Genomic DNA, 60,948 nt, shown 5'->3' on the forward strand with positions numbered 1-60,948 from the left:
TGAAAAAAATGATTATTCATTCATTACGCCTGGTAAACACAGAAGAAGGCATCCAAGCCGAGAAAACTTTATAAACCTTAATGTTTACTTAAAAAATAATCACCCCAAATGATGGCTCAAAGCATAATCTTCTTCTACCAGACTGATAGATATTATTTGTAAAGTAAGACACGTATGTTTGCTTATACTTGAATGGGTCCTGATAATCTAGTAGGTAAGAGTTTTATACTGCTCTGTTTTTTGTTGAAAGAATGCATAACATAATTATTCCGCTTCTCAAAATGCCAGATTGAATTGGGGGGAAAAGGCTCAATATTTGATTAATAGGATTTAATTAGCTCTCTAAAAGAGAGATCTCCAAGAAATCAGAACTAATTTCATCAATCACCTCAATCCAGATACATCACGTTTGTAATATGCAAGGTGACAATCTTGAAATCATGCCATCCTCCAAGTAGATCCCACATACAGACATGCTTGGTAGAAGTCTGTTCTCCACAAAGGATAACAATTGGCAAAAACAGCACTTGTCAAACTGACAGAATTGCAGAGGCATCCTCCTCAAACTCCTAAAAGGCAATGTTCTAGCCCAGGGGTGTCAAACTCAATTTCATTGAGGGCCGCATCAGCACTGTGGTTGCCCTCAGGGGGCCGGGTGGGTATGGCCATGGTGGGCGTGGCCTACTGGGTGGGCGTGGCTAGAGTGCGTATGGCCTACTGGGTGGGCGTGGCCAGCTCTACATCGTTCGCATCAAGGGTGCCTATGAGGGCCTGGGCAGGACTGGGACAGATCTGAGGGTCTCTGGCAGGAGAAGGGTCTCTGGGCCAGGGCCAAGGCAGTGTGGGCCGTTCCCTCACTGTTTCCAGAATGGCTTCGCGGGCCGCATGAAACCACTTCGCGGGCCGGATCCGGCCCCCGGGCCTTGTGTTTGACATGTCTGTTCTAGCCTCTCTGGAAACTAATGTATGACCATTCCATCTCTGGAATACATTCTGAGTGATATGTTCAACTATTGGCACCAACTGTGTTGAGAATGAATCAAAACCCACAGACATAGGCCCTACTAAAAATGTATATATTCTGTCCTTATTACCACTCAGGAGCCTCATATGTCAGAAGGAGATATAATGGAAAGTGAAGAGACTCTCAGTCATGTTATAAAACAGTCCAGAAAACAGTGTGAAGCTCGTGACTTTTTCCCCAAGCAAATTTGCCCATACATACTAAAGCTTCATCATATAGTTGTATCAACTTTTGCAAGGAATGTCACATGGCAAAGAGGTTCTGCCTTCCTGTGAAAATACCTATTACAACAATTTTCAGTTAGGACAATTGACAGCTACGTCCTCTATCTATGCAACCATAGCAGAAAATGTTTTTTAAAATCCACTGGCCAATTCTCTGCTTTAAATTATCCTCTTCCCAATAGTTAATATATTTGTTAAAAAGACTGCACTGGATCTAATTAGTTCAATTTAAATCCTGTTTAGATCAATGTGAAAAATGTCAACCTGATTTTAACAATGGCAAAGAACTTAGTTGGGATCCAGCAATTAATGTTAAGTATTAACATAGAAATTAGAAGTAACATGCCAAAAACAAAACACAAAGCGCCCCATTTTATTTCTGTAGCAATAAACCATACGCAGATAATGTTTCACTCAAAAATAATGAATATACTACACATCCAAAGGAAAAACATTAATTGCAACTACAGTATTTTCAGAAGTCAAGCTTTTAATGGCGTGAATAAACAGGATAACTCACAGGAGTTCACGTAAACAGTTTTCAGCTGCTTTGATGATTTTTGAAAAATCAGATGTTCTGTGACTCATTTCTAGAGAAAGGAAATCAAAGATATCATTATAAAAACAAACATAGCTTTTCAAATGAACTGGATCTTAACGTCTTTCTTCAAGCAGCTTTAAAAATCAGCTCATTTTAAAAACACCTAAGAAACCATAAACACAGAAGACAAATTAATTTGCTAAACTCCACAAGGGTGTCATGGATAAATGGAGCATAGGCCCAAATGAGGAATTTTCTATCGCATGCACCAGTGAGCACATTCTACTTAGTATCATGTTTCACATACTGAATAGAGGCAAAAGAACCAAGGCTGCAAAAATGGGGTCCATAGATCAGCTCCCGCCACTGAAATGACTTTCAGACAGAAGAATGCACGAACATTCCCATGTCTGTCAAAGTGATAAAGAGTAAGAATAATAAAGTGAAAAAAAATATTTTTTCTTGGTTCAGAAGAGCTGAAACAGTTGGAACCTAAGTTCATTTCATTAGAAAACTTAAAAGGGGAATAGTAACAAGAGTTGGCATTGCATACTAGTGCTGGAATGCTGCAACAGGACCAGGACAATTTAAATACTGCTCAGTCTCTCTAATGATCAAGTATCTTTTTTTCCCCTAACATTTTCCCACAAGTGCAAGGTCCCCTTTCTTTCAGATCAACTGAGTATTGATCCTTTGCTTGCAACAGATTAACAGAGTTGGAAGGGACTTTGGAGGTCTTCTAGTCCAGGGGTCCTCAACCCCCAGTCCGTGGACCAGTACCAGGCCGCAGCATGCCAGCAACTGGTCCACACAAACAAGCAAAGCCCCATCCAAGAGATGCAGGCAGCACACAAAACCACACACCCTCTGGTCTGTGGAAAAACCTCTCCCCACGGAACCGGTCCCTGGTGCCCAAAAAGTTCTAGTCCAGCCCCTTGCTCAAGCAGGAGACGCTATATCATTCCAGACAAGTAGCTATCCAGTCTCTTCTTAAAAACCTCCAGTGATGGACACCCACAACTTCTGAAGGCAAGCCATTCCACTGGTTAAGTGTTCTCACTGTTAGGAAATTTCTCCTTCATTCTAGGTTGCTTGTCTCTTTGATTAGTTTCTATTCATTGTTTCTTGTCTTGCCTTCTGGTGCTTTGGAAAATAAGTTGACCCCCTCTTCTTTATGGCAGTTGTTCCCTACGTTTTCATTTTCTTTAACATCCCACATAAAGATGAGTTCCTTACCAAGGACACTAATACCAAGGCCTTTGTAATCCACCAATTCTTGCTGGGCTTCCAATAATACCTGCAAAAAATATTTGTCCCAATTATGCTCATGTCATAGGCGAATCATATGTTCTATAGAGAGAGAGTCACTTAGATTCATTATTGTTTGCATCTTAACATGTTTGCTTTAACATTTATCCAAGAGTAAGTGGTATAATTCTACCAAGATCCTAGCCAAGTATTGCCTGGCCTGACCGGTAATGGCTCTGGATGTTTCTATCAGCTAAGATGCCAAAGATTGGTCCCATGTTGAGATCTTCCATGTTGTGAAGTATGTGCTTTGTAATACTGAATAATCTTCTAGGCTTATTTTATCTGACCTGCCAAAATTCAGAAGACCACAACAGGGCAATGAGGAGAAGCAAAAACTCTTGATCTTTGTTGCCAACTACTGATCATCTGAAATGTTACAGTCTACATGGCAAGCCTACTATAACTGTACAACAGTATGGATTCCAAGTGGAAAAATAATTTGAAGGATGCATTGGCCTGCATGTTGATTTTAATCAACTTAACTCAAATGGATCATAACTCTTTTCCTAGGATTACCTACACAATCCAGCCCTTCTTCACATTTGGATTACTCTCTCTTCTTTTCACATTCCACTCTCTATTAGATTCTCAGCTGTTCTGGATTATTTATTTTTTTTATTTTAAACAAGAGTCACTTTGGGAAATCTTTGCCTGAAAGACTCATCAACGACTTTACAAGTAACACAGGGATTTATTATCCAGTTGAATCAGAGACAATTGTAGCTATATAAATATAAAATCTGTTTTGAAAGCTGGAATTCCCAACAAGATACCAAGAAAAGCCATTGTGCTTTATATACCTTCTGAAGGACTTTGCCAGGTTTCCATTCCCAGCTGACATTTTATGTTTTTTAAAAAATAAAAAAATAAAAAGGGAAAGTGGCACACTGCAAAGTAAAGCATCAGCTTTCACCATCTTTTTTCCAACATTCTTTTTTCCACACATTTTCTTAAAAAGTACAAAAAAATAAGCAGCTGAAACCCACGGATTATTTTTGAAGTATCCCTACTGGCAGAAAAAAATATTTTAAGAAAGAAAGCAGATTGTCTTGTCCCCAATCTCCTAGTACTAAGGAAACTGATAAAAGCGCATCTCTTCCTCCCTGCTTTCTCCCTAACAGTGTTTATATCTAGATTTTATTTGTACTGATGCCTTTTTGTATATAATTTGTATTTCATTTACTATTGTAAGTTACCTTGACTGTCCAACAGAAAGAAAAGTAGGATATAAATATCCTAATAAATAAATAATAGAGCAACAAGCAAAACAGGAGCTAGAAGTGGCTGGGAATTTGTAAAAAAACAGTGTTTTATAACTTCTGTAACAATCATTCTGCAATTGGATAAGCCCACAACTGCAATTGCCATGCTGCAACATGGAAACAAAAATTCCATGAGTGTCTAGCAGCCCAAAGAGATCCATGTTCTAATGTTCAGCAGACCACAGAAAGATAAAGATCCTCATTTATACCACTTTTATCTTGGATGAGTTATTCACAGAGCAACTTTTGTCATTCATCCTTCTCCTTTAGAGCATAAAAAAGAATCATCATTATTTTTGAAACTGTTTGGACATGCAGTTCTGCTGGAAAGCTGAAAAACCAGATATAAAGAGCCACACCCTCCAAATGCAATTGGATCAAGACAGCTGCTGATGCAACTTTTTGGATTAAATTGAGTTACATATGAGAAATATTCAGTTAGCATGAAGCTGCCTGAAGCTGTACCCTGCTGTATCTATAATTATGTCTGCCCTACATATTCACAAAGGACTTATTCAGTAAGAGAAGACAATGGACTTTTTAAATGCTCCTCTCTTGAATGCACAAACAAAATGAAATTAGATACTCGAGTTTTCCCAAATGGAAAAACAGGAAAAGCCCCACTTTTTGCATGTATCAGAATTTGTGCTCTGGGGTACAACTACTATAACTTGAGTATGCACTATTCTTAAAGCCATGAGGTAAGCCAATCTAGCAATAAGATTTTGGTGCTATGCCAGAAATACAACTTGTTATGATTGAAATAACATGAAATAAAAATAACAAGCTGGAGATCCGACTGTGTCATGCTAATACTAGGAATTAAAGAGGGGGGAATACAAAGACAAAATATCCTTCAATCCTGAAATGTGGGCTCTTGCTTTGTAAATATACCTTTGAAAGAAAAATGTTATTTTTCCATTTATTAATGTCTTATTTGCAAATGATAATGTTCTGGGGGTTTTGTTTTGGGGTTTTTTTACAAAAAAAATTGGTCTTTTTGATTGCATCAGATTTGGAAAGGTAAAATATCAAAATGCCAACTTTATATTACTTTAAACTAGGATTAAAAAATAAAGTCAATACTGTGCCAACCATACTAGGAAGCTTAGTTAATAGAGTAAAAACTTCACGCTTAAAGAGTATAATTGAGATCGCTAACACGGAATTTCCAGGACAACCATGTCAACAGAGAGACCGTTTCCCGACTCTTTGCACCAAAAGTATTTCTTAAAAATAAAAATCAATTGGCCCGACGCGAAATACAGAAGCATCTCCACCATCATCTCTTTTCCAAGAACAGCCCTGCAGTCAAAATTTCTAAGCATCCTTTCGAAAGTTTTCTTAGATGGGCACTTCAGAGAACAACGTTCGGCATTCAGGTTTTAAAGTAATCCCTCTTTAAAACCCAAGATTTATTCGGTAGCCACGCTTTTGCTTCCCAGGCATTTAAAAGCGCGGAGCATCCCTCCCGCTCCGTTTTAGGATCTCCTCTCAGATGCCTTCGGCCATTCGGAGTTACCTACCGATCGCGGGAGCTTAGCAGGTCCTGCGCCGAAATTGGCTACGTGTTTCTCAGCGTCCATGGTTGCTAGCGGCGGAGCTCTTCTTGCCTGCCTCAGCGCGCGCCTCTCTACTTCTTAGCTCTCTCGAACTCCGGAACTGCAGGGACGCCTCAGAGGTTCTGCTTTTCTATTGGTTATTTCGCAAGGGTATGGCAATTGCCCACGAGCGGATTGGTCGGCGCTTCGTAGCCGGGGCAGTTCTTGACCAGTGGCCACGAGCGGGCGGCGTGATTGTCCCGTCCTTCAGGGCAAAGCAGACAAGAGATTGCAACATCCGATCCACCGAGCCGGGGGAGGCGGCAGAGCTTGCCGAGTCAGCGGCAATCTTGGACGAGCGAGTCTCCTCGGGCCCTCCCCTCCGGCAGCGTTGTGTGTTGAAGCTGAGTTGTTGAATCTTGGCCTCCTTCCCGTGAAGAGTAACCACTTCCATTCGGGAGGTCTGGCCTCCACTGGAGGTGTCTTATTTGCACGATCCTGTGTCCTAAAAATTGGGGCGCGACTAGAAAGATGTTTCACAACAATACGGGATGCTCTCGGAGTATGGACGGAGGGATGAAATTGTTCCCGTTTTCCGCCAGCCATCTTGAACTTGAGTTGAGCAAACTGGGGGGCGGATGCCTGTCTTATGGGGTCGCTAAGGGCTGACATCAACTTGATGGGACACCATCAGTGCCTTTTGTTAACATAGGCCATTACCTTATGGTGATGCATCCTGTCATACAGCATCACAGTCTGATTTAGAAGCATCACTGCTTCAGACAGGAAGGCGGTGCAGAAAATGGTGAGGATGGCTGAAAAGATCATTGGCAGTTCCCTCCCCTCCATCCAGGACATAGCACATAAGCGTTGCTTAAGCAAGATTGTCTGGGACACTACACTTCCTCTTCGTGACCTGTTTTCCTTGTTACCTTCTGGGAGGAGGCTCCATGGTATCTGAAGCAGAACATCTAGATTCAGTCACAGTTTTGTTACATACTGTATTAACCTTGTGAACTCTAAAGCTTCCTCCTTCCGTTATGTATTCAAGATGGACAGTGATTAATATTTATATGTTATGTATATGTAAGGGCGTAGGTCTATACATATGTTGTATATACTATGTTTATGTGTTATGTATGTATACGCTTTGAGAGCAAGCAACTAAATTTCATTTTTAATGTGTGCTGTTGTGCCCACAGTAAAAAAAAATGACAATAAAGGTTATCTAATCTAAAAAAAAGGGACGCGGTGGCTCAGTGGGTTAAGACGCTGAGCTTGTCGATCAGAAGGTCAGCAGTTTGGCGGGTCAAATCCCGAGTGCCGCATAACAGAGTGAGCACTTGTTACTCGTCCCAGCTTCTGCCAACCTAGCAGTTCAAAAACACATAAAAAATGAAAGTAGAAAAATAGGGACCACTATGGTGGGAAGGTAACAGCGTTCCTTGTGCCTTTGGCGTCTAGTCATGCCGGCCACATGACCATGGAGATGTCCTCGGATAAGCGGAGATGAGCACCGGCCCCTAGAGTCAGAAACGACTAGCACGCATGTGCGGGGGAACCTTTACCTTTACCTTTTAATCTAAAAAAAATCTACATTAACAATAGCTATAGACTATGCAAAAGAGACAATCAACCAGCCTAAAAGAGAAAAAGACTCCAGCACCTCTCCACCAGTAATCAGCACTGAGATCAGCATAGATTAACCCCAAGGTCAACTTCAGACCAATGACCAAGTAAGCAAACCACCAATCAAGAAACTACCAAAGAGCCATTAGTAAACAGCCCAACCAAAGAATCCCTAAGACAGCCCCCACCCACACAGACAGGCAAGACACCAGAATATAAACTTACAGCAAGCAGCACTTCTTACTAGCACTGATGATGAAACGTCTGCAAGGAAACAAGCAAGCTCAGGGAGCACCAAGGACCCTTTAAATATCTTATATATCAAGAGTAAATCGATCCATTTGCCTTCCTTGACCCAGCTCTAACTGCCTGCTTACTGTTCTTGTGGACATGAGCTTAGCACAGAGCCTCGATCTCTGGCCAGTCCACCGCTGAGGCAAGCTGAAGTCAAAATCAGATCAAATAGAATTTTCCATCAGAAAACAAGACACCTTCCAAAATTGTCACATAAAGGAATCAACTTCAATTGGTAATGTACTGGTCTTCAAATGGCAGCTTTGGGTTTGCTAGCCATTTTAACCAGCTTTCAGAGAGACTGGATCTCCTTATGTAGCTTGTCCAACTAATTTCTTGGGAGAATCTAGAAAGTATTGAATTCATGAAAGGCCAAGTAAATGTTCCATGAGGCATTGCACAGTCTCTCTCCCACTATGACAAACTCCCTTGCCCTTCCCATTTCAATTCTTCTGAGACTACCTTCTCTAAATACTCAGGGATAGTGATTTTTCACTACTTAACACAATTCCTTTAGCTTTTGTTACATTATCAGCTTGACTTTCTAAAAGGGCTCAGGAATTCTGGGAGTTGAAATTCACAAGTGATAAAAGGGGCCAGAGTTCCCCACTTCTGTTCTAAAATAACCCATCTCAATATGACAGATATGTGACCGGTCAAATTTCTATAGCTATTTCTATCATTTTTGCATAATGTGCTATCACACAAAGGATGTAAGTATGTTATTTCTGTCTATCCCACGTGTCCTTATCATGAAAATGACATCGATTGATGTAAATTGTGATTTATTAAATGTATGTGCTGTTGATCTACAGTATCAGATTTGATAGCATACCAATTCTGTTATACAATACAATCAACATACAAATAACTTAAACAATCGCTATAACTTACTTTCATATTTAATTAATATTTGTGAGTATCTGATATTCCTTTCTCCCAGGGTGTAACTAACACCTTTTTTCCCCAGCTAACCTGATTTCACTTATTTTTGTACACAACCATATTACAATTAAAGTGACTTAAGCAAATCTCCATAGATGACCAGCGATGGTAGCTGTTTATTATACTCTGACTCACTTCCAGTATACTTAAACTAACAACTGCTAGGGAAAAACAATGAAAATGTTGTCATATTTTTTTCTATCTACGCTGGCCTGTTTCCAAAATGTATCTAGCTGCCCAATATGTTATATATGTTTGATGATATGGGTCCTTATCTTAAATATAAAGATACCTTTATCTGAAACATTGGAGTAAAACAATAGGGAGATAATAAGACCAACGATTCAATTCAGTGTTGGGCATCTGGGTTCATCCCATTTCACAAAATTAACTCACTGAAAGAATCTTGGGATTTCAGCATAATGTTGGGAAGTAAAAAAAATATTTTATTCAGGTTAAGGTCCAATTACAAAAGGGTATTGTGATGCAATTTTCAACCCACTAAAAATGATGAGGTATAAGGATCAGGAAAGCCACTGATTTTTGAGCTGTGTGCATTGCATTTACAGCATATTTCATGATTATGAAATGAGCAAACTGATGTCAAACTGAAAGAACAAATGTTCTCGTGTGATAAGGGAATCTGGCAAAAACTTTATGAATTGTTGCAAATGACCTTCCAGAAAAGGACTAAGAAAGTACACTACATAAAAGTTGCATACTGAGAAACTGTCCAAGAACTAATCTAAGCAGTCAAATCAGAACAGAAGCTGATAGATGAAAAATCTAAACTAGTGCTCCTTATCTTCTGATTAGTTATGCAACAAAAAAGGTCAGTATATTGATTTAAACTCTTTGACCCTCAACGTAAAGCAACGAAGAGTAAAACGTTAACCATCATGTGTGACTTTTTTTCCTCCAGTGCAACTATAATGAAGTCACATTATGCTTTTCTATTATAAACTACATACGCTGATGGCAAATTAAATTTTATAAGATTTAAAATAAAAGCTTAAACTGTTATTATGCAGAACACTTCGTATTAAATTTAGATGTTTTAAAATTGATAAAAAGTAGCTTCACTTATTATCCTTGTGGAAAACAAGGCTGCTTTCATTTTTTTAAGTGAACAGTTTTAATAAAGTTTATGAAACTTTCTCTCCACTGACGCTTGCCTGAAACAATTATGTCATTTCAGCATCAACAAAAGAACTATTTTTAACCCAAATTATCAGATTTTTGCTTAAAACTTTATATTGTTTCAAGATTGATTAGGACTAATGTAATCTGTTCAATTAGTCTGGGAGAAAAACAAAACAGGTATCGATAATAGATGGGGAACCCAAGGACTTTTCACTTTAAAATAAACTGTGTAAATAAATAAAAGTGTTTATGCCAACCCAGTCATTGGGAATTAGGCAGCAAACAAATGGAGAGAGAGACAGACAGACAGACAGAGGGGATTATTTTTAGGGAATGGTGTAGTAACAGAGTAAACCCATCAGGAAAAGATTCGGCAGTCCATCTGCATTTGAAAGACAAAGGGCACTCTTTTGAAGACAGCAAAGCCCACATTCTGGATAGAGACCATTGAACGGAGGGGTAAAAGAGGCCATTTATATTAACATTAAGCAGCCCTCTCTCAACCAAGGAGGAGGGATACAACACCAAAGTCCTTTCAGCAGTTCTAAGAAATTCTACCCCATTGGCACTCTGATACAGATGATCCTGAGGGCATAAACCCCCAAGTGGCCTCAAGAGATCTCAGGGGGAGTGCTAAGAGCAGATGACTGCAAAGAAATATGACCCTTCAAAGCCTGCCCCATCCTGTCAGAACTAATCCCTCTAAACACTATGACCATTCAGTAGCACTGAAAAAAGTGACTTATGACCAGGTTCCCACTGATGTTATAGTATCCTTAGACATGTGATCAGACTTTGGGTGCTTGATAACCAACAGGTATTTATGATGGCTACAGCATCCCAGGATTCTGGGATTGTCATTTGCAACCTTCCTAGGGAGCTTCTCACAAGGAGTCAATGGGGAAGCCAGATTCACTTAAGGCCTGCATGATTCACAACTTTGGTGATTTGCTTAACAGTGGCAAGTGTGTCATAAAATGGGGCATGACTCACTTAACTGTGTTCCTTAGCAATGTAAATTTTGTGGGCTCAGTTGTGATCACTGAGGACTACTCGTAATTTCTATTTTATTCAAATTTAAATAGGTTTTCTAGTTATTTTATTAAAACTACATTATGTACTTTTATTATGACAAGAAAGTGGGTAAGTTGAGATTGATGGGGTTTTTTAAATGTATTTGGGACTTGGCTTAAACAGTGGCTGTGCGTTGTCTCAGAATGTGTTGGTTATGTATCTTCTTTAAAGTTTGCATTTAGTAACAGCTTAATGAAATGCAGGGATATAATATCTAGTTATTAACGCAAATCTATTCCATATACAAACTAGATATATAGGTTCCTTGATACAAGAAAATCAAGCTTTTATGTGAAACAAATTGTTTTTAATAGCCAAATTATTAAAATTTAAAAAACTTGAATTTTTCAAGCTATCATTTAAAACAAGTTATATTTCTGGCGAAAAAAGCACCAAAGGTTTTTTTAAAATCTTTTTAATTTTACTTGCTTCACAACAGCAATGAAACTCAGTTTGAGAATGAATAAAATTTGGCATCATTCAGATCACCAAAATGAATAACAACAAACAAAACATCCTTTTTTACTTAGAATCATATAAAAACTTTATTCACATAATTATAAATGAGAATTTGAAACACACCAGATTCTTTATAAAATGATATAAAAACCAAAATGTGCAATCTTTTTGAATACTGGCAACAAAATTCTTAAAGACTCACATGGCAAAAAGGTAGCTATAAAAAAGCAAATCCTTACATGCAAGAGTAAGGAAGTTCTGATGTTCCAGATTGTTGCTAAGTTACAACCCTCAACAGTTCCAACCAGTATGATGAATCATATGGGATGCTGGAACTGTTAATTCACCAGCATCTGGTCTCTGCTTCTCTACTTTTGCCACATATGTAAATTAGTGCATAATAATTTTGGATAATTCCAAAAATGTATGCAATAAATTGATTTTAGTGAACGATCCAGTGGATTCTTCAAGCACTTCCTACAGAATGGATGCTTTCTTGTATTTCAGAATCAGAGTCTACTCTGTCATTTCTAGAAAGGTCAGACTGTTGTAGATTTTTATCTTCCGCAGTAAAGCCCGTGGTGTAAGAAAGTTTTTTGGGGGAAACTTTGCTACTTTCAATAGTAGGAGCACCAAATTTGTTACTAAGCATATTGATAACAGGTTCAGAGACAGATAGTCGAGCAGTTAGTATTTGCCTCATAGAGGAATCCCGTGCTTCCAATTCTAGAGGTTGACTGTTCTTCTCAGATGCTGCCTGGATGGGTTTTGATTCATGATCTTCTATTCGCCAACTATCTATTTTAGCTTCAATGTCTTGCCACAAGCTTTGCTGGGATGGACCAACACCCTGAAGATCTTGAGTTTTTGCTGTCACAGGTAGGTCACTATTTACTGCTTGACATGAATCAAAGTCCTTCTGGAAAGTAAGAGGACTCAGAAAAGCAGTAGAGCCAGCATTCTAGGAAGAACAATTAAAACAATTAAAAATGACTCTCTGAAATAATGTTGTATTTTTAAATGTAATCTATTTGCAAACCTAGCAGATATTTTGGTAGGAATTTCCACTGATATAAGTATGTCATGATACACAGACTATCGCTGTTTGCTGCATAAATTAAAAAGAAAATTAAACACAACAAATAGCTAGAAAGTGTAGGAAACATGCAAATCTCACAAAACCTTCCAAATGTGTAATTAATAATTGCTTCCAATATCTTCCTTTTTGTGTGATGGTTCAGCCAGAGTTAGCTATGCTGCTAATGGCATATGCTACCATCAGACAGAAGGATGACAATTCCTATAAACTGAATAAGTCATTTCACAATTTAACAGTGCCACTTCATAGGTCTGAACTATTTGTTCAACACAGATTCAAAAGACTGAAATACTACCACAACTCAGTTCAATTAGGATGCAAACCAGTTCATTCCATGGTTCCTCTATTTCAGAACTATTGCAGTGTAAAGATATAAACTGTAACATATAAGCATTATGAGGCCTTACCATTTCTCTTTTTAGAGTTAAAACATAAAGCACAGCACACGTTACTTAATTATATTTGATAATACAGTATATATATTCATTATATGATGTATTACATTTAGAAGATGTTGTAATTTCTTTTTCAAAATGATGTATAATGCTAACGGGCCTCTCATTAGCAGGTATTTTGAGAAACTGGATGAAGCCACTCTATGTAGTGTTTGAAACACAAATTCTTGTGCTAAATGTTTAAATAGTTGTCAGTGGTAGCTGCAAATTATGAGGAAATGATCCAGGCCAACTGGTGGACTTGCAGCAAGCACCATGCATCTTCAACTTGCTGCACAGTAATGCAACAAATGATAAAAGGACAGAAAGTATGTTCTGATTTCTCTCTGTGAGCCCATAAAAGGCTAGTTAAAAATTAGTAAAGAAAATTATTTGAATACATATAATAGAAATGCTAGTAATAATAACAATGATGATATCTGGTACATTGTGCTTCAGGTATCTGTTGGTCTATTTTAAAATCCCCAAAGATGTTCATTAGATTTTTTTTCAAATATGCAGTCTCAGTAGCTTTGTTAATAGTAAAGCTAAACTTTCTATATAAATTCCAGTGCACAAGTTTTATCATGGGAGTGCTTTTAATAATTTTGCTGTACTCATTAATGAGAATATTTAAGGCTTCATTTTTGAACTTATACAGTAATGCAGACCAATAGACACCTGAATCAAACACAGCAATCTTCAGCATCATCATGAATAAGAATAAAATGTGTTTCACAGAGTTAGCGATACCAAGAAACAATAAAATTGACAAAACATTGAAAAAAGATGTATTAAAAAAGACAAGAAACACCCACAGATGCACACATATTATCCACCCACTTGAACATTGATTAATACATTACTACAATATGGGTTTTCCATCTCTTGCAAAACAGGCCTAGAAAAATTTGGTAATTGGAGCTCTTGAACCCATGCCATTTTTTATTTCTTAAAGTAAATTACAGGGAGTCCATAACTTACAACCATTCATTTAGTGACTGTTCAAAGTTACAACAGCACTGAAAAGAGTGACTTATGACCGTTTTTCACACTTATGACCGTTGCAGCATCCCCATGGTCACATGATCAAATTTGGATGCTTGATAAGTGCTTCACATTTATGACAGCTGCAGTGTCCTTTTGCAACAGACTAAAGAGCAAAGTCAAGGGGGAAGCCAAATTCCCTTAACAACCATGTTACTAACTTAACAACTGCAATAATTCACTTAACAACTGTGACAAGAAAGGTTGCAAAATGGGGCAAAACTCACTTAACAACTATCTCATTTAGCGACAAATTCTGGGGTCAATTGTAGTTGTAAGTCAAGAACTGCCTATAACGGGAATTATATTGGAATTGGTGGCCTCTAAATCAATCAACCAAGTTATAAAATTAACACATTCACTAAATATTTGGAAATTTTAAAATTTAATGGACTTTACACCATTCACTTTGCAAAAAAATATTGCTTAAAATTTCCTACATACTGTATTTTCCGGCGTATAAGACAACTTTTTAACCCATGAAAATCTCAAAAGTTGGGGGTCGTCTTATACGCCCAGTCGTCTTATACGCCGGAAAATACTATTCACCTCTCTGATCTTTTCTCTTTTCTGCTGGACGGCGGGATCGCTGGGTGAATGGAGGTAGGCGATGGCGACCCGTGGTTAAGCGGCCGATGGCGAATGGGTGATGGAGGGCCGCCGCCGTTGCTCTCTGTAGGACTGGCCATGCTGGCGCTTCCAATGCTGGCTGTCAGGTCCCCGAAAAGAGGAGGGGCAGGCGGTCCCCAGAGGCGCGCTGCTCGACAGTAGGAAGGGAGCACCTCTGCTCCTGCCGAGGCACCGCCTGACCCGCGCCGACCGGAAGAATCGCTTGTCCGGTCACGGAGTGCGGAACAGCGGTACATGGCGCCACTCTTGCCCGCAGACCATGCAGCGGCCCTAGCCAGCCAGCCTCGGCATGGCCGCCCCAAGCCTGGCTCTCTAGCGCATCTTCCGGGCCCGCCTGGCCAACCGTCTCCTGGGCGGGGCTTGGCTCCAGACACGGCAGCTGCTCCGTCTGCAAATGCTATCTCAAAGCCGGATCACACTTGGCCGTGCAGGCTGCCGAAAGGCGGGGACTCAGAGTTCCTGTGGTGGTTGCTGTTTGCAGAGTCTGGCCTGGAAGAGCGCGTGGCTTTGCACCATTTGCATCAGATGGGGCTGAATTGGGCTTGTGTCGGACACTTGGCAACTGGCATGTAAGTATTTTCCGGCGTATAAGACGAAAAATCTTGAAAATCTTCTCAAAAGTCAGGGGTCATCTTATACGCCCAGTCGTCTTATACGCCGGAAAATACGGTACTATGAATCCTACGCTCTTGGGACCCAAATAATCAGAATACAACATAGTTGAAAGACTATGATCTTCACTGAATCAATACAGTAGTTGTTATTTCTATTATTTTCATTATTTACAAGGCTGTTCAAAAGTAGCAGAGGAAAGATAGAAATCCAAGAGAACTATGTGAAAATTTTGTAGGTAAAAACAAGCAAATAGTTTTTAAAAAAATACAAATTATGTATTTTGGGCAGTGAGTTAACAAGCTTACTTTAAAATTCTGCATGTGTTCTTGCCTTTCTTCTTCAAATGATTTCTCCCTTTCTATCACAGTTGGCTTTATAGTAGAAGTCATTTGAGGATGATGTAATACGCCAAAATCTGACTGATCTATACCAGCCATTGTTGCAAGCTGTCCAAGACTGCAAAATATGAAAATATGACAAAGGCACTTAAAAACAGTGAAACTATAAATTTTTAATTTAAAAAACTAAATTTATATAACTAAGCTCTGAAATGGTAGAAGAAACTAAATTACTAGAGAATAGATAGAAAAGGCAGGAGATTGAAATCCAAAGGACCCAAACCCCTCCCAGATACCAGCCATGCTCTAAAATTATAAGAAAGTTTACATCATCTTCAGATATATTTTAAATATATCACAACGGGAAGAAAAATAAATACAATACAATAAAAACTCCAGAAAAAGGATTTGTTCTGCCCAGCTTTAAAACCAGCGGAAAAAACCTTCAACAAATCAGTTTTTGTTTTTCAAGAATGATTAGCTAATTTTGATATTTTAATAGATGAAGCACTGCTATTCTTTAAACCTGTTATACACAGATATATAGCATCAAGGATCATTCAAAAGGTAATCAATGGCCTCTCTTACCCAGCATCTTTAAGAAGATCTAAAAAAGCATGAAACTTTTGGAAAGAATTCTCAATGCTACCGAGCACTCCTTCGTCTTCTAAGATTATGCTGGCTACTGACTGTGCATGGACAACGTCTGAGAGAGAGCAATTTAGATTCCGTAACTGAGTGTTTTCCAATTCCAACTATAATAAATAATGAAACAAAATTGTATTAATACTGCAAATACCTCTTCTTCAATAAAGATTTTTGGAATGAAATGCTATCATTTCCTTCAGATGCTTTCCTTCCTTTCTGGTGTCCCAGATCAAAGATGAAATAAGAAAACATTTTATATAAGTTTTCTTTATATGGCACTGCTTTAGTTAATTTAACATTTCTTTCCCATACCTTTTGCCAATCTTCTAATTCTATGTTATATCCAAAATTCTTTGCCCATTTTACCAGTTTCTTTTACTTGTTCTTCCTCCATCTTTAAGTTTAACAGAAGTCTATAGCATTTCTTAATCAGCTTTTCATCTGTTTTTAACAGTATCTGATCAAAGTCTGTCTGTTCTTTAACAAATCTCGTTAACATCTTTTTCATATCTCATTTGAATTTGCAGATATGGCCACCATGCTAAATCAAGACCTTGTTCTTGTAATTGTCTTTCAATTTTCCTTCAGTGTCCAAAATATCTTTATAAGTCACAAGTTTATTGTAGTTAATTAAATTTGGGTAGGCAAAAGCTTCCACTGTTGAAAGCCATTTGGGTATCTTAATGTATTTTTTTTTATAAAGTGGAGTTCTTCAAAGATGTTGGAGAAAAATATTATATCGTATTGGTATTCAAGAAAGAAAATGATTGCTACCTCCATTATCCGTTCTTCAGCAATCAGTCTTGCTTTTCGTTCTTCTTTTAGTCTTAAGTGACATTCTTCATACTCCATCTGTCAAAAAGCAGACTATGCTAAACAATTATTTTAATCATAAGCTGTTGAATACGCCATATTATGCAAACTAAAACCAAAAGCATACTTTAAAGGGTAGTGTTAATTGTGAACCAGTTATCTCAGAAAAAAGAAGCTCAGTGGTAAAGTCCATATACTTTACTTGTACAGAGATCTCAGGTGCAACCTTGAAAAATATTTTAAGTATTGGGGTAAAAAGTCCCAAACTAAGGAGAATAACTGTCAGCAGATAAAATTAAATAAATCAATAACTTAATAAAAGGTAATTTTAAAGACTATAAGTGTGCATTTAAATATCAATACATAAGATTCTAAAAGGGATATGCATAAATAAGAGGGACTACAGGATCAGAAAGGTCATCAAAATGACAAAAGCAAGGCTGCACCCTGTCAGTTTTATTTATACATGTGATGTTCTAGAACAGAGGTCCCTAACCTATGGGCTGTGGCCCACTACCAGGCTGCGGCCTCTTGGCCACTGAATGGCTGGCCAGTGCACGTTCACATGTGCTCACCCCACCTTGCGCTGGCACTAGCTGAGGTGCAAGCCTCTCGCCGGCGCTAGCAGCCAGATTTGTGGAGTGTGCATGCTCATGGCCCCGTTTGCGTATACGCACACGCAGCCACATTTGCATGTGTGCACATGCGCTCATAAAGATGCCTGCCTCTCTCTTTCCCACCAGGCCACCAACCCAGAAAGGTGTTATAGAAAACATATAAAAAGGGTGTCAATAAAACAATGCTGGTCTCAACACATGCCTCCATGGATACCTCTATAGTCCCCGCTTAATGTCCGTACATTCCACAGCTATTGAAAGTTTTAATGGTTTATGAGTGGTCCTCAAGAGTTCCAGCTATAGCAAGAGCCCCCAAGGTCATATTAACAAAATTCAGATCCACCCACATTTACAACTGTCTTTTGACCACCTGCTTAAACACTGCTGCCAGCTGTCCCCACCATCTGGTTCTGCCCATATTGCACACCACTACTGTACTGGGGGTCTTCTTCTGTGCCACTTTTTTTTTTGCGCAAGCGGAGCTGCAGCCTCCATTCATGCCCCACCTATGCCCTCTTTCATGAAAGAAGCCTGGGTGCACCAGTGTGAAAGAAGGTTTTGGATGAGTCATGAGCAGAGACCCTGGCTGGGACTCAAAATGGAAACCCTGATGTATTGTGAATGGAGGCCCTGGGCAGGGTATGAATGAAGAACCTGGGAGGGGCACAAGAGAAACCCACTGCAGGGTGCAAAAGAAGGTGACAGAAAAGAAAGCTTCAGTTGGTACAGTATACAGTAGATGCAATAGCTACATTCCGATGCCACAGTTCAAATGTTTCACAATTCTCAAGTATGATTTGTTTTGATCTAGAAACAGGTAAAGGATTATTGTTGATGCCTCTGGTTTTAAAGATTTGGAATAATGTTTTTGTAGAAAAAATATTCTAAATTGCAATTCCCACATTATGCACTCAATATGTACCTTGGCCAACAGCAAGGTATGCAAAGAATATTTAGTAACATGTCAAGGTTTCCTATCCCTAATATAAGCTCCCTATTCCTAATACAGCTAATACGTTAAAAGATTGACTAGTATGACCACTTACTGCTTTTCTCCTTTCTGCATTTTCTCTGCACGCCACTCTAGTATATTCTTTAATGGAGCCTGATTTTCAGATATATCCTTTTTGTCAATTCCCCAACCAAGATTTAGCAATGAATCTCAAGTTCTGATACTTCACAATGTATCTTGACTGCTCCACTACTAGATCTAGTACAAGAGTCACTATACAAATTGCCTAGATAAAAATATTTACTATAGGCAAGAATAGTCATACACAATCACTGGATTTAAACTTACAGCTTTTTCCTCCTGCATTTCTGAATTAATACCAGTGCAGCACGAGATGGCCTTAAACACAAACAACTGCTTTCTGTTTACATAGTATCCATTTCTGATTAGGAATTACTTACTCTTGCCTTGATCCTCACACTCTCCAATATTCTTGAATTTCATGTGTCATGAGGGTTTCTATAACCTGTCTTAGTTTCTGGTGAGACAGAGATTCTTTGTGCATGGTTCTTATACATTAAGGAACAGTAGAACCAGTGTACACTTTCCCTTATTTATTTAGTCATACACAGGTAACATGGAATACATTTTCTCACTAGTTTGTTACACTGGCCAACTGTCATGCTGATTACTATATCTCACCATCTAAAGATGATCCAACCTCTAAAGTTATTCTTATACTACAACTTTTTTTTTATCCCATTTATATCCCGCCCTTCTCCGAAGACTCAGGGCGACTTACAATCTAAGAAGCACAAATCAATGTGCTTAGCAATATTTATAAAAGTACCATAGATTAAGTTAAAATTAATGATTTACTTTTCATTTTAAACACCTATTCTGCTTTTTTTCTTCTTGGTTCTTAATTCATTCAAGAAATATAGGTAGTCCTCAAGTTATGAATGCAATGGAGCCTGCCCATTCCTTTTGTAACTCGAAAATTCATGGAAGTGAATCTTGTACCTCAAACAAGATCACTCCCTGCCTTCGCCCCCACATTCACTTGGAGGCCTTTGCCGACGAAAACGGAGCCCTGGAGGGATGCGCATTCCCTCCAGGGGCTCCGTTCTCTTGGGTAAAGGTCTTGAGAAAAGGCCTTACTAAATATCCTTATTAAACATCTACACCTCATTTAAGATCCATATTAAAAAAAAGGATACTGCAATCTTATTATGGATAATTTCCATAACATTGCTATTAGTAATTGCTTTATAAATTGTTAAGCCAAACTTGATTGCAAAACATACCTGTAACTGATGCCACTGTTTTAAATTGGTTAATTTGGGGGATTCTGTGGTATTCTTTCTGCAAATCACATTGTCCATGGCACCCTCTGTCTCAGTTTCAGATGCAGAAGCACTTTCTACAGTCACTGTCACAGGAATACCTGTCTGAGTAGATAAAGCAAGTATAACTACATATTAGTTCTAATTCTAATAGTTCCACTTTATAAATAAATTAATCATGTTTGGCAATATTGGCAAAGTTGACAATAAGTCAACTATCAAAATTATGTAACATTATGAAATGCTCTTCAAAAAATCAATTATAAAAGTTTAATTTGTTGATTAGAATTCATTTTACCTGTATCTGCAGTGGAAATTCATGGGTACTTTTTGCAGAGGAAGCCCTAAAATAAGAAAAATGTTTTTAAAAGATTTAAAAACAAAATACATTTGCAATATCCAAAGATTTAAGTCTATCAATAAAATAAATCCCATTTTATCGGAAGAATTTGATCATGGATATATCTCAATACCTATAAATTAACCTCTAACCTTTAGTATCACCGTCCTCTGTACTATCAATGCAGATTTTAAAAAAACCTTTAGCTATAGAATACAATGTAAATAGGAAGCCACCCTTCTTAAGCATCAGTCTGTCAAGAACTTGGTAACAATGATGAAGTATGGATCATGAAAGATTATTATTTCTTGTTCTTCAACACACTGCCATTTATCCCTACTATTTCCAGCAGGAATCAGAGAAGCAACATGCTTATCAACTGAATGTCAAATGATTCAATGCCAAATTTACTGTACCAGAATTGGATCCTCTATTGTTCCTGTGGGGAATGAGAAGTGACTGAGTAGATTTGGGTGAAAGAATTAAGAGACTTTTAACATTCAACATAAGTGGTTCAATTTTAACAGAGATATGACATACAGATGATGATTTATATATTTTATAAAGACATGCAATTGCATTTCATTAACTTCTTTTTCAAGCAATTCAGATCCATTCTGTTAGCTGACCAGGATGACTGTTTCTTTGAATGTGGCCAAAGTCTGCTTTACTGTCCATTAAATGCACAATGACCTAATCATATCAACTATATAGCTATTTATTTTTTACTTTATTTTGTATGGTGTAAATTTTATTTTGCTTTTAGAGGAACTCTGGCAAACGACTAATAAAATCTGTTCTAGCAGATAGTATTTAGGGTTTTTATAACTGTTTAAATTTTCATTGTGTTTGTAAAAATATTGTGGTTTATATTGATTTGTTCCTTTTATGTGATTTTAATACATGTTTAATTCTTGTTATTTTTTAATTTTGGCTGGGCTATATTTCAGTGACAGAAATATTATTTTTAATTTTTTTGAGTGCATGTAGGGTCTAGCTACAATCACTCTGTGAAACTATTATTTAGAAGTATTTTGTGAATTCAATTTTTCAAAACCACAACTGGCAGCAGAGAAAGCATGGAACCATTCTCAAAACTATACTTTTCTGTCCAAAATGTATTTATTACTTACTATGTGAAAATATGTATCCCCACTCCCCAAGAATAATTTATTTTCTTTTCCCACATTTACATACATACATGCATATATTCATACATACATACCGTATATACTTGAGTATAAGCTGACTCGAGTATAAGCCGAGACCCCTAATTTTACCCCAAAAAACTGGAAAAAGTTATTGACTCGAGTATAAGCCGAGGCTGGGAAATGCAGCAGCTCACGGTAAATTTCAAAAATAAAAATACAGGTAGATAACAATAAAATTGCTTTAATTGAGGCATGTGGAAAAGAGGGTCAACAAAAACAATATATTATCAGTATATTCAACAAAAACAATATATTATCAGTATATTCAACAAAAACAATATATAACATTAAAGTATTAACAATAACTTTAAATGTACAAAAACCTTAACTCAATAAGCAACCAAGCTAAAACACAAGCATCAAAATCCTTCAAAACTGGATTCCTCCTCCTCATCTGTATCTGCAAACAGAGCTTCAGCTGTAGCTGGTGTGAGGTTATCATCATATACATTGTCACAGAGTTCGCTGTCATCACTATCACAGCTGTCGTCCTCATACAAAGCAGTGTCTTCACTGCCATCCATAGCATTACTTATGCCACATTTCTTGAAGGCGTGCTTCACCATGTCCTCTGGAATCTCTTCCCATGCATCACGAACCCACTTTGCTATCAGTTCTATGTCAGGCTTCATCATATTTCCACCTTTTGTTAGTCGGGCTTGACCAGATGACATCCATTCGCACCACATCTTTCGCACACGGTCTTTGAAAGGTTTATTTAAACACACATCTAAGGGCTGTAATACAGATGTAAGCCCACCTGGAATAACGGCTAAAGTAACTTGAGAAGACTTTGCCAATGTTTTTATGTCATCAGATGTGTGGGCTCTGAACATATCCCAAACTAGCAATGATGGTTTTTTCTTTAAGGCTGCTCCTGGTCGTCCATTCCAAACTTCTTCCAGCCACTTTTTTGTTCCATCTTCATCCATCCAGCCTTTAACATGTGGGCGCAGTGTAATTCGTGGTGGGAATTTGACCTTTTTAGGCAAGGTCTTTCTTTTAAAAATAATGACAGGCCGCAGCTTAGTTCCATTAGCCAAACATGACAGAACAACTGTAAAATGGTTTTTCTCATTACCTGTGGTTCTGAGTAAAACAGTTTTGTCTCCCAAACTTGCCACGGTTCTGTTGCTTGGAAGATCAAAGGTCATAGGTGTTTCATCCATATTCCCAATATCTCCCAGGTCATAGTTATGGATCTTTCTTTGTTTTATGATGAATGAATGGAATGACATCACTTTTTCATCAAGGTCTTTTGGCAACTTCTGTGAAATCTTTGTTCTTTGCCGCAAACATAGGCCATACCTATTCATGAAGCCAGTACACCATCCCAAATTTTCAATGCCTGGTACTTTTAATTTGTCATCTTTAGCCATTTGAAGGGCACGTAAGCGAATTCCCATGCGTGTTACGCAGTAACCATTTTGACGACACTCCATAACCCATTTATGCAATTCAGTCTCTAGAGCCCCATATGGAGTTGTTAAACCACGTCAAGCTTTTTTTGCCTTTGGAATCTTTTCCAACTCAGCTTTCATTTTCCGCCACTCCCTCACTTGTTTTTCATCAACACCAAATTCCCTACTTGCAATACTGTTATTGCTTTTTTCTGCTCTTGACACAACCTTTAGTTTGAAAGCAGCTTCGTATGACCTGCGTCTTTGTTTTGGTGCAGGATTAGAAGTACTGGGATCCATTTCTAACAGGAATGGGGAGGTCTGCTAGGGAGGCGGCAGTCAAGCGTTGTTTCCCTCCTCGTGTGTGTGTGGGGGGGGGGCAGTCAAGCGTTGTTTCCCTCCTCGTGGGTGTGTGTGGGGGGGGGGCAGTCAAGCGTTGTTTCCCTCCTCGTGCGCGCGCGCGTGTGTGTGTGGGGCAGTCAAGCGTTGTTTCCCTCCTCAGTCAAGCTTGTTTCCCTCCTCGTGCGTGTGTGTGTGTGTGTGTGAGAGAGACCTGCGGGAACGGCTGGTAGAGGTGGCGGCAGTCCGGCGTTTCCCCCCCTCATGCATGCGTGCGTGTGTCAGACCCGCGGGAATGGCTGGTAAGGAAGCGGCGTTCCCCCCCCCTCCTGTGTGTCGGGCCCACGGGGCTTGACACACAGAGAAACGCAAATGCCGGACTGCCGCCACCTTTACTAGCCATTCCTGCAGGTCTGACACACACACACACACACACACGCACGAGGGGGAGAAACAACGCTGGACTGCCGCCACCTCTGCCAGCCCTGCAAGCCTCTGCCGCCCCGGCGTTGGTGGTCGAGCTCTTCGGAGCCGGCAGAGAATCTCCCGCAGGAGGAGGTCGCGGCTTTCTCTCTTGCTTCGGACTGCAAGGATTTAAACTCCAGGAACAAATCCCGATGGAAGTTTTTTTTAAAAAAATACTCCTCCGGGTCGGACAGGGGACCCAGGCTGAGGTCTAGGGGTAGTGGGGGGGGCTCGCGGACATAGATGGGCTCAAGTGGAAGCCAAGCAGCCCTCCCGAATCTGGGCTTCTGGACGGAGCAGCCGGTGGTGCGTTTCAAAAAGCAGAAAAGTTGGATTTTGAACATTTCAGCAGCGCATCTGCACCCGCTGCTTTTAGAAAGTACGAGGACCGGCAACTCCACTTCTCGGCTGATGAGAAGTGGAGTTGCCGGTCCTCGTACTTTCTAAAAGCAGCGGGTGCAGATGCGCTGCTGAAATGTTCAAAATCCAACTTTTCTGCTTTTTGAAACGCACCACCGGCTGCTCCGTCCAGAAGCCCAGATTCGGGAGGGCTGCTTGGCTTCCACTTGAGCCCATCTATGTCCGCGAGCCCCCCCCCACTACCCCTAGACCTCAGCCTGTGTCCCCTGTCCGACCCGGAGGAGTATTTTTTAAAAAAAACTTCCATCGGGATTTGTTCCTGGAGTTTAAATCCTTGCAGTCCGAAGCAAGAGAGAAAGCCGCGACCTCCTCCTGCGGGAGATTCTCTGCCGGCTCCGAAGAGCTCGACCACCAACGCCGGGGCGGCAGAGGCTTGCAGGGCTGGCAGAGGTGGCGACAGTCCAGCGTTGTTTCTCCCCCTCGTGCGTGTGTGTGTGTGTGTGTGTCAGACCCGCAGGAATGGCTAGTAAAGGTGGCGGCAGTCCGGCATTTGCGTTTCTCTGTGTGTCAAGCCCCGTGGGCCCGACACACAGGAAGGGGGGGAATGCCGGAATGCCGCTTCCCTACCAGCCATTCCCGTGGGTCTGACACACACACACACACACACACACAGAGACGAGGGGGAGAAACAACGCTCTGGGCGGCAGAGGCCTGGAGAAGGAAAAATCGGCCGCAGCCTCGGGGTAGGCTTCTCCGGGGGCGCCGCCGCGATTCTGCAGGGGCCAGGTAGTGAAAACTCGCCGGGGAAAACGGGTGCCGTTGCAGCGCCCGGGGAAGCGTAGCCTGCTTGACCCACGGCCTCCCGCTGCATCAGCCGAGAAGTGGAGTTGCCGGTCCTCGTACTTTCTAAAAGCAGCGGGTGCAGATGCGCTGCTGAAATGTTCAAAATCCAACTTTTCTGCTTTTTGAAACGCACCACCGGCTGCTCCGTCCAGAAGCCCAGATTCGGGAGGGCTGCTTGGCTTCCACTTGAGCCCATCTATGTCCGCGAGCCCCCCCCCCACTACCCCTAGACCTCAGCCTGTGTCCCCTGTCCGACCCGGAGGAGTATTTTTTAAAAAAAACTTCCATCGGGATTTGTTCCTGGAGTTTAAATCCTTGCAGTCCGAAGCAAGAGAGAAAGCCGCGACCTCCTCCTGCGGGAGATTCTCTGCCGGCTCCGAAGAGCTCGACCACCAACGCCGGGGCGGCAGAGGCTTGCAGGGCTGGCAGAGGTGGCGACAGTCCAGCGTTGTTTCTCCCCCTCGTGCGTGTGTGTGTGTGTGTGTGTGTCAGACCCGCAGGAATGGCTAGTAAAGGTGGCGGCAGTCCGGCATTTGCGTTTCTCTGTGTGTCAAGCCCCGTGGGCCCGACACACAGGAAGGGGGGGAATGCCGGAATGCCGCTTCCCTACCAGCCATTCCCGTGGGTCTGACACACACACACACACACACACACACACACACACAGAGAGACGAGGGGGAGAAACAACGCTCTGGGCGGCAGAGGCCTGGAGAAGGAAAAATCGGCCGCAGCCTCGGGGTAGGCTTCTCCGGGGGCGCCGCCGCGATTCTGCAGGGGCCAGGTAGTGAAAACTCGCCGGGGAAAACGGGTGCCGTTGCAGCGCCCGGGGAAGCGTAGCCTGCTTGACCCACGGCCTCCCGCTGCATCAGCCGAGAAGTGGAGTTGCCGGTCCTCGTACTTTCTAAAAGCAGCGGGTGCAGATGCGCTGCTGAAATGTTCAAAATCCAACTTTTCTGCTTTTTGAAACGCACCACCGGCTGCTCCGTCCAGAAGCCCAGATTCGGGAGGGCTGCTTGGCTTCCACTTGAGCCCATCTATGTCCGCGAGCCCCCCCCCACTACCCCTAGACCTCAGCCTGTGTCCCCTGTCCGACCCGGAGGAGTATTTTTTTTAAAAAAACTTCCATCGGGATTTGTTCCTGGAGTTTAAATCCTTGCAGTCCGAAGCAAGAGAGAAAGCCGCGACCTCCTCCTGCAGGAGATTCTCTGCCGGCTCCGAAGAGCTCGACCACCAACGCCGGGGCGGCAGAGGCTTGCAGGGCTGGCAGAGGTGGCGGCAGTCCAGCGTTGTTTCTCCCCCTCGTGTGTGTGTCAGACCCGCAGGAATGGCTAGTAAAGGTGGCGGCAGTCCGGCATTTGCGTTTCTCTGTGTGTCAAGCCCCGTGGGCTCGACACACAGGAAGGGGGGGAATGCCGGAATGCCGCTTCCCTACCAGCCATTCCCGTGGGTCTAACACACACACGCACGCACGAGGGGGAGAAACAACGCTGGACTGCCGCCAGCTCTGCAAGGCTCTGCCGCTCCCTTCTCTCAGCAGCCTGTTCCGAACGAAGGGACAGTTCTTTTTTTTTTGTTCACTGGAGTATAAGCCGAAGTGGATTTTTTCAGCCCGAAAAGTGGGCTGAAAAATTCGCCTTATACTCAAGTATATACGGTAAGTTCACTTTCAGTACACATTACCTATGATGCTTTGCACGTTCAGCAGTACGCCAGGGCAGGAAGCCATGTGTCCCTGGGGGTAATGGCTTTGGAGCATAGTTGTCTTGATCCCATGAAGCTGTCTTACCGGAACTGGGTGATTTTTTTGATGAAAATCCTGAACCAAGCAAAAGAAAGAACACTTTCACATAACTCATATAAACTAGTGTTGCATTTTTAGATTAGAGAATATGGATGGCATTGAGTTTCTACTGTAAATCCAATTGTCTAAAAAAGTTATTCAATCTACCAAAAAACTATTTCATTCCACAAACTCTAGATTTAATATTCAACAATTGGAAGCTATCCCCATGTAATTATAGCTGCAGAAATGATATAATTATCTTCTTGATACCCAATTCTTCCCAGTGACCCAAGTTGGTACTCTGTAGATGTCAGTACAACTGGAAAATGCCAGATTGGACAAGACTGAAAAAACAATTTGATTTTGCAGAATTTACTATTAATTTAGGGACGCGGTGGCTCAGTGGGTTAGGACGCTGAGCTTGTCGATCTGAAGGTCGGCAGTTTGGCGGGTCGAATCCCGAGTGCCGCGTGACAGAGTGAGCGCCTGTTACTCGTCCCAGCTTCTGCCAACCTAGCAGTTCGAAAGCACGTAAAAATGCAAGTAGAAAAATAGGGACCACTCCGGTGGGAAGGTAACAGTGTTCCGTGCGCCTTTGGCGTCTAGTCATGCCGGCCACATGACCACGGAGACGTCCTCGGACAAGCGCTGGCTCTTCGGCTTTGAAACGGAGATGAGCACCGGCCCCTAGAGTCGGAAACGACTAGCACGCATGTGCGGGGGAACCTTTACCTTTACCTTTACCTTACTATTAATTTGATTAAGGTTTCCTTTTCATGCTTCTAGTCTGCAAAATACAGGATAAATTGAAAATCTGGCCATTTTTTTCGGAGAAAATGTTACTGCACTTAGGAATACTCAAGGTCATATGTCAAATAAGTAAGGCATCATTTAGAAGAAAATGATAACCAATTTGAATATTAAAAGTAATTTATATAATAAACTGTATATAGACCTTATTTTTCATGCATCCTGTATATTGCAAAAGAAAAGGATATTTTCTTTTCTTTCTTATTTATTATTAAACTTATATGCCACCCATCTCGCCAATGATTACTCTATGTGCCTTACAGAGATACAATTAAGATACACTATAAAACATTAAAACACCGAGGAACAACTAATATCAAGTAACATCACACCTTAAAGCAACTATAAACAATATTTTATCCAGTCAACAAATGTTATTAGAAAGCATAACAATTTTTCTAACAAATTTTCCAACTAAAATATTTATGAAACGGTGAGATACTTCATCAGTTTTTCCTTTTCATTTAATTTTTTATTTCAGCTTCATTTTTTGCCATCAAAGACTAATATGACCTTCATCTACATCTCTTAAACACAGCTGCAGTATACATTATAGCCACTACAACATGGTAATGTGATTCTAAACTGCCAATAAAAACAATGCACGTACATGTTTTCAGCGTATCCTATTATAATCAGGATGTGCAAAATGCTTCATTTCAAACTTTTTCAGATATGAAACTTCATTTCAAGCATTCTGCAAATTGTGAGCTTGAAACACTCTCGGTGCTAAGGGCAATAGTTTCACATTTGGGGGTTACAATACAATAATATGTAGAATTACAGAAGAAATATGTTCACTTAGTTTCATGCCAAAGTGAATATAGGATTGCAGTTTTAGCTCCAAAAATCTCATTTTGTATGCTTACCTCTGTGTCTCCAAATTACTGAAGTGAAAGCATGAAAAATAGCCAAACAAGAAAAATCAACCAAGAAAACATAGTCTAGATAACTTTCCATTTATAACATAAAATTTCAGTGACTAACTTACTAAGACTTCTTGAATGAAGCTAATACTGTTTCCCCGAAAGTAAGATCTACACTTGAAAATAAACCCTAGCTTGAGTTTTGGGGATGGGCCTAATATAAGCCCTACCCCCAAAATAAGCCCTAGTCTGGGGGTGAGACACACACCTAAAAATCAAGCTAAGGCGTGTGTGTGTGTGTGTGTGTGTGTGTGTGTGTGTGTAGCTGCACCATGCGACCTGCACCAACTTACCAGGCCTCCCATGAATTGACACCTGCCTCTCCTTGCTTGCCCACTTCTTCTGTGGTGTCTCCCAGCCTGCATTTCACAGTCAGAGCCCTTTCCGGAAGGCCTCTGCAGCCAAGAACCAAGCTATGGATTGAATCCATAGCTTGGTTCTCAGCTGCAGAGGCCTTTGACTACAAAATGCAGGCCGGAGCTCCATTCTCAGCTGCAGAATGAAGCTGCTCCTTTGGCTGCAGAAAAAGTGGGCCAACTGGGCAGGGCTGTTGGTGCTGTCGCTGCGAGTTGAGTGGAAAGACATCCCCCCAAAATAAGATATGGTGGCTCTTTTGGAGACAAAATAAAAATAAGACCGGGTCTTATTTTCGAGGAAACACGGGAACAAACTACCGTAAGTCAAGCAACTCAGTACTCTCAATAGACAGCAAAGCATTACAAGGCTTATTTTTCCTTTGTACACTTGTATCAAGCTTGTCTTATAAACTGGTAATTTTAAATTAGAAAACCCAATATACACAATAAAAACTATATTTATTAATGTTTATAAATGTATACAGAAGCTTGGGCTTCAGAACAATGTTGAAATGCTTCTGTTATCAGACGAAAAGCTGATATTTAATATACATGTAATTCAACTTTCATCCAAACTATGTTAAAATGGAACATTTTATAAAATTCTTAATTAAGAATAGGTAGCATTTCAGACTCACATACAAAAAGGTGCTTTTTGACAGGGACATAAATGTAGCATCTCGCCACCAACTTTTTAAAGTGTTTCTTTTCTCAGAATCATTTGCAGTTCGTGAGGACAATCATACCATCCCAAGAAAACAGGTAGCTGCTTTAAAAACTTACCCACAAATATGATATTCAGACTCCTATATACTTTGAACTTCCTTTTTGGAATTCATTCAGAAATGCCACAGAGATCTAAGTCTTCAATTTAACAGACAGCTTCACCTACTCTACAGAATGGAACGGTCAGAGCCAGATAGAACAAAAACATATTTGGACTTACTTCCCAGTAAATTATACGGAGGGGAAGAAATAGCATAGTAGTGATATAAAATAAGTTATATTTTACCTAACTTTCCAGAAATAGCCAAGAATATTAATAGGCTTTGAGAATCCTTGGTTGAGTTAAGCAAGCATTCACTGCACATTTAAAATCTAGTCAAATTTGTTAGCCTTATAAAAGTATAATTTCCTTACTGTATAAATGTATGAGTACAAATGGCACCAACAGCCTATAACTGGACTGTTTGTTCCTATCTAGCATATATATGAAAAATTTCGTATTTCTGTTCAGGTCGGTCACAATTATCATGTGAAAGAACAAAATACAAATTTAAGCACTTTAAATCAGAGGTCCCCAACCTTTTGGGCACCAGGGATAGGTTCCCTGGAGATAAGTTTTTCCACAGATGGGAGGACGAGGCATGGTTTTGTGTGCTGCCTGCATCCCACGGATGGGGCTTTGCTTGTTTGTGCAGACCGGTTGCTGGCATGACACGGCCCAGTACTGGTCTACAGACCGGGGGTTGGGGACCCCAGCTTTAAATGACATTTTATAAATTTTGGACCTTTAAAAATACATTAGTTCTCCCGGCTGTTGGGATAGTTTTGTACCTTCACAGAAAGATGTGACAGCTGACTTTTTATTTGGTTAAAACACACTGACTAATGAGATTAAGCATAACACAATTAGATTAAGAAAACCAAGATCATGGCATCCGGCCCTCTCAATTCCTGGCAAATAGATGGGGAAGAAATGGAGGTAGTGACAGATTTTATTTTCCTGGGCTCCAAGATCACTGCAGATGGAGACTGTAGCCAAGAAATTAAAAGACGCTTGCTCCTCGGGAGGAAAGCCATGACAAATCTAGACAGCACACTAAAAAGCGGAGACATCACCCTGTCAACAAAAGTCCGTATAGTCAAGGCTATGGTCTTCCCAGTTGCAATGTATGGCAGTGAAAGTTGGACAATAAGAAAGGCTGAGTGCCAAAGAATTGAGGCCTTTGAACTATGGTGCTGGAGAAGACTCCTGCAAGTCCCTTGGACTGCAAGGCGATCAAACCGGTCAGTCCTTGGGGAGATCAACCCTGACTGCTCTTTAGAAGGCCAGATCCTAAAGCTGAAAGTCAAATACTTTGGCCACCTAATGAGAAGGAAGGACTCACTGGAGAAGAGCCTAATGCTGGGAAAGGTTGAGGGCAATAGAAGAAGGGGATGACAGAGAATGAGGTGGCTGGATGGAGTCACTGAAGCAGTAGGCGTGAGCTTAAATGGACTCCAGAAGATGGTAGAGGACAGGAAGGCCTGGAGGAACATTGTCCATGGGGTCGCGATGGGTCAGACACGACTTCGCAGCTAACAACAATTAGATCATGTTTTCTTGTGATTTCCAAATGTTAAAAGATCACGTAATCAAATTACCTGTATCAAATAATTATTGTCAGTTTATTTGGTTGTTCATTAAGAATCTTCTTACAATTTGTTTAATTTCACTGTCTTTAAACTTTTATAAATGTATAAGAGAATAAGAACACTGGTAATGTTACCTAGTTTGATAATAAAATGTCTGCAAATAAACAACCAAGCTCAGAGAGCACTAAGGACCCCACAGTTCAACTATTCTCTTCTATTGGTATAAGAGAATAAATAGCAACTTGCTTATATAACAATTTATATATCAACTCACACAAAAGAAGTAAAATAATTACCAATACGTATAGTAGCTTTTCCTTTCCTGCCATTTCCCAGGACAACTGTTCTTTTTTTGGGTTTGTTTTTAACATCTTTTGAAAGAGGAGAAGGAAGCCACTTGTACTAGAATAGCAGGGGGAAAAACAGCAATTATTTGATTTAGTAGCAATTGCTTCAAACTGTAACATGCAGTTATACATACTAACTTAAGAGGCTTTAGGATAGCACTAATTAAGAAATATTTTGAATATATACCTTTTCCCCCTATTAATAAAATAGTTTCTTTAAATAGTTTGGGTGGGATGGCTAATACTATAGAAAAAGATGAAAATTCAAAATAATCTTGATAGATAAAAGAAACGTGCTGAAACAGAATTAAATGTAAAAGAGGCAAGTACAAAGTTCTTCATTTAGAAAAAAAAATTATACAGCTATAGAATGTGGGATCTCTGGCCAGTAACAGCATGTACCAAAAGGATCTTACAGTTGATCAAAACCTTCATCAGTCAGGCAAATGCAATTTTAGGCTACGTCAATATAGATTATATAAAATATTATTTCTACTATTTTGCATTAGTTAGACCTCAATTCAAGGACTGTATCTTCTTCTACAAAACATTCTCCATTAGTAAATTATTCATTTAAGCACAATCAAATATATTTAGACTAAATAGTTGTCTAAATACCTGCATGAACGGAACAAGCACTATCTGACCTATTTTGATTACTTTGCAGATAAATCCACAAGAGGTTCTTTTACCTTTGATTACCATGGTTACTACTTTGCAGAATAATTAATAATAATAATAATAATAATAATAATAATAATAATAATAATAATAATAATAATAATAATAATAATTATTAATTTGGTCAAACTGCCTTTGCTGTTATATTGTCATCACATAATTTGAATTTTAGTCTGACCAGCAACTGCTCCTTTGCCTACTGAAGAATATGAACCAGTCAGATAGCAGATGGAAAAATCATGTCAGGTTTCACTAAACACACTGCAATTCTTTTATGTTCAGTTAAGTAAATAGCTAATCACTGAGAATATTACTTTCATACTATGGATTTAATCTGTAGGATTCCACAGGTTTCCTACAGCACCAATATTATACAAATCTACATTGAAACCAATGGATGACATCATGTTTTGCTTTAGGACTGGAACAAAAGATTCCCAATCTTGAGTTACAGACTGAAAAATTGCTAACTAGATAATAGAATTAATATTGGTGGAAAATGCTCAGGTTTTGTGAAAAATTTACTTGAATAGAATAATGGTTTTGAGCAGATCAGGAAAAATGCACATTTGAACAAACTAAAAAATAAAGTTCTTATACAGATGGTCCTCGTTTAACGGCCATTCACATTTACAATAGACCCCCCAAAAGATACTTACAACCCAATTTTGAAGTTACAACAGTCATACCTCCACCCCGCAATCATATGATTGTATTTTAGTTGCTTGGCATCTGGCTTGCCTTTATAGATGTTTGCAGTGTCCTGTGACGTGACTGTGTCACATGACTGCGATTTTCAATGTTTTCTGTCTTTGCTTCTCCTTTCTGACAAAGAATGCTCAGTAGATACAACAGATTTAATGACTGCTGCAAAAAAAGTAGTAAAATCGGGCAGTCTCATGGTGACACACTTACAGTAATGTCTGCAACGAATTACAGCCATAATTACAGCTCAATTATGATCAGAAACTGAGGACTATCTGTAAGAGTTCCACCGTAAAAAACATAAGAGGAACCTACAACAATTTAAACAAGAGCAAAGGCTAGCAGAAACATGTTGCATTATTTTCTGTTCATTACGTTATTAATCACTGAATAATATTTAGCTTATACCTCCAAGTTAGTGTCATTGGCATTCATGAGAACCTTTTCAATTATTTTCTTCATTAATGCATGATCTACAAAGATAGAATAACAAAATATTAATACTTGCATCATATGCTTCCAAAAAAAGACAGAAGAAAATCCCTATGTGACTTATCAATTGTTGCTTTTTTCTGTTCTTAGTTACAGCTAAGTTACAAGAACAGAGCCTACCCACTATGATTGCAAGTCATGATGGTTGTTAAGCAAGGCACCTACTTGAATACCTCCTTTAATGATCCCCACCCTTCTCCCCAATACAGCATTAAGCAGAGTATGGGGTGTGCAGGAGTAGGAAGGGCCCCCCCTTGCCCTAAAGACCCAATGCTCTACTTCCCATCCCTCAGCATCCCTGTCCCAGGCACTATTTTTAGAGTAGCCATAATTCACTGCAGCTGCTGCAAAAATGGTGCCAGCTTCTGGAACAGAGCCACATGGCCTAGAAATATTCAGGGGCAGAGTGGCCTGCTCTCCTTCCCCAGAGTGCAAGTTCCAGAGCTCTACAAAAGGTAAGTGAACAATTGGTGATGGGAGGGTGGAGAGAAAGTGGCGAGACCTGGTGGAGTGAGAAGTCCAAGGCCTGCCAGGAACCCAGAGGGCAGGTTGAGAAGAGATACTATAGGTAAAGGGGCCACTGCAGCATCCCTGAGTTAATGGTAAGGGCAAATTTTGTTCATGTGACTATGGGGCACTTCAGAGGCCATAACTTTTTTTGACACTTTGTAAATAGCTTTTCATGGTCTACTCTAGTGAAATGTAATAGCTTTTCACTTAGTGTAATTGCTAAGTGACCGGTCATAAGTCAAGGATTACCTGTATTATTGTGAGGGAACTATTCATACATAGTTGTTATATATTTTAGATTCAAAATGTAACATATTAATGCATTTTTCTTTCCTTGAATTTCAAGTCACTAGTCTTTAAACAATAGTGCAAGAAAAAATAAGCCATATTTACTGCCAACAGTGCTTTTGTACTAAACAAAACTCCAGGATTCATTAAGGTAATATTTGTTTATTCTACTCTCATTTTTTTTTCTTTTAGGTAGCATTATCATGCATATACTTGAGTTCAATGTTGTTCTGGCTATCTAAGTAAAAGGGCTTAACCAATGTATTGATTTTGAACCAATTTTTCACAGCCAATTATGATGACAATCAGTTCTTACTATCAGAAAACAGTATAATATAGCATAAATTTATTGTGACAGGCTCCTCATATATTTCTATTGATAGATGTGCAGCATATGAGGGTTATAAACATATAATGTTGACTGCAATTCCTCAAATCAAATGTTATCTTCTCCCAGGATTGCACTGTAGCCAAGTGACGTTGGAAATGATTCAGGTGAAATTATGCATTACAGATGGGTGCTAAAAAGCATCTTTGCATTTGGCTTTTAAGTCTGAAACACTGTACAGCTTTACAGAAGCCAGCAATAGAAATCTATAAGAAAGCACCTTGGGAGAAAAGATTTGAAAGCCTAATGAGAATGGGTTAAAAGTAGTAATCATGCTTCTTCAACCCTATTTAAATTATGACTCCCTACTAAATTTTCTGCTATGTTTGGCATTATCTTGTTCTATACATATTTGAAGTCATCCTTTGATTTTGCTTTTCAAAAAGGAAAGTTATAAACTATGCCCTGATTTTTCTTATACTGAAATTGAAGAAAAACGTAAAGGGAAAAAAAGGGTGTTTGTTCTGAACAAACCATTGTTCTAAAGTAACTGCAGCTTGGCAGAACTAGACAAACTAAAAGCTAAGAGGAATCCATAGTAAATGGTGTAAATATATTAAGTCTAGGATGCATTTCCCCCTTTCCTTCTCCACACAACCCCAACCCCATATTCTCAATACCTTCCCTTACCAAACCAACTTCCCTTTAGTTCCCTTCCCCTCACCATTACCAATGTGGAAGTGAGGTACTGTATATCCCATAAATCTGGTAATGTCTATTCATGCAATTGCCAAGGAAATTCTCACTTGACTTTTTCCTTCTTTTCCCTAATCACTTCTCTCCAAAACAAAAGTTTTAGTATGTTCTGACACTAAATGGTATAGAATGTTTTCTGAGAAGATCAGAAATGTGCCAGACAACCCAAAACCAACTGTGCAGGAAACTGTTTATGCATGGAATGATTTGCACATCCCCATGGAAATGACATTATCTTATAATAAATAAAATGCTGTAAACTCCAGATAAAATGGAATTTCAACTTTAATCCTTTTAAACCTTTAGAAAAAAGAAAAAGAAGCAGACATACCTACTAATGGGTTTTTTCTGATGTCCAGAACCACCAATGTTCTGTTAGTTTTAAATGCATCCAAAAGTGATTTTGCCCCCTCACTGCTAATTCCACATTGCTGCAAATCAAGTGCTTGAATAATAGAGAGCTGACATTAACACACCACATGGTCTATGAATACTTAAGCACAATGATTACAAAGACAAATAGATTTCTGACATCAAGACAAAATAATTATAATTCAAAGAAAAAAATTACTTTAATACTATAATCTGCAGTCTCAAGCACATTAATAACAATTTGCCAGTTTCGTGGTTGCATGACTTTCACATAGCATTGTTTGTCAATAGTTTTCTGATTAAGTTTATTTAAGGCTCTCTTAAGATTGATATTTCACTCTTTATAATAATACAAGCCAAAATGGTCAGCATTGACATGTGGATTTTATGATGGTGCATCGGTTAAAGCACACCGACAAGAACTCACTATATGTTTCCATTTCATGAACAATAGAAAAACAACTTTTCTTCACAGTAATTTCTCCAAATGTAGTGAAAGAACAGGTGGTAAAAAAACACACTAGAACTTCAAGCTCATCAAGCACTACTGATGTGCTTGAAGCTCTGGTGTCTTTTTTAGTATCTGTTAAGTTAGCAACTTGTAACACTGGAGACATTACTTTCCAGTCATGTCTTGTAATAGTACATAAATCTACTATGTGCATAACCCACTTTGGGGAAAAAATTCCTTCAGACTTATAGTCTTTAACACATATATTACTTGGGGACAAATTCTTTAGAATTCAGTATTTTACACAGAGTTAACAAAAATAAGAAATTAGAAAAGGCAGTAATTGTGTTGAGCCACATTTAAAAAAACAAATCTGAGAGCTAGGACATGTCATTAAAGTGATAAAAATTAAGGGTACAATAAACTTGAACTGTATTTAAAAAATATTAGATCTTTAAAAGAAACAGACTAAACAAAAGAGGAGGTGGAATTGCTCTCTACATAAGAAATAACTTTATCTCTACAGAAATAGAGCACAACAATGACGAAAACTGTAAACTTGAATGCATTTGGGTCAATATAGAAGGGGAAAAATGGCATTGCCATAGGTGTATACTATAGGCCGCCCAAACAAGCAGAGGAAATAGATGAACTTTTTGCTAGTCAGCTAACTAAGGTATGCAAGAAGCACATCACAATAGTAATGGGGGACTTTAATTACCCTAATATCAACTGGGAGACACAAACTACACCAAGTGGAAGATCCACCAGATTCCTGACAAACCTAGCAGACAACTTTCTCTCCCAAAAAGTAGAGAAGGGAACTAGGGGATTAGCCATATTGGATTTAATACTCACAAACAGAGATGAAATGATAGAAAATGTCGAAGCCACAGGAACCTTGGGGGGAAGTGATCATGCAATATTGGAATTCCTGGAAGCACAAACAATAGAACACAGCCAAACTACAGCCTTGGACTTTAAAAGAGATAATTTCAATAAACTTAGAGAGACCTTGGGAAGAATTCCATGGATGAGAATCCTAAAGGGGAAAACAACTCAAGAAGCTTGGGAAATTTTGAAAAGTGAGATAATAAAGGCCCAATCTGGTCCAATACCAACAAAGAAGAAAAATAACAGCTCTCAAAAGAAACCAGCATGGCCGCATAAAGAACTCTCTGATAAATTGGAAGATAAAAAGAACAAGTATAAGAATTGGAAAGAGGGGCACATAACTAAATCAGAATATCAGCAAATAGCCCGTGCCTGCAAAGATGAAGTGAGGAAAGCTAAGGCTCAAAATGAACTAAGGCTTGTGACCAAAGTCAAAAATAACAAAAAAAAGCTTCTGTCAACATATAAAAAACAAGAAAAAAATAAAGAAATGATTGGTCCATTAGTGGGGGAAAGTGGCAAGGTGACAAGCAACAGGAAGAAAGCAGAACTATTTAACTAGTTTTTTGCATCTGTCTTTACACAAAGGGAAAAAACAGTCCAACCTACCAAAACCAGTGCCATAAAACAGAATAGAAACGCAAGTTAAGATAGGCAAGAAAATGATAAGTGAACACCTATCCAGCCTAGATGAGTTCAAATCACCAGGACCAGATGGATTACACCCCAAAGATCTCAAGGAACTGGCAGACGTGATCTCAGAACCACTGAACTATATTTTTCAAGGATCCTGGAGCACTGGCGAACTACCAGAGGACTGGAAGAGATGTAGTGATGTAGTTCCCATCTTCAAAAAAGGGAAAAAAATAGATCCAGGAAACTACAGACCTATCAGCCTGACCTCAATACATGGGAAGATTCTGGAAAAGATAATCAAACAACAAATCAGTGAACACCTAGAGGCAAATAAAGTCATCACTAAAAGTCAACACGGGTTTGTCAAAAACAGATCATGCCAGACAAATCTTATTGCATTCTTTGACCAAGTGACAAAATTAGTGGACCAGAGGAATGCTTTAGATATAATTTACTTGGACTTCAGTAAGGCATTTGATAAAGTAGATCACAACCTACTACTTGATAAGATAGAAAAATGTGGGTTAGATAGCATCACCACCAGATGGATTCGTAGCTGGCTGACAGGCCGTACTCAGCGTGTGGGCCTCAATGGAACTGCATATACATGGAAGGAAGCGTGTAGTGGGGTGCCCCAGGGCTCTGTTCTTGGCCCAGTGTTCTTCAACATCTTCATTAACGATTTGGATGAGGGGATAGATGGGGAACTCATCAAATTTGCAGACGACACCAAGCTGGCAGGAATAGCCAACACTCCAGAAGACAGGCTTAAGAGACAGGAGGATCTGGACAGACTCGAACACTGGGCGCTATCTAACAAAATGAAATTCAATGGTGGAAAAAGTAAGGTTCTACATTTAGGCAGGAAAAATCAAATGCACAGGTATAGTATAGGTGGTACCTTGCTCAACAGTAGTAACTGTGAGAGGGTTCTCGGAGTCCTAGTGGACAATCACTTAAATATGAGCCAGCAGTGTGCTGCAGCTGCCAAAAAAGCCAACACAGTGCTAGGCTGCATTAACAGAGGGATAGAATCCAGATCAAGTGAAGTACTAATACCACTTTACAATGCTTTGGTAAGGCCACACCTGGAATACTGCATCCAGTTTTGGTCACCATGATGTAAAAAAGATGTTGAGACTCTAGAAAGAGTACAGAGAAAAGCAACAAAGATGATTGGGGGACTGGAGGCTAAAACATATCGGGAACGGTTGCTGGAATTGGGTATGTGTAGTTTAATGAAGAGAAGGGTGAGGGGTGACATGATAGCAGTGTTCCAATATCTCAGGGGCTACCACAAAGAAGAGGGAATCAAGCTATTCTCCAAAGCACCTGAAAGCAGGACAAGAAGCAACGGATGGAAACTAGTCAAGGAGAGAAGCAACCTAGAAGTAAGGAGAAACTTCCTGACAGTTAGAACAATTAACCAGTGGAACAACCTGCCTCCAGAGGTGGTGAATGCTCCAACACTGGAAGTTTTTAAGAAGAGACTGGACAGCCATTTGCCTGAAATGGTATAGGGTTTCCTGCCTGAGCAGGGGGTTGGACTAGATGACCTCCAAGGTCCCTTCCAACTTCTTATTATTATTATTATTATAATAAAAAGAAGGCAGTCTGATATTTTAAAAATTGAATTACTGATCAGTAAAACACAAAAATAAACAAACACATTCAGAGTTAAATCTACAATACATACCTTTTACCCACAGATGTTCTGCAAGGCAATCAGCTAAAACAGCAGCACCTCGATCACCAATAAGTGTATTGCAGTTGAGAGTGATGCGCCTCAAGCCAGCCATACAATCAAAATCGGGCCTCCTATAGCGAAGACTTTCAGCCCAAGCTTCACCATGTCTTTTCATTGCCTGATGCTGTAAAAGACCATATAAAACTTAATTAACATTTTGGAAAAAAATAAAAATGGAACTAAAAATGATAATTATTAAAAACAGATATAAAATATTTTATTTCAAATTCATTATTTCCTGAGTACACAATGTCACTTTATATGAATTTTATCCTATTAAGAACTTGAGAAATATAAATGGGTGTTTATAAGTACATTCACAAACTATGCAACCTATAATACATCCTCAGAAGTAAGTATAATTTGGCTAATAAATAGCCTCACTGACAAAAAAAAGAGTACAGCATCAGATTATATTGTCAGCATATTTTATAACCTCCATAAATACTATTTATTAAAATTGTTTTGTTGTCTAGAAATAAATATTACAATTCTAAACACTTTAAACCAACTCTTCCCAACCCAGTATTCTTCATATTTTTGGGATTGTTTGAATGTATCTCATTATAATTATTGTTCAAAATGACTGAAATGGGTGATGGGTGTAGCCTGAAACACAAAGGATGGGAAAATCTGCTGAAATTTAAGGATGCAGATAGAACAAAATTCAGCATATCTACAAACAAGCCAATCTAAAAACACATGGCACAGAAATGAAGACGAGAATAAAGGGCAAAACAGACAAAAACAAGCAAATAAAAAATCTGAGGATTTAAGAATTGTTGTAACAATTGGAAACAGACTCCACATTAGGCCCAGATTCACTGCTGTTTAAAAATTTCTGACCTTTTGAAAAATTCTTTAGGGAAGTTACAATGCATTCAAATGTATGAACTACAGAAAAAAGTGTTAAGTAGTACACTACATTTTGAAACAAATACAACCCACAAACATCTTAAGACAGAGAAATTATTAGCATTATCTTCACAAATTAAAAGCAAGTAGAAATAGTACAGGTGGTCCTTGACTTATGACCATTCATTTAACAACAAAGTTACAATGGCCTCGGAGGTGATCTTTCTTGAAGTTACAACATACCATCATATACTTGCCATTCAGGGGTTTGGCAACCAGTTCACATTTACAATGGTCACACGATCATAATTTGCAACCTCTCTAGCCAGCTTCCAACAAGCAGTCAATTGGGGAAGACTGATTCACTTAATGATCTCGATTCACTTAACAACCATGTGATTCAATTTACGACCACAGTAAAAATGGTTGTAAAATTTAGTCGTCACATGATGACTCACTTTACAACCATACTAACTTACCATGTAAATTCTAGTCCTAACTCCAGTTGTAAGTCATGGACTACCTGTAATCAAACTTCAAATGAATTTTATACAAAGTTGTTTTACTTTTAGGATGCTGGCCATGTGTTCTGTTCCTCGCCAGGTTAAACTGCATCCTGTAAAATCTATAGATTTGATGCATGCTGAATTCTTCACACTCTGACAAATCACTGAAAACAAACAAACCCCATTATTCATCTTAAATGTATTTTTCAGATAGTAAAAGGACAGTACTTCACTTAAAGGCTCTACCGGTTCACTTTTGCTGATGGAACATTCTTCTATCACTGGAAGAGAGACGCTCCCTCCTCCAGTATCCCCACCCATCCCTTTAACATCTAGTCTGGAAGGATGGGTGGTGGTACAAGTGAGAAGAAAGTATTTCTACATATAAACATTATATCTGGCTTACATTTATAATCTCAGATTTAGCCACTTGCTCACATTTCACATCATATAGCAAACTGGAATTTTAAAAGCCCTATTGTACAGCAACTTTTGCTCTTGCATATAAAAAATGAATCTGATTTATATGACCTACATATGCCAGACAACAAGCATATCATGCAATATGGGGGAGTAAGCATCGCTTCTACATCCAGCATGTCTTTTTTTTAATTCCATACATAATAACATTTCTCTATCCCTTAAAAATTATACAGCAGTTACACAGATGCATATGGCAAATATAGGTGGCAAATCTATTGCTAAAATTAAGCTTATGAATAAATAGGAATGTTTACAAATGAGATAAAAATCAACTGATCAAATTCTATTTGCCTAGGAAAAATTGATCTCAAGAGTATGGTTCAAATCACACAAACCTAGGTAAAGACAGCAAATTTACTGCTTTAGACATACCTTCTATAATAGGAAGAAAATAGTGAGATTGGTGAATATGTAACAGTACTGATAGATTTAGCATGTATGATAACCCTATCCCCTTAATACCTCTAAACGTGCAAAGGGTTAATATCTGAAAAATATTATTAAGACAGCATCAACCACTAGCAAGATACTGTCAAAGAAAGAGTTGTTCCTTGCATATTGTTTTACTGTCTATCTCAATCTTTACTATTTGAACCAATATAATATTTTAATTAATAACTACCAACAGATCATGATGTGAAATGTTACCAAAAGGCTGGGTTTTTTCATAAATATGTAAAATGCCTTATCCTACCAATAAAACAAAACAAGATTTAAAAAAGGGTTCAATTAAATGTACACCTTATAGGTTTATAATAGTTAATACAGTTGCCTAGCTAGCAGGTGGCCACGCAAACTGAACAAATAAATAACACACCTAACTAATATATGGGATTACCCCAAACAGGATTTTTGAGAATAGCACTGTTTTAGGCATATATTTTTCTTTAGAAAAAGCAAGACTTACTTTCCAAACCTCCATCACCTATTGGTGAGTGGGCTAAAGATAGTCTCTCTAAAGATGATGTATCAGCCAACCCCTTCAGAAAAAAACAGATTAATATTTTTTTAAAACAAATACATCTTAAGATCAAAAATATATTGCAATGTAATATTCTTACTTTTGTCAATAATATTAAGTCCTTTTCCCTCAAAAGCAACCCATGTAGTTCTAGTTTTCCCAGGGCCTTTGATACAATCAGGCACCCTTTGATAGCTTTACACAATTGTCCAGTTAAGTCTTTGGATCGAATTGCTGGAATTCTTCTTCTTATACCTGTTCCCTGTTTTTCAAGACCTAGCAAACAAGAATAGCTTAATTATCAGTAAACAAAAAATAGACATAAGAACAGCTTTAATATTAAATACACAATTTGTGTCAAAAGACAACTATTCATATAGTATATTAACTCTGTGCCACCTATTAACTTTATAATTAGATCAGATTTCCTCTGCTTTGGATAATGCAAATTAAGCAAAGTAGAAGTCAAAGACAATGTTCTCCCTCTTTAGATAATGTAAAGCAGAGGTGTCAAACTGCTGGCCCGTGGGCTGGATGCATCAACTGGAAGTCGCGCCCACCCCATTGCCAGCAATGGCAAAACTGTCCTGATACGTTGAGCGACGTCACATGACGTCATGAGTTGGACATGTCTGATGTAAAGACTAAGAACAAATTCCAGCTGAAATGTTGAATACGGAAATGATGCAGTTACAAAAGAAATTTAATTAGGAAATGAAAAATAACATTCTTAGCTCAACTTTTTTAACAAAACAAGATGATGCCTACCAAAGCTCTGAGAAAAAAGCCTTGTTAAATTCTACAGTTCTGATAAAAACCAGTAAGAAATTTTCTGTAAGCTTTAAGGACAGAATAGCATAATGAATGGCTAATTACCTGAGTCCCCAGGACCCTGATGGTGACAGCTCTTTATTGAAATAGAAGTTAACGTCTTGTTATGTCTGACTGCACGGAGAAGAGGTATCCAATCAGCAGCTTTAATACGATCCGCATTGATATCAAGAATATTATAAAGTTTTTTGGCTTTCACAGATGCTAAAGGGGCACAGCCCTCTAGAGCACAGAGCTGCTCATAATGAGTATAAAAATCCATACTGCACTGTCTCCTTACTTTGACAGAATCAATCATTTTCAGTTACTACTGAGTTATGACCCAAAGCTAAGAAATGAAAAAATATGAATTTTTGTTAACACCATCTAACCAATTATTACAGAATTCACCATTATAAAAAACCAATCACTATACAAATATAAATTAATGCCTTCTATTTTGAAATAGGCCTGCCCGTAACCTTGTAATTTTGACAATCAAACTTACTAAAAATTTTATTATGCTTATTTTAAACATAAATTTTATAGCAATTCTGTTTTTTTAAACTAGAAATATTAAATCTTAATTTCATTCATCAGCTAGAAACTTACAATTGTTGGTGTATATATGTTTTCAAAGCAACCAGACCACCTATCCAATCAGATAATGTTGCCAAGATTATGGAAGAACTGGTATCTGAGTTTAATTCCTCTCCTCTTTCCTGACTCCCATTTATTTTGCTTTGGCTCTGCATCCATTCCACCCTGCAGGCAGAATCACCTTATTTTCTAACAGCTACAGAGTATTTAGTTATTTTTAGGAACTGTTCAGCAATAAACTTTTACTTCTTTCCCAGGCAATTGTCTGTGGAGGTTCTCAGTCATCCAGGTCATAATTGTCTCAAAGGTGCTTCTTCAAAAGGCAACCCGACTGTTTTTTCCATGAGGAAGAAAAAGATATTTCTCTTCTCATCCAAGAAGCTTCAATTCATTCTTCAATTCATGAAGCCTCTTGGATGAGAAGCAAAACATCTTCAAGGAAAACACAATCCAGTTGCCTTTTGAAAAAGTACCTTTGAGGTTCCCAGGCAATTCTGCAAAATAAGATAAAGATTAGGCTAGCAGATCACAGTCTTTCCTTTTATATGGAACACTTTATCAAGAAGTTTTGAGAACTACATATAGTAAGAGTAACTATACAACAGCGTTTGGAACCACCAAGAACATTAGTGCCCCCTCACAGTGTACATGGGGCTAAATAAATTTTATATTAAAGCTATTCTTATTAAATGACAGACACTACATGAGATCACTAAATTTCACACACAAAAAATGCCACATGGCATAATTATATTTTTCAATAATATTTTTCAATATATTTTGCACCATTTATGCATGAATGGTACAAAATGTATCTTTTTCATTTATTATACATTTTAGTACTGTGTCCGTTTTAGACGTTGCATGATTTTTATACATCCTATTATTGAGTTTAGTAGAAACGGAATAATCAAGCTTTCCCAGCAAAATCATTTTGATTAACAAAAACAATTGCCCGTGCCCACAATGCCTATTTGGCAGCACCCCAGACTGAGATAAGATGCTCAGAAATCATTGTTTCTTATCCCTACGTGCAAATATACATAGAATGAAGGCTACTGCTAAGCTTGTAAGCCGCCCTGAGTCTTCGGAGAAGGGCGGGATATAAATGGAATTAAAATAAAATAAAATAAAATAAATACTTATTGCTATGTACGAGAACGTCGCCCATCCACCATCCCACTCGTTAACCAGTGACATTGAAAAGCCAAGACTAAAAGAAATCGCTCAGCAAATTTATATATAACCGAACGTGGCTTTGGACGGCGTGCAAGCAATAACAATTAAAAAAAATTAAAACAGCCATTAAAAACAACCGAACGTAGATTAAACATCCACTTCCGTCTGCCTTTGGGGATTCAGCGCTGTGTACAACCCAGGACCTCTTTCCACTCGCCTTCCTATTTATTTTAGACTCACCACGCACGTATCCAAAACGAACATCCACGCCCAAAAGTCGGTCATTCACTTCAGAAAAATCAGCAGCTCAATGGGAAACCAGTTGTTATTGGGGGGGGGGGCGGGGGCGAAAGCTTCAACTTCTACCTATCCCACCACTAGGCACCACAGAAAAAGGAGGAAAGCTGATATGGCCTGGCAAGAAATAGAGAAAGGGAAGCAAGAAAGCGAAGCCCGCCCCTACACACAAAGACTCTCACCTGCCGCGCGCGCTCGGCCCCGCCCACTCCCCGCGCTCCACTCCAACCGTTTCCTTGGTTTCCCAACTGTCTTTGGGGAAACGTCCCCCACGTGACCCACCAGCGAGCTCCCTTATTGGCCACCGCTCACGCGGCGATAGTTGTCAATGACGCCGCTCTGTCTGTATATTGCTTGGTGTCAAGTTACAGGATTTTCGGGCAACGCGGTGTATGGAAGATGCCAGGAAGGTGGGGGGAAAAAAGCTGCCGCGCTCCCTTTCTCCTTAGCGCTCCCCCACGCCTGCCAGCATCCCAGTCCTAACCCGCCGTTCTTCTTAACGCCGAGCAATCCTACTTTTCTATGAAACACGCCCCAACCCCCTCGCTTAAAAGGCCTTCGCGTGGCTTTCCTCCTCCTCCTGCTGCTGCTGCACAAGTACTTCGCGCGCAGGCGCAGTTTCGTTCTCAACGGATGAAAACGGGACCTTTTCCCGTTCGGGGGTTGATTCCTCTTTTCTCCTTTCCTCAGGGCGTTTCTCTCAGGATTGCATTTCTCTTTCTTTACGAGCTGAGGAAATGGGGAAAGCGTAACACTTTTGTCCTTCGCCAGGCTTTTACCACCTGAAGAATAGTTTGCGCTGGCGGAGACCGGGGGGCGGGGAGGAGAGAGAGAGAGAGGAAAGGGCCGGAATCCGAGAAACGGCTGGCAGGGTTTGGTCGCGCGAGAGAAAAGGGATGGCATGTGGGAGAAAAGGTCTGATAGTGAAAAGTAAGAGCAGGAGACCTCAAGGTTGTAAAAACCTCGCCGGGCACCGCTTTGGAGAAGACGGGAGCCTGGGCGGCCGTCTAGCGGAGCAGTTGGCTGTAGAAGGAAGCGAGGTAAAGTGCCCGGAGCTGCTTGTTTCGGACACTCGTGGGCGAGGAAAATCCATCTGAGAGAACAGCCGGGGAGAAGTGGGGCGAGGGGGGGGGGAGTTCCCGAGGCTGGTCCCGGGCATGCGCTTTATCGGGCGCAAAGGCGGCGGCTGTTGGCAGTTTCGAAGAAAGGGGCGGAGTTGAAGCCTCCGGTGAGAGAAAGGGAGGGCTGGCTCAGGAATTCTGGGAGTTGAAGTCCAAAAGTCATCAAAGGGCCATCGTTCCCCACCTCTGGTCTACAAGGAAGTGCTCGAGGGGGCCGGGGTGGGTGGCGAGTGGGAAGAGAGAGGAGTGTAGGAATTGGACGGGCACCGCTTGGGGCTGCTTGCCGACATGGTGACAGCGGTGGAAGGATGGGACCTTAGGCGGCCAGGTCGGAGTCAATGTCTTATTTTGAAAGTTTTGAAAACAACTACTCTGGTCTAGTGTGTGGACAATTTTCGTCTCTTTTTAAAAATGCTTTTGTAGCAAAGCACTTAAAACATACCAAAGTTGTTTTTATTTCTACCTTTCAGATTCAACAGTTGTGAGAAGGTGGAGCTCCTTGATAAGCTATAGAGCAGTGTTTCTCAACTGTAATTTCTTCTGTAGAGGAAGACTTGTTTCCTCAGTAGTAGTGTTTCAGCATCTTTAACATATGTTCCCTATGATGGCTAAGGAATTCTGGGAGCCTACGTGTACATGTCTTAAAAGTTGCTGAGGTTGGGAAACGCTGCTGTATAGGAAATTATTATTATTATTGTTATTAATAATAATAATAATAATTAATAATAATAAAAAACCTTTATTGTCAAAGTACAACATGTGTACATTGAGATTAGCTGAGCCTCCCCCCCCCCCGCTCTCTCCCCCCAACACACAGTGACAACAAACCCTCCATCCCACCACACTATGTGAACCAACTACACCACACACCGGCCTCCGAAGTCAATTCTGCATAAGATTATGTCCCATTTAAAAGCCTAACAGCCCACGGATAAAAGCTATTTTTCAGCCTGTTGGTACGGCTGGCTATATTCCTGTATCTCCTACCGGATGGTAGGAGAGTAAAGAGATACCGTCCAGGGTGTGAGTCATCCCTGAGAATCTTCCTCACTCTTCCAAGGCAACGAGCCCTGGCGATGTCATCCAGTGATGTCAGGGAACAGCCCACAATGTCTTGTGCTGTGCTCACTACCCTCTGTAATACTTTCCTATCCGCGGCTGTCAGACCAGCATACCAAACCACAATACCATATGAGAGGACGCTCTCTATAGTAGACCGGTAAAAGAGGGTCATTAGCTCTTGTTCTACCCTGTTCTTCCGCAAGACCCTAAGAAAGTGAAGCCTCTGTTGGGCCTTTCTAGCTACCTGAGTTGTGTTAACTTTCCAGGTCAGATCTTCACAGAGGTAGACTCCCAGAAATTTAAAGGAGGAAACTCTCTCTACACAGTTCTTTCCGATGTGAAGTGGGGCAGGTTCCTCCTTTTTTCTCCGGAAGTCTAACACCATCTCTTTCGTCTTGCCGATGTTTAGGTGCAAGTTGTTGTTATGGATAGTTTTTGTACCTCCGCCCTATATGCTGTCTCATCCCCACCTGTAATAAGACCCACCACAGTTGTATCATCTGCGAACTTGATTATCGCAGTGGATGGGTCAGATGATACACAATCATAAGTGTATAAAGAGTACAGGTAGGGGCTAAGCACACAGCCCTGTGGCGTGCCGGTGCAAACCTTCAGGGGGGTGGACAAAGCAGAGCCAACCCTCACTGTTTGTAACCGATCCCTAAGAAAGTCTTGAATCCAATCGCAGATGGCGGGGGAGAATTTCAAGCTTACAATAACAAAGAATCTGATTCCTATTACACATTTCTCTACCCACAAGGAGGAAAGGTCATATATTACCTGATGCAAATGTGTAGCAGTTATCACAATTGATAAAGCCAAAGAGCTAATACAATTTAAGTTCATGGACCAGCTAACCAACCAGATATGTATGATCAAATCTAATGGGACTAAGCACTGTAGAAAGTGGTGGATTCCAGACCTTGGGTAGTGGAAATATACCAGCATGACCACCTCAATGTACTTTTAAAGTAAAAGGAAACCTATCCAGTCAGGGTTAACGCAAAGTTTGCAGTGAGTAAAGCACCAATCGAGCCATGTGAAATACCACCCAGCTCACATGCCTTTTGGCAAACTAGCTTCCAAATGATTCAATATGGAGAAGCAGGTATCCCAAAAAAGATTACCAAAATGAAAGCCGAAATAAATGAGTTTGAATATTAAAGTCATCTCCATCAATGACTAATATCTTTACCAGGTACAATGAGTGTAAATGCTGCTTGTCAAGGCCCTAGTTAAAAATCCTTGGGAATGGAAATTTGCAGTAATGGAGGATCATCTCAATGCTGTGCCAAATTTGGAAAAGTTATGGCAGAATGCATGTGAGAGACACCCCCCCACACGCACACACACCAGGTTTCTAAACCTGGTTTAGAATCAGTACAGATGACCCTTCTAATCCTGACCACAAGGGTCATTCAAATCCTTTGGAAACCAGGCACATACCTACAAGAGAGAAGTCTGGTTGAAGTCTCAGTTCCAAGTGAATATATGAGGTAGAAGGCAACTTTCTCAGAAGGCAACTACAGAATAAACTGAGAGAGACCTCTTCCTTTGGCCAGGAGAATCAGAGAAACCTATGTCAAACAGAAGACTTGGTGTGGGTCACATGCCAAAAAACATATTTTTCAGCAGTTCAAAATAATTTACAACACCAACAGTCAGGTTGGGAAGATTCATGCTACATTAAAAGCAGATGGGACAGGTAATTGCAGGTATTGTAGTTGCAAGTGAACTATATTGCAGTTTCCAGGAACTAAATTCAAACAGATTACAGCATGTGAACACATCACTTCGGGGAATAAATGGTATTTTAACATTATCGGGGATCTGTAGAGAGCATGAGGGCTTGGGAGTTTGCCATTGTGGTAGAATAGGGGAAAAAATCTATTGCTCATACTCTGGCACCCAAACAAATGCCCAAAGTATACTTAACTGTTCACAGCTTAGACAATATATGAATCTGGCTGCCTAAACTTATAGATGTGGGAGATTAAGCCAGTGTATCTAGGCTTGACTGCCTCATGGCAATAGCAGGTTATTATGAAGGCCATTATTTTTATTTTATTTTAATCACATTTATATCCCGCCCTTCTCCGAAGACTCAGGGCGGCTTACAATTTAAAGCACAAATCAATGTGCTTAGCAATAGCCTGCATTCTATATATATGCCTATTAGGGCTTCCGCCCCCCCCCCCCCAGCGGCATTATTACAAAGTCAGCTTATTGCCCCCAACAATCTGGGTCCTCATTTTACCTACCTCGGAAGGATGGAAGACTAAGTCAACCTTGAGCCTGGTGGGATGCGAACCTGCACTAATTGCAGGCAGCTGGTGTTACTTAAGGAGGCATTAGCCCACTGCTCCACCAAGGCTCATTAAGGTGATGCAAACAATATAGATAATTGTAGTACTGTCTCAGAGTACTAGTCTGCAACCCTGAGAGATAAATTCATTTCTATGTGGATTATACAAAGATTAAGAAGAAAATAAGAGTCCAAGTGGTTCCCATATGATGTCTAAATAATCGCAGTCCATGTTAACTATTGACACTCCAAAGAGAGACACTGGAGCAATTGTACTAGAGTCAACCAAGCTCTTCACTTGGAGTAAAGCCCTCCCCCAAAGTCTCATTGGTCTCTGACAGAGAGAGATTGTTATGCCATTATGCTGTTTAGAAGCTGTAGCATTAATTGTGGGGCCATCAGTTTGCACTGAAACCCATGCATAGAACACAGGAAAATATCTGTATGCTGGGGTTTAGCATTGGACGAGTTTGATGTTAAGAATGAATATGTTCAAGGGAAGATATGTCTAATAGTGGATATCACTTGAGGACTTGAGTTATACTCCCATTTCCCCCAGACAAAATATAGTTTTATTTTTGTTCTGTAAAAAAAAAGTTTGAAGAGCTGGGAGAGGACTGGTATTTTATCCTCTTCTATAGCTTCTGAGAGATTTGGGGAATCTCCAAAAGGTTGGAGATGTTCACAAAGTGAAGCAGTAAACTACTGCTTCAGGTATTCTAGGGTTTCTGTAGAAATAGGTAATATGGAGTCAGAATTTGTGCTACATTTTTGCATTTCTCTATGTGGTGTTATGAAGCAGTAGGCGTGAGCTTAGATGGACTCCAGAAGATGGTAGAGGACAGGAAGGCCTGGAGGAATGTTGTCCATAGGGTCGCGATGGGTCGGACACAACTTCGCAGCTAACAACAACAACATGTGGTGTTAAGTCTCATTTTCTTTATTTGTCTTATAGATTGTAGGAATAAATGTTCAATTCAATCTACTTATATTTCATACTGGGGGTTTCATATTATCTTTCTGGAAAAACATTTTATTCTACTTGTCTGTAAATTTGATTTTACTGAGAATAAGGGGGAAATGTCAAAATCCTCTAGTCATCATGCCTCTACATTAAATAGCCAGCAGATGGCACTATAGAAATTATTTCAATTTTAGCATTTTGAGCTTTTAATTATAGAATGGCAGTGCAGAGTGTGAAAGCCCCATCTCTTCTGCATATTGGAGTCAGAAGGTAGATGCCCTAGAGGATAGATGGTGGCATTGTGAACTGCCAGGCACCCTTGAATGCTTCTGTATCTACTCATGCGGAACAATTATCTGTTCCAGACATTCCCAATTATCTTTTCCAGACATTAGATTTGATATTTATCTTAAAGCAATGAAAACATTGTCTAAATATGTATAATGTTATATAGTGAGTCCTTTGTCATTTCCTGATTCACTTAAATCATTCATTAGTTACCACTCCAGGCATCTCCTGGATAGATAAGTACATTAAGCTTAAGCATCTGCCTTAAGCACCTTATGGACCCTGCTGAAGTCCAATATGATTTCTTCAGCAATTTGGGAGGCAATTCTGTTGTGAATGCCTAGATTTCTGGAATCCAAAAATCTAAAAGGACATTGGCAAAATGCTCCCAAATGACATCTATCACACAGATCCTGGAAATGGGCACTTTTGTTTTTTGATAGAGCTTTAGGAGAGAAAGACACTTAGAACATGGGTGGATTAAGGCCCAAAGTTAACCTTATCACACTGGCATGATATCATATTTGAGCTTAAAATGTGGTGATAAAGGTATCAAAATATTTGTGATAAGCACCTCATTGGAAAAGCAGTTGATACCACCATAAAAGAAACTCTGGTATATTTCTCAAGAGAACATTCCTAGAACAACTTGTGCTGAATAATTATCATCCATGCTCCAGGTTTCTCCTTGATGGGGAGGAGTGTTAAGAAAAGGGAGGGGCTCCAATGAGCATCCTGAAAGGAAGCAGATTATTTGAACTTTTTTGAATTAGATTTTAGCCCAAGGCATGGGACAGACTGCATTAGTCATACTTGTTTATTTTTGTTGGGACTTCATGGAAGGAAATGCACCCTTCCTGACTCTTTTATTTTTTTAACCTCTCAAGGCTATTCAATATTATCAATCATGATAGCTTTCTGGACTGCCTGCAAGGGTTAGAAATTGAAGTACTGCTTCTTCCTGAATATACTATTCCATTGGGGAAGGTTAGCTTGCCAAAGCATTCTTTTCTTTTACCCCTATTTTGTAACATTTCATGAAACCACTTGGAGAGTTCATACATCATCAGTATATAATATACATATCCCGATATGTATATTATCCAGATCTTTTTTCAGTGGCTACTCTGGATAGGGTAGCACTCTTGAATATACAGTTCAACAACTTGGAGGTCTTTCTCAGTTCCCTTCGTCCAGTGCGCTCCCAAAGGGAGGGTCTTCTCAGGGTGCCACCGGTAAGAGATTGCCGGCGGACGACACCCAGGGATAGGGCCTTCTCAGTGGGGGCGCCTGCCCTTTGGAACCAGCTGCCAGTTGAGCTGAGGACTGCCCCCGACCTCCGTTCATTCCGCCGGGACCTGAAGACCTGGCTCTTCGAGCTCTCTGGCCCAGGCTGAGGATTAATCTTATTTTAACTGGGGTTTTATTTATACAGGGACAAATATAATTTCTTTTTAAACTTGTTTTTAACTTTTGTATTTTGGTTTTTAATTACCCTGTAAACCGCCCTGAGTCCTTCGGGAAAGGGCGGTATATAAATGTAATAAAATAAAATAAAATAAATAAATAAATAAATAAATAAATAAATAAATAAATAAATAAATAAACAAACTAGGATTAGGGTAGGATGGGCAAACAGAGGCCATAACTAAAAGTACTAGCTGTTATTTCAATTGTCACTTTCCTAGAGAAAGAGACCTTCACAATAGTGATCTACCCCTTTGTCACATCCTATATACATTACTGTAATGCAGCCTACATGAAGCTGCCTTTGAAGACTGTTCAAAAAGTTCAACTGATACAAAATACAGCAATCCCTTTGTTGAATGAGAGCTCCTTTTCACATACTTCAGGCTTTGAAATGGTGACCAATAGGTTTCCAGGTACTATTCAACATACTATTTTCTACCTATAAAGCCCTCTATGGTTTAGCATTCAGATACTTTTTGAAGTGTCTGTTTCAAACAGTGCCTGCACATCCTACAATGGGAATGTTGAAAAAATTGAGGAAAAGGTATTCAAAACCAAATCCTTTTTAGTGGCAGCCCCTAATTCTGGAACCCTCCTGCCCAGTACTTAGATAAGTGGTGAAAAAAGAATGTTTAAATGAAATTGTTAAAAGGCACCCATAATAGTATAATTTTGGTATTTTAAGTCTTGTGTTGTAGTTTTACATTATGTTTTTGTTTTTTTATACTATACACTCCCAAGAATCCATTGAAAATGTGTGGTAGATAAAGAACTTTCTGGAATGTCCTTGGAACAGCTATAGATTATTACTGGAAACAGGTCAAAATAGTGAGCTTTTGACTATGGAGTCACCAAGATTCAAACATGGATCTACTGTACCATAACTAACAATGTTTTGTAAGGAGGTAGTTGGCAGGCCTTCCTGGCAACATAAGAGAGGATACCAAATTTGGATGATAGTTCTGTCAGCAAGTCTTTGTATCATAACTGCCATTTTTCAGGAAGGTTGCTAACTATAAAGGTTTTTAATCTTGAATAATTATTGCTGAAATACTTTACTGCTAAAATAATACATTAATCAAAATCCTTTTTCTGGTCACCATTAAAATTTCAGTGTCCAGAAAGTTTCAAAGTTAGGATTAATATGTGGCTTTAAAATTAATATAATATTGTGGTTTTATAGTGCTATACCTTCTGTTCAACTTAAGAAAAAAGAAAGGATTTAAATTAGATAATGGTATAAAACTGACATTTTTGTAGTAATTGTTAAAGCTATAGGGTGGAGGGGAGAGAGATCCTTAAATAAATATTTAACTGCAGTTCTGTGCCTTTCATTAAAAAAGAAAACTAGAAAAATATATTGGCAATAATTAAATTCCTGGTAACACTGGGTAATAAAATGACTCCCATTCTGAAGATAAAATTAATCTATGTTGATGTCAGATGTTTCAACTTACATAGCTGTGACATTAACATGGAGAGGATATAGCAGCATGGACACATAAGTTGTAATACTAACATGAAAAATAAATTGTACTGCAATTTTGCTACTGCTTATAATGAAATGGCAATGATTAGGTAGCACTAGGAACCATCCAAGCAGCTATGTGTGTATTTAGAGCAGGGGTCTTCAAACTTGGCCCTTTTATGACTTGTGGACTTCGACTCCCAGAATTCCTCAGCCAGTGTGGAGTTGAAGTCCACAAGTCATAAAAGGGCCAAATTTGAAGACCCCTGATTTAGAGAGAGACTGCACATGCAAGTACATATTTCCTAGGGTTTTTTTTCCCTCCAGTTCATTCTGAGGTATTCTTTAGACTAATGATAAACAGCATGTATGCCACCTTTTTTGTGTATATTCTTAAGTATGAAGACATTTTATATAAGAAAAGGGAAGATTTTGGATGATTACGTACATTGGATCTGAGTTACTTCACAGGAAGGCATTTTGCTGTCAGCTTCCTGTCAAATGAAATGAGCTGGAATTGTACAGATGAATTATGAACCCCAGCAGTATAACTGCTGAATGTGTTTCAAGAAATGACCTCAGTACTTATTTCATATGTTCTACTTTTTCATAGTAGTCTGACCATATTTTGAAAAACAAATTGAACTGTCAGGCCAAATTGCTTACAAAAAATAGGGAATGGTGAAACTAAAGCTGTAAGAAGCAATTACCCTCAAAAAATTCTACTTAATGTAATGCATTAGCTTCTATGAAGCATGAATAAATACACAGCTTAAGAACCAGATGGATAACAATCATTTTTCAGTCCAAATTATTTACAAAATTTCTATAATTGTACACACATCCTAATCTTTTCTAACTATTTGCTCACACATATGTTCAGAAATACAATTCTTCCCAAATAGAAAATTTTACTCCAAATTTTATTTCCAGTAGCTACACAATATATATTTCAATGACTGTTCTGCCTCTGTCCAAGAGCATGGAATCACAAATATTAAGATTTTAGAAAGGCAGATTAAATATAGGTAGTCCACCAATTATAACCATTTGTTTAGTGACTGCTCAAAGTTACAATGACACTGAAAAAAATGACTTATGACCATTTTTCACACAACTGTTGCAGCATCCCATGGTCAGGAGAGTTGCGGCATCCCCATGGTCACAAGATCAAAGTCTGGATGCTTGGCAATTGGCATGTATTTATTATGGCTGTAGTGTCCTGGGGTCATGAGACCTTCTGACAAGAAAAATCAATGGGGAAGCCAGATTTACTTAACAGCCAGGTTACTAACTTAACTGCAGTGATTCACTTAACTGCTGTAGCAAGAAATATCATAAAATTGGGCAAAACTCTCTCTTAACCACTGTCTTGCTTATCACTGTAAATTTTGGGGTCAATTGTCCTAAGTTGAGAACCTGTACAATTTTGCTATAGTCACTCAAAACTAATGAGATACTGAATTATACTGGTCGGTCTTATTCAATATTGTCTACTATAGCTGTGCAGCACTTTATTCAAAGAGAAAATAAAATATTTAGAGTGTGGTTGAGCTCCATAGCTGCAGCACAAGCCCAAGAAATTTTTTCCCCCAGGAGTTGTGTGTATCCACATATGCTCCAAAGGACCTTTTTCTTTTTGAGTGTGAAGCATTGAACACCCTAGCTCTGCAGGTTTTGGACAAAAGTTTTTATTTACTAGAAAATTAACTTTGAGCATTTTTAATGCAAAGTATGCGGTCAATTACTGAGCTTGATTTTCCCCTCTTACAAGTCAGTTGATATCCACTTGATGCTTAGATGAAATCCTCTGATTTTTAGTGCCTCCATTACGGCAGTAATACCATAGGATGTCCCTTGGATTTATTCGTCAGATTTTAAAATGGTAAAACCCACTTGGTCAAGGCGACCTTCAAGATAACACGTCTTATAAATCTCCTTTTTTGTAGCCATTCCAATGTAGAGCAAAGATGTTTGCCAAGATGCAGACTCTGCCTTCAGTTATAGGAAGGCGTGATGAGCCATAGAGTTAAAGACTGAAAGGAATTTTATATTTGGTCCTTAAAACTAAACCCTCACAATATTTGTGCATATGTGAACCCAAACACAAAAACAATACATTTTTTACAAAGTATTTTAGTGTAAATATCTGGAAACATTCTTGCCTCCCCTCCCCCATTTCTCTCTCTGCTGTTAAGCCCTGATGAATGTACATAAAACACAAAATCTGGAAGGGAAAATCTTTCTCCACTGTAAAAGGTAGAATTCTTCACATGGAACTTGAGTCCTGTGGACATTTTACCTGGAAACAACATGGGAGTGATTTATTGTATACTTTTTGATATCTCAGTCTAGCTCTAAAATTTCATAGTCCTGCATTAAAGAATTAAAAGATCTGATCCTCTTTAGCTATTAAGATCAACTAAAATCATCACTTAATGTAAAGATCTAGCTCTCTACGTCTCCTAGAAGTCTATAATGCTGGGACAAGTGGAAGCAAAAAGTAGTAGATTACTAGAAGCAAAGTGCATGTTTTCAGTTACAGCATTGATGGATGCACTATTCTATTGGAAGCCCTGAAAGACTAAAATGGGCAATAGTCCTATAGAAAATCTATCCATGTGGTCACTAAGAGTTAATACTGACATGATGGTGCACAGTCAATCAAGATTAGGTGCTAACTTTCCCCCCAAACTACCAGCAGCAAGGTTCTGCTTTTTGGTTTTGCTAGTATATATTCTAATGTTTTAAGTATAAGGGAGCTGCCATGTAATGTTTCTTGGGAATTCAAAAAATAAAAATGTGTCTGTCTTGATATCCTGAGTGTATATGAAGGGCAGTTCCCATTATCCACAGCAACCTTTTGTTTACTGTGTCCTTTGTAGGCCTGGAATCCCTACATGTGCAGAAAAGCAATTTATTTTAGCTATCCATTTGAAACCCACCCCCACCCCCGTGTGTGTGTGTGTGTGTGTGTGTGTGTGTGTGTCCGTTTCTTGATTGAACACGTTATTAAATTTCAGTAGTATATCTTTATAGAAATCAAAATAACCTGACCATTTTTTAAACATGCCTTCAGTAGTTTAGAAAAATATAATAGTCCCAACCAATCTGTTTCTTTTTCAGTCTCGGCACAATCATGTGCATGCAGGTTTTCTATAAATGATCTCGTACCACATGGCTGGAGGCTGCACGTAACTAATTAAATGCGTGACAATTAAATACTGTAGCTCTCTATGCCTGAAATATTCAATGTTTGTAAGTCCAAGCAAAATGGTGAACTCTCCTTTGAGCCAAATGAAACTCAAACTGCATGTCACATAATTTTCTTTGGCAACATGGAATGGTATTCCATTACCTTCCATAGTATTCGTTTGTTTCTAGTCTAAGCTATAGCCCTGCTAGTTTCCCATCCAGGAAGAAATCATATCTCTTGGACAACTCAAGCAGCTGCTTGAATGGTTATCTCTGGCTGTTTGAAGATGTGGATATATGCAAAGCCATTTCATTTCTCTAGCACTCCCATAGAAAAGTAGCTTGCAAAGCAGCTTTGTGAGCTTTCCAGAGGAGGTGGTTACATTAATGGCTCAAAAAGGGGATTTTTTTTCATGATAATATGCTTTCTTGATGCACATCTTTTAAACAGCTCTAATATTGATATCCAGTGAAGGAAAGACTATGTGACTCAATGTGAAGGTTTTTTGTAATTTACTTAATTGGAAATGTTTATACTGGCAAAAGTCTTTACAACTGTTTACACTTAAAATGCAATGAAAAAGGTCCAGAAAATACAATATATGATTATGTGTTGCTGATAATCTTCTCTTAATATCATATACCAACCATCATTCCTTTAGGCGCAGTTGAGAGAAAGAATAGCCATAACATCCTCTGTTTTAAGAGACTAGTTCAATTCCTCTGATAGAATAATTTGTTTAGTTCCTCCTATTGCAACTCAAGTAGTACAAAGATTGCTCATAGTTGTCCTAAAATATCATAAAGTAATTACTTTATTTTGACATGTTTTCCCTCTCCTCAAAGTATACTTTGAAACTCTGAAATAATTTATGGTTTTTGTGAGCAATGGTTCATAACCCAATGTCCACTTAAACTATTGATACAAGCCCGTTTGTGTACATTTTTGGCAATATTACCAGGCCTGAGAGCAACTGAACATTGCCTTCTATAATAATAGGCACATCTATTCAGAAAGTCCTTCTAGAATCAAACAGGATACACATACAAATAGCAGAACCTGGGAAAATACAACAAAATAACTTAACTTTTCTCATTGTTGTTTTACATTTCTGTTATTTCCATTCCGAATTACTTGATTCTGACAATCATAGGATAGAAAGAAACGAGACAATGGAATGACCAGTATATTATCTTTATCTCCACATTATTAGTAAATCCCTCACATATAGCACCTTCCCAATTTTCCTTTTCTAATAATACAAATGCACAGATATATGTACTGGTGTGTCTATTATAGCGAAAGCATCTATTGGGATCTACAAATACTGCAAAGAGGTGTTTCAGAATATCCAACAGGATACAAAGAATATGGTTCAGATGGCTTGAACAGAATCATTCAGGACATTAAAGAACCTTTAAGTGATCCACAGACCTCTGCATGGCCATCTCTTTACATCTACTGTAACAGACTTTCTGACCTTAAGCAGACTCATTATCCACTCGTCCAAAATTAATTTTGTTACTCCTCAAATGGAAGGCATTGGATGAACAGGAAATCCTCAGTCTAAGCTAGGATGAAATCACTTTACCTGACTAGTGGGATATAGCACTCGTGCACTTTATGTGATAAAAAAAAATGGGAAACGGCAGATTCTGCTGGAAAATTTAATAAGAGTTAACAATTTTGTTAACTTCAATGAAAAAAAAATGCATTGGGGATCATTTGTTACAAATTTCAGCAAATACAGCATTGTTACTCCAAAACAGAACAATTCTTAAATATAGTTTATAGGGTTATTTAGGAAATAAATTGTTTATATTCTTGGTATATATAGTTACCAAATAGGGCAGAGGCTCATATGGAATGGAAACACCAATTTTTTTATCTGTTTACACTACTATGAGTCATTATTGTTCTGAACTTGAGCCTTTGAGTCTTTGATACAGCAAGAAGGCAATGACTTTTGTCCAAAAATACTTCCCTCTACAGTACACACTTTTGCAAGGTAGGATTTCTAAAAGCTCACTGCCAGCACACTTTACCATGATGGTCTGGGGATAAAGAAGCAGTTCATGTCAAGAAATATACATCATTTCAAGCAGTGGAAAGTATTTAGAAAAATGGAATCTAAGAACATCTCATTGTCCTCATGTGAAATCTGTATACAAGGCCTAAAAGCTAATGTACAGACAAAAAAACATGGTGACATAGATTGCCTCCAGGTTGCTAAGGAAGTTACAGAAAGCAGTATATTCCACCATTCAACCTGTATGTTGAACATATATTAAGGAAAGCTGGACTGGAATATGAGATAGGTTTGTTAAGATGAAATATCAATCTGAGCTATGCTGATGACACTATTTTGATAGTCAAAGATATAAAAAATCAAGCACTGTACTAATAATAAAAATCAAGAAGCTGTATTCTGCAAAACGTGGGTGAAGCAGCCATCTCCTCTCCGCCCACCCCCCATACAACATGAAGTATGATTTTTTTTCAGGTCTTCTCTACAAGCTCCTTTTTTGTGCTGTAACTTTAAAGTCCAACTTCCTCGCCTATTTTTCCTCTAGGCTCTTTCACAGCACCTTTCCTTTTAAAGTCTGTTTCCAAAGAGAAATTGGTTTGCTGTTTCTCCCTAGTGTTCTTCTAAAAGCCAGCTGGCACAGAATACTAAATGGAAAATGCACAAAGGCACAACTTCCAAAAGCATTTGGAATTGTTCTAGGAACTCCTGAAGCTGTTCTTTAGAGCTTTTTACCGGGAGATCTTGAAGGGTAGGTTGGGCTGCTGCTAGATGGCTATTACTTCATGCTAATAGATCCTCAAAGAGCCTGAAAATATAATGCCTGTTCAAATAATTATTTGATTGCATTAGCATTCTCATTTGGTTCAACCTACTTTTGCCTGTCACACAATAGCAATTCTACTGGATCACAGTAGAACAATAGCAAGAAGAGCACATACAGGCATAGTAAAACCACATACTACTGTGTAAACATCCAGCAGAGTCTATGATACAGACCCTTGATGTTTTCTACCAAAAATCCTCCCCCTTTAAAAGAAATTGCTAAACATGCAACTCCTAGCATAAATATTTTTTTAAAAATAAGCTCACATTTTTCCATAGTTCAAGACAGTTTAGATAGCCTCGTTTTTCTTGAATACGCTTTCAAATAAAAAACCTATTTATGAGATGTAAAACTAGAAATAGCAATTTTAGTTGTTTTAGTTAGGAATAAGCTAACAGAAATGCTAAACAGTACTGAATAAAGCAAGTGTCATTCATTATAAATTAACAAATACAGATTTAAAGAATATATTTTACATACTGCTTTCCTTATCAATTAAGGTTTTGTAGGTGGCTTGTTATATAATATAAATTTAACATTAAAATATTAAACAATTGTTTTTATAGTTAAAGGATTGGTATTTTTGAGCAGATTTAATAAGATTGATTTCAAATGCAATACATTATTCCAAAATTAGTAAAACTTTTAACATAGTAATGTCACATGACAGATGACTAGAAACCATTGCATAAATGTTTAGAACATATGATGTAATTAAAATATTTTTTCAATAATCAGGAAATTACATATGTTTAGATTAATGATGGTGCTATTTTCCCCATTTTTAAAATCAAAACTATGACATTATTTTTAGTACTCTACAACTAAGAAATTTTATTTCGATTGAAAAAATAGTGATAGATTTTTAGAGGCTTTAAAATCATTTATTAATAGACAAGTTTATTATATAATTACAAGAGACCATGCAACTCTTCCCCCAATATTCTATGCAACTTGGTATTTGTGAAAAAATACCAAAAATAAATTATGAAAACATAAATTTATATTTATTTGTGAAAAAATAAATTACGTATTACAGACTACAAATCAGCCCTTGAGATAATTATAAGAATTTGATGACTTAGTCAAAGAAATTTGCAATGTGAATAATTTGTAATAAAATTGGCTGCTTAAATGCTTTCCTTAC

At 39.0% G+C, this 60,948-nt stretch overlaps 2 protein-coding genes across 5 annotated transcripts in view; both read right to left on the reverse strand.

Annotated features, from left to right (window-relative positions):
* PSAT1 (phosphoserine aminotransferase 1) overlaps positions 1–6,022 on the reverse strand; it is a 23,482-nt gene extending 17,460 nt beyond the window's left edge. The window contains exons 1-3 of one of the 2 annotated variants that reach the window (XM_081321929.1): positions 5,889–6,022; positions 3,026–3,086; positions 1,769–1,838 (exon numbers count right to left, since the gene is read on the reverse strand). In XM_081321929.1, the coding sequence (XP_081178055.1) occupies positions 1,769–1,838; positions 3,026–3,086; positions 5,889–5,948 (191 nt within the window). In that variant the 5' untranslated portion in view covers positions 5,949–6,022. Of the gene's footprint in view, positions 1–1,768; positions 1,839–3,025; positions 3,087–3,900; positions 4,132–5,888 lie in introns of those variants that run through there. The other variant, XM_081321930.1, reaches the window with a different exon arrangement.
* A 5,375-nt stretch (positions 6,023–11,397) lies between these two features.
* Positions 11,398–46,332, reverse strand: CEP78 (centrosomal protein 78). Of its 3 annotated transcripts, XM_081317013.1 has the most exons (16): positions 45,019–45,115; positions 43,066–43,348; positions 42,290–42,465; positions 42,136–42,208; positions 40,806–40,909; positions 39,334–39,508; positions 35,616–35,729; positions 33,319–33,383; positions 31,474–31,579; positions 26,625–26,760; positions 20,285–20,330; positions 19,948–20,091; positions 17,033–17,110; positions 16,199–16,365; positions 15,578–15,728; positions 11,398–12,408 (listed from the first exon to the last, which is right to left on the reverse strand). In XM_081317013.1, exons 2-16 carry the CDS (start codon positions 43,316–43,318, stop codon positions 11,914–11,916), a joined length of 2,283 nt encoding a protein of 760 aa, XP_081173139.1. In that variant the 5' UTR covers positions 43,319–43,348; positions 45,019–45,115; the 3' UTR covers positions 11,398–11,913. The 3 variants fall into 3 exon arrangements, with proteins under 3 accessions (XP_081173139.1, XP_081173138.1, XP_081173137.1); XM_081317012.1 differs by lacking the exon at positions 45,019–45,115 and adding an exon at positions 46,050–46,332 and having other exon boundaries at positions 42,136–42,465; XM_081317011.1 differs by having other exon boundaries at positions 42,136–42,465; positions 45,019–45,116.
* Positions 46,333–60,948: the final 14,616 nt, after the last annotated feature.

This window comes from Vipera berus (assembly GCF_964194415.1).
Source record: "Vipera berus genome assembly, chromosome: 2".
Lineage (NCBI taxonomy): Eukaryota > Metazoa > Chordata > Lepidosauria > Squamata > Viperidae > Vipera > Vipera berus.

Bases quoted from the DNA above. Each gene is read 5' to 3' on its own strand.
- CEP78 (XM_081317012.1), bottom strand. From the start codon at position 43,318: ATGATTGATTCTGTCAAAGTAAGGAGACAGTGCAGTATGGATTTTTAT. The intron at 33,384-35,615 runs GTATGTCTGCTT...CTATCTTTGTAG, and splicing joins CAGAAAAAACCCATTAGTAG to ATCATGCATTAATGAAGAAA. The intron at 17,111-19,947 runs GTATGTTTTGCA...GCTTTTTGACAG, and splicing joins AACAGTGGCATCAGTTACAG to ATGGAGTATGAAGAATGTCA.